This window comes from Lynx rufus, unplaced genomic scaffold (assembly GCF_022079265.1).
Source record: "Lynx rufus isolate CCGP_SWC_20201006 ecotype Redwood Valley unplaced genomic scaffold, mLynRuf1.p SCAF_1, whole genome shotgun sequence".
Classification (NCBI taxonomy): domain Eukaryota; kingdom Metazoa; phylum Chordata; class Mammalia; order Carnivora; family Felidae; genus Lynx; species Lynx rufus.
Genome location: NW_025814823.1, coordinates 238,968,285 through 239,029,232, shown reverse-complemented (window position 1 = coordinate 239,029,232; position 60,948 = coordinate 238,968,285). Strand labels below are relative to the sequence as shown.

At 60.9% G+C, this 60,948-nt stretch overlaps 1 protein-coding gene across 1 annotated transcript; it reads right to left on the bottom strand.

Moving 5' to 3' along the window:
* Positions 1–11,474: 11,474 nt before the first annotated feature.
* SLC6A3 (solute carrier family 6 member 3) lies at positions 11,475–49,929 on the bottom strand. Its single transcript, XM_047077363.1, has 14 exons — positions 49,590–49,929; positions 48,297–48,428; positions 40,726–40,951; positions 33,097–33,235; positions 31,984–32,118; positions 26,638–26,741; positions 25,316–25,440; positions 22,577–22,689; positions 21,276–21,404; positions 20,390–20,489; positions 17,473–17,573; positions 16,160–16,327; positions 14,950–15,021; positions 11,475–11,498 (listed from the first exon to the last, which is right to left on the bottom strand). Exons 1-14 carry the CDS (start codon positions 49,927–49,929, stop codon positions 11,475–11,477), a joined length of 1,908 nt encoding a protein of 635 aa, XP_046933319.1.
* Positions 49,930–60,948: the final 11,019 nt, after the last annotated feature.

The following is a 60,948-nucleotide window of genomic DNA, read 5'->3' as shown; positions in this document are numbered from 1 at the left end:
TGGGACGGGGTTCCCGGGGTGGGCCCCAGGGTGGGATCGGCGCCCCCGTAGGAGAGAGGCCGGAGCGTGCGCTCCGCCCACGTGAGTGAGGGTGGCGCCTGGAGGCCCTGCTCTCAGAACCGTGAGGAATAAATGTGTCTGCAGACTCCCCGGTCTAAGGCACTTCCCTGTGGCAGCCGGAGCTGGGACGGGGGGCTCCGGGCCACTACCGGCATTGTTAGCTTTGCACGCACTGTGGCCAACCTGGCCTGTGGGAACCTTCGGGCCGGCTTGGGTCCTTCCCGCAGCCCTGCCGTCGGGGTGCGCCCTGGCCCTGCGGCTCTCACGTGGCCCAGCCTCCTGGCACTTCCTTGGTCTCAGTTCCGGAGCCAACCCCCCCACCCCCACCCCGTGGCAGGTGGATGTTAGACCCCGGGCTGTCTGGGAACAGAGCTGAGGGCTACCCCGCACCACCCCCCAGGCACCCAGCCCATCCGTCCCTGCAGCCTCTCTCTCTCTCTGTCTGCTGCTTCTGTCTCCCGAGGCGACACCCTCCTACCCCCAGGGCCTCGCGCTCTGCGGGGACTTCGTTCAGAGCTCCACGGCCGGCCGCCACCCTGAGACCCTTTAATGAGCTTTGAAAAGGGCCCCTGGAGGCTCATTTTGTGCTCCGCCCGCAAATGATGCAGCGGGTTCTGATTATCTGCTGCTTGCTCGGTTCGAGAACACGCACAAAGTAATTTCAGGCTTGCTAACTCCTGTCTCTCAGCGAGGAGAGATTTCCTAAGTAGGGCACAGTGTCCAGACGCAGGTCCCTCTGTGTTGCAGCGTACGGCCAAAATACTGGCTAAATACCTGTTAGCGTGGAGTGGGACCCCCAAACCCGTGTCCGCCCGGCCTGGGCCTGCTGGGGGTTGGGGGTCAGGCATCCCTCCGCCTGTGGACGTCTCCACAGGCCTCAGAGCCGCTGCTTAGGGCGAGGAGGGGCTGGGGTGGGAGGTGGGAGGCAGGGCCGAGGGGCACGGAGTTGGGGGCAGGTGCCCAGGAGGTGGGGTGCCGGCCCCCGGGGGCTCTGGCTGCGTGGAGAGAAGCTGGCCTCGGCGGTGGCGGGCCGGCGTGTGTGGGGGAGGCTAACTCCCCTCACCAGACAGGCAGTGGCCTTGCGTCTGCCCCGGGAGGGAGGCGCAGGGAAGGGGACGGGAGCAAGTGAGCGCACCTATGGCACAGCAGCCCCGGGGCCGGCTTCTTGCACACACCCCTGGCCTGCCGAGGCTGCGTCGCCGGGACCCATGGGGCAGCGGCAGCCCCTGGCCGTGGTCAGCAGGACAGCCCAGCTGGTAGTTTCGATCTATTTGCATCTCCAGCTAGAAAGTCGCGCGGAGCCGTCAGAAAGCTACTCACTGGATTAAAAGCCCACCCCTTCTACGTGCTGGAAACACCCTCCCAGGAGCCGGTGGCCTGCAGAGCGTCGTCCTGGGGCCGGGACCCACGCCCCCACCTGTCGGGCCCCTTGCTAGGGTTCAGCTCCCGTAAGGCTTCTGACAGCTGCCCGGGCACGGTGAGGGAGCAGAGGGAGTGGAAGAGGCCTGTCCTCCCCTGCGGTGCGTCCCCCTCGGCGCACAGACCCCAGAGCGCCCCCCCTTCCCCCGCCCCCCCCCCCGGGCGGCCGGAAGAGTTAGTTTGCCGCCTTCTGGAATGGATCTGTAGGTGACTATCACCTTTTCCTTCTCAGCTTTTAAAATGATCATTTTGTGTATAATAGAACTTTTTAGAATCTTCGATTGAAGTTTCTTGTGTGAAAAAGGCTTAACGGATATCCGAATGTTTAATAGCTGGTGGATTGTAACCCGCCTTTGAATGCGTTTGTCGAAAAGCCTCTCCAAATATTAGCCTTTGATCCAGACGGGGAAGGAGCGTGCAGTGAGGCCCCAGGGCGGAGGCGTTCTGGTTTGAACCCGACGAAGCGTCTGCCGGACCCTTCATCCACATGACTGATAACTTGAAGAGAGAGGAATTTAGCTCCTGGAATAAGTAAAATTATTTAGATTCTAGACAAATACATTTAGTGCATAAGTCAATACTGGCTGGGTTTTTAAAGTTCAGTTCTAGAAACAGAAGTCCTTTGCATTCTGTTTGGAAAAGCCAGGCTTCTAAGCAAATAGCGTTTGTGCTATTTTTTCCCATGCCTTCTGTTCACCCTGTGTGCTTGGAGGGACACCTGAGGCAGCCGTCCCCAGGGGGGCAGCCTTCCTGGAAAACGCCACCCCCTCGAGAGCAGGGGCCTGCTCAGGGCAGAAGTTCCCAGTGTCATGAGGGTCCCGTGGTAGTCTAAGCCCCTCGGGGAGAGCAGGGGGAAGCCGGGAGGAACCGGAGGGATGTCTTTGGTCCCTCGTACGTTGCTGGAAGACTGGAGCCTGGGGAGACTCAGAGTCTGAGCTTCTGAGCAAGTTCCCCTGGGTGTCAGACTCACGGCTTTGTAACAGACCAAGTGAAGCCACAAGAAAGGGACTCTGCCCTTTCTGGGCTATGCCGCAGCCAGCGCGGGGTGGATGGCCGTGGGGGCGCTGCCGTCCCCGCGTGACTTCCTGTGGGGTGCCCAGGATGTGCACCACGGCTAGCCAGCCTCCGCTGCGATCTTGGCTCTGGCGGTGGCTGTGGGAGGCGCTGGCTGGGCGCCAGGGCAGGGGTGGTGGGGAGGCCTGCCCCTAGGCCAGCTCCCGTGTCCCCTGCACAGACCGGCCGTTCCCAGGGGCCTCTGTGAGTGACCCCGGGTCCTCTAGTTGGGTGGAGGTGACAGATCCTACCAAGGATCCTGACTGACACAGCGTCCTACACTCGCTTAGGAGTCTGAGGTTCTGGCTTCCCTCCCCGGAGACACAGGTACCGGCCGACACCAGGCTGCATTTCTATGTGACTGAACGGTTCTCTAACATCAGCAGCCTCTGCTCTGCTCTGCACCCATTCCCCTCACCTGTCGACCCCTGGCCAGTGCGTGCAGGTGTCTGTGACCTGTGGCCCCAGGGCCCTTGATTCCTGCTGCAGACAGCGGTGCATATTCCTACACTAAAGGCTGGGAGGCCTTCTGCCCAGGAAAACGGGGGTAACTCAGCACCCCCCCCCCCAGTCCACCGGGGCTCCGTTGCCTTTCTGTCATGTACCTGGACAACGAGGGCAGTCTGCTGTCCTCAAATCCCCCTCTTGGCCACCCCCACCCCTCGGGACCCAGTCCCTTCTCAGACTTGCCTGCCCTGGGCCTTCCCCTTCCCCACCTGCCAGTTTGGGCCGAGGGGCGGAGAGGGGCCTGGGGTGATCAAGTGGTTGCCCGCCCTGCGGAGGGGGTGCAGGGCCCCGAGTCTTCAACCTGACCTGAAAATTCGTGTCTCCCTCTCTCCTTCTCCCCGCCCCTTCCTCCTGCCTCGCCACCCCTTCCCCTGCTCTGTCTCTGTGTCTCTCCATCTCTCTCTGTTTCTGATCCTCTCTCGCTCTCTCTCTCTCACGTGCACACACCTGAAGCACATGTTCCACACAGTGGAACTTGCCCTGTTCTCAGGTGCACTGACTCGTATTTTCTGTTTTGTTAAAATGAAAAATGAAGCCAGACTCACTAAATTGAAATATTCTGCCATTTCCATTCTGTGTAAGGACACCAAAAATGGCAGTTGAAAGAAGGCCATGGCTCTCGAGCTTGGATGAAGGGACTGCTCCCCCGCCCAGCCAACTCCGCACCGGGAAGCTGGGTGGGGGGGAGTCCAGGCAACCCCCCACCCCCACCTGCAGACACAGGTGGGGGAGCCGCTGGCTTTTTTTGTTTTCCCAGCCCTGGGGTGAGCCTTCTCTGTGCAGTCAGGTGGGCTGGGTTTTAGGACCCTGCTCTGCGGGGCAGGCGGGTGCCCCAGGCTTTGCGCTGCGGTTGTGACCCAGGGGTCTTTGGGAAGAAGAGGGCAGCGGGCAGTGTCTTCCATGGGGACAGCGGCGCAGAGGACTTACTAATTAACTGTATCTCAAAAAAGGCAACCTCTTTTTCTGCTGTCAGTGATCAGGAAGCAGGTAAAAGCCACGAACTTTGGCTGGTCAGATGCATCTACAGAGATTAAAGCGGGATTGTGGAATAAATACAAGAAAAGCCAAACACGGAGAATCCATTTACTCCGTAAATCACCTATTTCACGGATACAGAAACTTTATTAAAATGCTTCTCTCAAAGGAAAAATCACATGGCTTTTCTGGGCTTTAACAGCCAGACTTTGTGTCTAAAGGTCACTTGGTGAAGAGCATAAATCCGATGGTAAAGTGCAGCGTGGACACAGGGACTGAGACCTGCGTAGACAGGATATGGGGCAGGGGCAGGCTCTTCCCTCCCAGGGAGCTTGCTTTCTGCAGGAGGTTAGTGTGGAGAGAGAACATGGCTTCAGGGTTTGGAGGTTAATTTCACTTGTATTAAAGAGTGCCATGTCCTCGAAGAATAAATGCTAAATATAGCATTCCTGTCAAGTCCCACAGCAGGGATTTGAGATTGGACCAGAACGACAGACTTTTAGGTGTAATACAGGACCTTTCACTCATTCATACTCCCGTCCAGCACCTATGCTCCCATCCATCCACCGACCTGCTCATCCGTCCAAGTACTCCTCCATCCATCCATCACCTATCCATCCAACCATTCACCGTCCATCCACCCATCCAACCATGCACCTTCCATCCATCCACCACCATCCATCTATCCATCCACCATCCATCCATCCATCTATCCACCTACCTGCTCATCCATCCAAGTACTCTTCCATCCATCCATCATCCATTCATCCAATAATTCACCCATCCAACCACCCATGCATCCACTATCCATCTACCATCCATCTATCCATCCATCCACCATCCATCCATCCATCCATTGTCCATCCATTCACCCATCATCCATCCATCCATCCATCCATCCATCCACCATCCATCCATCCATCTATTGTCCATCCATTCACCCATCATCCATCCATCCATCCATCCACCCATCCATCCATCCATCTACCTGCTCATCCATCCAAGTACTCCTCCATCCATCCATCACCTATCCATCCAACCATTCACCATCCATCCACCCATCCAACCATCTACCTTCCATCCATCCATCCACCATCCATCTATCCATCCACCACCCATCCATCCATCTATCCACCTACCTGCTCATCCCTCCAAGTACTCCTCCATCTGTCATCATTCATCCATCCAACCATTCATCCATCTATCCATCCATCCACCCACCCAACTAACCATCCATCCATCCATCGTCCATCCATTCATCCACCATCCATCCACCCATCCATCCATCATCCATCCATCTACCATCCATCCACCCATCCAACCATCCATCCATCATCCATCCATCTTCCGTCCATTCATCCATCATCCATCCATCCACCCATTCACCCATCCATCCATCATCCAACTATCCATCCATCCATTGTCCGTCCATTCACCCATCATCCATCCATCCATCCATTCACCTACCTGCTCATCCATCCAAGTACTCCTCCATCCATCCATCATCCATCCATCCATCCAACCATTCACCCATCCATCCATCCACCATCCATCCACCCATCCAACCAACCATCCATCCATCCGTCTGTCCATTCATCCTCCATCCATCCATCCATCCATCCATTCACTATCCAACAACCCAACCACCTGCCCATCAATCACCCATCTGCATATTCATCTATCCATTCCTCCATCATCTATCCATTCATCATCCACCCACCCACCCACCCTCCCATCCATTCCTTTACTCCTTCTTCCTTCCTTTCTCCCCTTCTTCCACCTATCCTTCTGTTCATCCATCTACCCATTCACCAAATCCCCGCCTATCCGTTCATCCACCCGTTCATGTAAATGCCCACCCATTAACTCATTTTTGTGTAAATATATATTAAGTGCCACTATGAACCATGCACGGGGCCTATTCAAGACATTGGCAGAAATGATAAGACCGACTCCTCAGTCCTTGCTCCCAGGGGAGCTCCCAGCCCACTGAAGCGAGAGACAGCACTTCCCTTCCATGGGGCGCCTGCTGGGGCCAGCTGGGGAGAGTGGAGGGGTTTAAGAAGCAGTACCAGGGCTGAGCCCAGGAGCAGGGGTTAGAGCAGACTTCTAGAGGTGATGTCCAAGAGAAGCAGGGATGGTGTGAGGGTTCGGTGGTTAGAAAGTGGGGGATGGGAGTGGAAAGGAGATTGTTCTAGACAGAGGGACAGGCAGAGGGGAAGACCGGTGAGGTGGACCCCAGCATGTGGTGACAGGGAACCTGAGTTCCCATGCTGGGCAAACCCACCACCTATTCTAGTTCCCTGGGGCTGCTGTCACAGCAGCCAGGGCTGGGTGGCCTAAAACAACAGAAACATACTCTCTCACTATCCTAGAGTTCAAGTTTGAAGGCAAGCTATTGGCAGGGCTGTCCCTTCCCCAGGGCCCTGAGAGAGAGTTCCTCTATCCCATGTTCCTCTCCTGGCTTCTGGTAGTGACCTCTGGTCTCGGGCCACATCGCTCCATACTGTCCCTTTGTGGTCACATGGCCGCCTCCCTGCGCGTCTGCGTCTCTCTCTCCTCCCCTGCAGGGTCACCAGACACGGTGGGTTACACGGACCTCCTTCCTATGACCTCACGTTAACTAATTACGTCCCGTTAAATGTCTTTCCCACGTAGGACACCACTTCACATGTGCAATGACACCCACTTGTGCTGTCGAGTGCGTGGGGCCACGGAAACGCTCATGGGCTCAAATGTCCTCCAGAACCACCCCAGCGTAACAGTAATTACATCTCCAAACAAGGTCCTGCTCTGACATGCTGGGGGGGCCACGAGTTCACCTCCGATACCACCCCCGAGGTCACTGCCATCTGCCACAGGTCCTCTCCTGCTAAGCTGGACCGCGCTCACCCCCGGGCTGACCGGCATTTCCGCTGGTCCCCTTGTGCATTCGTAAGCACTCGCACGTGCTCCTGACAGATGTGCACACGCTTGGGGGGGCACATAGTTGGGGGTGGAATTGTGGCATTTGGGGGGGCACGTCATCCCCGGTTGGGACTCCTGAGCAGCAGAGCCTGACGCGGGGGTGCGCCCGATTCGGAAGGGGGGCACCCTTAGGAGAAAGCGAGGGGGAGGGGTGGCCAAGAACAGGTCTGGTTTCAGGTGCAGTGGAGCCCGGCCCGACCCTCGGGGGGTCCGGAGCACACTTGTGCCTCAGGTGGGGTGCCCGGCTTGTGTACACTCGGCTCAGCCGGGGCTTGGCAACCGGCCACTCCCAGGCGGGCCTTGAATGCCAGGCATCTCTGGGCGAGGCAGTCCCTGGGGTGCTCCGGACCTAAACTGCTAGGCTGCAGCCCGGGCAGGTGGGGAATGGTCACACCTGGTGGCGGAAGAAATACCGCACGTGGGGTGGGGCCCCGGAGCACCCAAAACTGGGCTTGCGACGGTACGTTCAACTTTGTAGGCCGTGCAAACGCTTTCCCGAGTAGATGTGTTCATTTGCTTTCCTGCCCGAAATGTACGGGGCTCCCTAACCCCTGCTTGCTCACTGGCACGGGGCGGGGGGCGGACTTCTCAAATTTCGCCGGTGGGGCAGGTGACGGGTGGTGTCACGTCGTGGTCTGCCTCGCACATCCTCGCTTCCTTAACAAGCCTGAGTACCTTTCCGTAGGCACATCGGCCACGGGGACACGCGTCCTCTGCTCTGCACCTGCCCGTCTCCCTGCTGGGTTTTTGTGACGTTGTAACTTACAACTTACGCACATACTTGTATACGTTTGGTTTTCATCCAGGGCTCCTGGCTCACAGCTCCCAAAACTCTTGGGGTTTCCTGAGAAGAGTCATGGGAGCATCTTGTGTTACAGCATCTGGTCCCTGGTCCTCGGCTCCTGAATCACTTGCAGCCACCAGGGTGAAGCGTGTGTCTTACCCGCAGCCCTTTTCCAGCCCCGCTGGGCTTACCCGACGAGGGCACCGTGGGAAACCCCGAAGGAGCACTGGTTGCCAGAGGACCCCCCCTGAATTGAGGGTTGGAAGATTCAGCCCCACCCCTGGTTTCTGGGGGAGCCTCGGCCGGGGCTGGATCAGCGACCAGTGGCCCGTGACTCAGTCCACCACAGTGCGCGGTGAAGCCTCCTAAAACCCGGAAGGACGGGGTTCAGGGGGCATCCCGGCTGGCGGGCCGGACCGCTCCGTGCAGCACCGTGCTGGGCCCGAATCCCAGAAATCCTTTGGCTGGGGACGTCGCCCCGTGTATGTCTTCCTCTGGCTGTTGACCCGTCACCTTTGGCACCCTTGGTAACCAACCGGTGCTCTCTGGTTTTCTGAGATCTGTGAGCCACTCGAGCAAATGCACTGAACCTGAAGACGGGGCTGCGGGAACCTCTGACTTGCGGCCATTCGGGCAGAAGCGCAGGCGACAGCCCGCACTTGTGACTCACCCAGAGCGGAAGTGGACGTCTTGCGGGACCGAGCCCTGAGCCTGTGGGATCTGGCGGATGGTGTCAGGGGTAGCCAAACCTCCAGACAGCCCGCCGGGGTCACACAGAACTGCCCGGCGTGGGGAAAACCCCCGCGTGTCAGAACTGGACTCGGAGTCAACACTGACCACTGACCGGCAACGTCCCGTTTTTATTGACTTGTAGGAGTTCTTTATATATTCGAGGGATCAGCCCCTCGTCGCCTCCGTACGTGGCTCAGCTCTGGGAAGCACACGGCTGTCTGTCCGCGGACTGCCTAGACAGGACCCCAGCCCGGACACTTGGGGCCAGGACACCAGCGAAACTCCCGTCATAACCCGAGGGCTGTGGAGACCGGGTCTCTCAGCAGCTCCGGGGAGGCGTGGCTCTGTGAAGGCAGCTCCCGGCCCCGTCCAGAAAGGCACTGCACACGCTTGGCTTTCTGGGGATCTCTGCTGATTGCTGCAGACCGGGCGTGAGAGCGCGTGGGCGTGCACACGCGTGCTCACGTGTGATGTGTGCAGCGTGCGTGCTGTGTGTGTCCACGCACACGTGCCGTGGGGGGGCACGTACGAAGAGGGCAGCCCACGCGTCTGCAGCTTCACGTGTGTGGCGTGTGCAGCACGCACAGTGTGTGTACGTGCGTGTCCCCGCGCGTCCAGGGACGCGGACAACCTGGCCTCCAGGAGTTTTGGACGTCCTTCCCACCCCAAGACCTCTGGCCCCACAGCTCTCCCAGGTATGTGACGCCCAGAGGCCTCCCCGTGGGGGACCGTGGCCACCGGCGCCTGGGGGAGGGTACAGCAGGAACGGAACAGGCCAGGGTCCTGCCTGAGCCGCCGGAGGCCACGGACACGGAGTCAGAGTGGACCTTGCCGGCTCCCGAGGCACCTTGGTGACTGGTGCCTCGGGAGGCAAAACCACGCTAGGGCCCACGTGGCTCATCCCCTTGGGGCGGGGTTTCTGTCCCACTGGGTCCGTTGTGATGGCTCGTCTTCACCCTCGACACGCAGAGGCTGGCAGAGGTGGAGACACCTGGGGCCCGGGAAGGTGGGCTGCAGCCGTGCAGCAGACAGGGCCCCGGGGAAGCAGCGCCGGAAGCTCCGGATGGTCGAGGCCTGGGTCGGCAGCACGCGGCTGGGGCCGTGGAACTGACAGGAAGACTCTCTGTGCGTGTCCCACGGTCCCTGAAGGAAGCTAGGTGTCCTTTGGGGAGGGCGATCTGGGGCAAGCATGGCCACACGGGTGGGGGCAGGAGGGCCCCGATGTGGGTCTGCCTGCGGGATCCACCAGCTGGGGGCAGGGCTGGGGGCCTTGTAGGAGCGACCGGTGTCCTGGGAGGTGGGTCACAGCCTGGCGGGAGGGACCAGCTGAGGGGCAGAGCTGACTGGCATCTAGAGGGACCCCTCTGGCCACAGACTGGACGAGAGATTCTCAGGGACCGAGGGCAGAGAGCCACACAGGACTCTGGTGTCCTGTCCCCAACAGAAGGGCTTGGGTTGGGGGTGTGGTGGTCTGACCGCAGGGCTGGAGTCTGGACAGGTGGGGAGCCTGCAGGGGAGTGGACGAGCGCATGAGGGCCCCGGAGAGTCGGGCCAGGGTGGGGCTGAGCCAGTGGGCACCAGGGACACCCGTAGGTGTGGGCGGGGGGCTCAGGTTAAGGCCTGCTCCCCAGAGGCCCAGCTGTGCTCCCTGTGGGTGAGGGAGGAGCTGGGTTAGAAGAACTGACTCAGGAGTGAGAGCCTCAGGCACGAGGTGGGTGAGGCCATCACTCCAACCAAGAAAAGGTAGCCACAGAGCTACGGTGGTTTTTCCCACACGGATTTATTGTTGGTGATGCGTCACACAAGATGCCGACCACGGACACAGACAGACAGATGCGACACCCGTTATCTACGCAGAGTACTCAGCTCCTCAGAAGGAGGTAGACCCGGTTCCTGTTGGCCACGACCCCCGACAGTCCACGAGCTGGTTTCCCTGCGCCGGGAGCTCCTCGGCCCCGGGCACCAGGGTCCCCTCGCCGGGCCACCACGCGGCAGGGTTCTGACTTCCGGCAGCTGCTTCCCTCCAGGCGACGCGGGCCGCAGTCTGCACCGGCGTGGCTGATATTCCTTAACCGACAACTGGAACGTTGGCAAGCAGATGTTCAGAAACCAACCCTGCGTTCTGAGAACTGGCTTTGATTCACAGGGAAAAAGGATTACAAACAGCCATTCCCTAACATAAACGGTGTTGTTACTGATGCGACGTGTGCCTGGGAGAAATCGAGTCCCGGGGGCCTTCCTCTCCAGGGCCCAGGTCTCCAGGCCGCCTGCCACGGGCACGCTGTGTGGTCAGGGCCCGCCAGGTGGGCACGCGCTCCACACGTGAGGAGCACGCCTTCTCCCACGGCCGGGGGTCCACGTGAGGTGGCCACGGCTGACTGGGGTTCACTCGGACTCCCCGGAGTTTTATTTCTCTTGGCTAGAAGGAAATACAGAGCATCCGCGCTGCACACGCCGGGGCCCTCGGGGGGCCGCGAGCGACTGGGTGCGTGGCGTGGAGACACGTGGTGGCCCCAGTTTGTTGCCTTGTGCGGTTTCCCCGCTGTGCCTTCTGCACAATGAGGCGAAATAGGACAATGGGCTTTCTTAATTCGAGCCCAAACGGAACACCCAGGAAGTTACAAGCACTGGGCTCTTGGCATCCACAATTACCACTTTTCTCCTCAACACATGGGCGACAGCAGGACCCGCGCTGCAGGGCGGCCGGGGAGGGGAGCTGGCGGGGCACACACGGAACGCGGACGGACGGACGGACGGACGTCTTCTACCTGCGGGGACGGCACAGATCTACGGCAAGTTATCACAGCGACACAGCACGGACGGCCAGGCCCGTCCTGGCGGCAAGGAAGGGGCGCAGGGGGTCAGGGCTGAGCCTCTGCGTGGTGCGGTCCCGGGAATGCAGAAGGGGGACCCTCCGAGCAGCCGTCTCTCCCGAAGCCCGACTTCCCGCGGCGGGGCCCCCCGGCCTCTGCGTCCTCTACACCAGGAGCCAGTGGCGCAGCTAGAAGGGAAACGGCCTCTTCAGGAGCAAAGCGGGGAGCCACGTGGGTAAAGGCGGCTCCTGGGCTGCGGGCCCTGCTCAGGCCAAGAGACCCGCCAGGAGAGCGCCCGGCCGCCACACAGCACGCTCAGCCGGGCACGCTGGTCTGGGGCGCCACGGGCCGGACGCCCACCATGAGCTTCTAGGAATACGCCTCGCGTAAACAGCCCTCCACGTAATGTAAATGCACGTGAATAAACCACACGTGAACACTTACACGCTGAGCCTCAGAGAAACAGGTAAACAAACCCGTTGGCGAGGAGCCAGAGAGCAGGGCTGCGGGGGGGGGGGGGGGCCGGGGCGGGGCCCCCGGGGCGTGTGTCACGCCAGTCGCCGGGTGGACAACGCCGGTTGGCCGACCGGCGATGCCCCGGGCGCCCCGGGGCCGCCTCTGTGGGGCCTCTGAGCCCCGTCCCCGTGGACGGCCGCACCCTGCGCTTCCGTTGTGTCTGCTCGACCCCGGAGGAGTCGGGGGCAGGCCCCACTTACCGCTCCGGGAGGCCAAGACCGACAAGAGTGGTATTTAGTCCTCCGGCAAATGTCACCACCTGCTATTATGCAGCTGTTACTTCGGCCTATTTTTGAGCACAAGCCGTTCGATCACTAAATGGCAAGAACCGTATGTTTCAAACGCTTCGAAACGAGAACATGCAGGCTCGTTCCTGACGCGGCCGCACCAGGGGCGGGAAGACGCTGAGTCTACCGCGGGTGGGACAGGGCTCCCCGCCCCCTCCAGGAGGACCCGCAGGGCGCGTCTGCAGTCCTGGCCGGGACACACACTGCCCGCCGGGGTCCCCGGGGGCCTGGGCAGGGCCGTGCAGGGCAGGCAGGTGGAAGGGGCTGGAGCCCTAGAGCTCCACGGGGACGCCCCACTTCAGACCAGTCTGCTTTTCGGGGACACAGAAGTATCTATCGATGTGCGGGGACCACACGGCGCAGAGGTCAAGCGAGAGACCAAAGTGGTGGGGACTGTGTTTGCTTCAGGGGTGGGGGGAGGGGCGCGGGCAGGTGCACGTGTTTCTCAGCGTGGCGTCCGTGTGGCAGTTCACGGGGCTTTGTCACTTAGACAAATCTAACAGGAGGAGCTGTGTGTGCACGAGTAAGAGGGCACTGTATGTCCACGTGCCTGCGTCGCAGAGTTCACGGAACTTCTGAGGGAGCCGAGACCCGGAGGACTGGGCGAGTGTCACACCCCGGAGCCCCGAGGGGAACAGAGGCAACGGGCAAGGGTGGGAGGCGTGGGCCGCAAAGTTCCCAGAACCGGCAACACCCACCGGTCCACAGACCCTGGACACGCACGATGTCTTGTGCAAAGGGAGCCGCCGAGCGCAGCCTCAGAATGCCAGAGGACAGCAGCTGTCCACCGAGAACGGTGCGCGCACGGAAGCGGTCTCCTGAGTAAGGGCAGAATAAAGTTCACAGACACACGAGAGTCGGGACGTGTGTCAGGCGCCCTCCTTAAAGGCAAGTCCGAAGGACTGTTTCTTCAAGCAAGAAAACGATCCTCAAAGGGGCGATATATATGCCAAAAAGTCGGGAGGAAAAATAAACAGCCAACATGCACGTTAACCCAAGAGAGCACTTCCATACAACACAGCAATAATTGTGACAATAAGTGTCTAATCTGTGGGTTAAAAAAAAAAGACAGAAATTGGACGCTAATAGCATAATAAGTCCTTGTAATATTAACGATGGGGGTACTTTATATATTTAAAGTGAGATATGTACGTATGATTTCAAAGGTAACTATTAAAGGAATAAAGTATAATTATGTAAGTAAAGTATATGAGTATGTAAGTTCCAAACAGAAAAAAGGGGAAAAAGGCGGAAAAAAGCAAGTCCTCCAAAAAGCGATCCATAAAAAGGTAATAAAGGAAAAAAGAAACATTAAAAATGCAGCAAAGAGTTAAAAAGATCATGGAATCGAGCCTGAATACATTAATAATCACAACAAATGTAAATGGACGAACCTCTCTGTCAGAGCAAAAAATTCCAGGTGTACCCCAGGTTTGCAAAAGAGGCCTACGTTTTGAGACCATCGCAAAGTTGAAAGTGAAAAGATTACACAAGAGGGCGCCTGGGTGGCTCAGGTCATGATCTCACTGTTCGCGGGTTCGAGCCCCGCGTCGGGCTCTGTGCTGACCGCTCGGAGCCTGGAGCCTGCTTCACATTCTGTGCCTCCTTCTCTCTCTCTGCACCTCCCTGCTTGTGCTCTCTCTCTCTCTCTCAAATATAAACATTAAAAGAACTTTAAAGGATTACACAAGATATTTCTGGGAGACCAGGAGAAACCTGGTGCGGCTACACTCATCTCAGCCCCAGAGAACTTTAGCAGCAAAAGCACCACAAGGGAGAGAAGACGTGTGAAGCCCCGGGGGAGACGTGGCCGTCCGAAACGTGTCTTTACCTCAGAAGCAGCCTTAGGATATAAAGCAAAAATCTGTTGGAGCTACAGGGGGAAAGTGGACAGGTACGCTCCCCAGGTGGGATATTCTAGTGTCTCCCAGTCCTCTGGGCGAGCCAAGCCGAAGGCGAAGGCGTCGCGGGTACAAGACGGACTTCGGCGACCACAGCCTAGCGGGGCGGACGGAAGGGGGAGCGCGTCAGCGGCTAGAGGGCACGTTCCATCTCAGGATGCGCTAGCGTCTGCCAAGGGTCAGGGGCTCAGCCGCACACAGACCCGCACTCGCTTCCGGGAACAGGGTCGCAGACGTCTGAGCGAAACGCGACTGCTTCACACACGGACCGCACGCAGATCAAGGAGACATCCCTACACATCTGGGGACTTGAAGGCACCTCGCGGGGTGGAGGAGTCACAATGAAAATTAAAATACCCTTAGCACTAAGCGATCGGGAAAACACCAGGTTAAACGTGGTGGAGCGCTTTGTTAGGGAAGAAGAGAGCTTGGAGACCGAGGGCCCTGGGTCTCACTTGAGAAACTCGCGAAAATTAAATGGAAGAAATCCAAGGACGGGACAGACCCAGTTCTGCCGCAGGCCCCGTGGGACCCGGCTCCTTCCACCCCGGGCGCCCTCCTGCCTCTCTGCAGGCCCCCCACAACCCGAAGCAGCCTGAGCGACCCCCTCAGGTCGGGCTCCAGACCTCCCGGCCTCTGGCCTCCTGCCCCCCAAGGGCAAGGGCGGGCAAGGCTCTGAGCTGTTTCAGACCGTCTCCCTTCCTGGTCCCCGGTGGGGCAGCCCCCTCCCTCACGCGGGAGGCCCCCTCCCGGGGCCCGCGCCCCATGCGCGACCCCTCTGCTCCCTCTTTCTGCCCCCTTGCCGCCCCGCCCCGCCCGGTACAGGGGTGCTCGGGGCAGGCCCGGCACCGCACGGCCCGCTCCCAGTGTTTGCTCGGGGGAATGAACGTGGCCTCGTGGCTCAGGGAGGCCCGAGACGGCAGGGGGGCACTCACCCTGAACTGGCGCACCTCCCCGCTGTCCACCAGCTCGCGCTCCTGCTCGGGTGTGATGGCGTACGCCAGTTTCTAGAAGGGAAGGGGAGGCGTGGGCACGGGCGTGCGCTCGGTGAAGTGCACGGGCCCCTCGGACACGGCGTGAGGCTGGGGCTGACGGCCTGGCCTCCCCAGACCCTGCAGCAGAGTCCAGCCCGCGTGAAAGGGGAGGTTTCTGTCTCGACACCAAGCCGGCTGTGGGTTCCGGGTGAGCGAATGGCACGCACTCCCCCGGGAGCCTCTGGGCCGGGGACCCTCCACGGTCGCCACGGCCCACCTGCCTCGCCTACTGAGATGTTCTGTGGTTTGTGTTCGGAGTCTGGCCCTTGGGGCTGCAGCCCTGCCTGCTCCAGGCTGAGAGAGGGCCCCCGGCTGGGCCCCGCAGGCAGTGAGGGGTCCCCCTGCGTCATGCCAGCCTGCTTTGCCTGGGGCTCCGGTGACCCTGGGGCTCCCTCTGTCCCTCCCTCCCAAGAGGCCCCGGGGAATCCCAGGGACCTGGGGCCGTGCCTGCCCCAGACCCGGCCCGACTGGCCAGGACTGCTCATTCCAGCCTGTGGGGGAGCCGTGTGGCCCCAGCAGGGTCCCCGGACTGGCCAGGGCGCAGCAACGGGGCTCGGCTGCCCACTCTCCCCAGGAAACTGTGTGGGACGCGGGCACAGAGCGGCCTCGGAGCGACCTTTCGGGCCGTTCCTTCCAAGGAGGCCTGGGTCCTTTGTTGCTTCCAGGAATCCCGGGCCAGGAGATAAAGTGGTGGCTGGTCCCCCGCCCCCTCCTTTACAGGTGGAGGAGCGTGTGTGTGATGGGGGGGGGCCCAGGGCAACCCCCACCACACAGACTGGGCGCGGATTCCAGCCCCAGCCGCTGACCGCTGCCTTCCCACCTTCACCAGGCTCTGTGGAGCACGAGTGTGCACAGACAGGTACACACACGTGCGCACACGGGAGGGCACGTGAGACACGCGCACCCACGGACACGCACACGGACAGCCGCGATCCCTCCTGCCTTCTCCGTTGTGGCCCCGCCCCTTCCACGCCTCCTGGAGGTCAGAAGTCGTGGGGGTGCAGCAGGAGCAGGGCTGGAGGTGGGGGGTGGGGGGTGGGGGGGTGGACGCCCACTGGGCTGGGTGGTCTCCCGGCGGGGGCGGGGCGGGGCGGGGCCCGTGTGGACGCACCTCCCGCAGGGAGCCGGGCAGACTGCAGAGCTTGTAGGCCGCGTAGACGGGCACCATACACATGGAGGACGAGGCGATGGCCCAGCCCAGGGCGTTGGCCCACTTGGGGAAGGCGTAGGCTCCGTAGTGCGGGGGCCTGAAGGTCACGACGCTCACCACGACCACAAACTAAAAGCGAGGGCAGAGCTCAGGCTGCCGCTCTCGGCCGGCAGGCCAGGTGGCCCCGGGAGCGAGGGTTTCACGGGGAGGGTCTCCCGGGCAAGGCGGCGCCCCTCAGAGGGTGGGGGCGCTCACGTGCCGCTCCGCGAGGGCGGGGGTGCGGTGGGGGTTGCGCGCCCCCTCACCCCTGGTGGCCGTGCCTGGCGCACGCCCTCCGTGTCACCGTGTCCAGGAGACCCCCCCCGCCCCCCCGCGCCCCGGCCACCTCAGCTCTCGGAGCGCCGCCGCCATGGTCTGGAGGCAGGCGCCGGCCGGGGCCGTCGGCGGCTTCGGGGTGTCTGGGTGCAGCTCGGGGAGAAACCCTGTCCGTGCTGGCGGCCGGGCTCCCGCTTCCTCCCGTCTCCCTCCCGTCTCCCTGCCTCTCCGTCTCTCTCTGTCTCCGTCTCTCTCTGTCTCCGTCTCTCTCTAGCCACAGGCTGGCCCAGCATGGCGCGTCTGAACCGCCAGCAGCTGCAGACACGCAGCCGGGGACCGTCGGGCCGGGCGGAGGGCCGAGGGGTCGGGATGCTCGTCCCGGTGAGCGGCTCAGACCTAGACCGCCCTCGAACGGCCTCCCGGGGTCACCTGTCCAGGCGCTCTGGGCCACCGGGCCTCGGTCCGCGACTGCTCCGCTCTGCTGTTGAGGAAGCAGCCGGGGACGATCCCTACTGAACCCGTGTGGCCCTGTGCTAATAAAACTGGCGGCCCCGGGCCCGATGACACAAGCCAGGCAGCTCCCAGACGTGCCAGTGGTGCCCGGGGAGAGTCCCGAGGGCGGCGCTCGTGACGGGGCCCCAGTCACTCCCGTCCTCGGCATTAGAGCCCCTGTGCCGCACCCCACCCCCGAGGTGCAGATTCGCCGGCCCTCTCTGGCCTCGCCCCCGCGGCAGAGGTGAGACGCACGGGGACCCGGTGCTGAGGCTTCTCAGTGCGGCAGGGGGCGGGGGGGGGGGGGATGCCGTCAGGAGGCCACAGAGGATTTTCGGGGCCAGGCCGCCCTTCTGGCTAAGGCCAGCGTGCAGGCCCCACCCCGGCCTCCCATCATCGGGGAAGCCCAGGCGTGTGCGGCCCCGGAGGGACCCGGACCGAGCCGTGTGCGCACGCGGGGCCCTTACCAGGAGGAAGCAGGGGCTCACGAACTTCCAGCACAGCCTCCAGTACAGGCTGGGCCGCCGCCCGGTCATCTGCTGGATGTCATCGCTGAACTGCCGCACGCCTGGGCCGGAGAGAGCCAAGCAGGCTGGTCAGGACACCCACCCCGGGCCTGTGCTGGGGTGCTCCCCTCCCCGCCCCTCAACCCTGGGACTGTGCTGGGGTGCTCCCCTCCCCACCCTCCACCCCCTGAGCCTGTGCTGGGTGCTCTCCCCCATGCCCCTCCCCCCCGGGCCTGTGCTGGGGTGCTCCCCTCCCCACCCTCCACCCCCCTCCACCCCCGAGCCTGTGCTGGGTGCTCCCCTCCCCGCCCCTCCCCCCTGGGCCTGTGCTGGGGTGCTCCCCTCCCCACCCCTCCCCCCGGGCCTGTGCTGGGGTGCTCCCCTCCCCACCCTCCATCCCCTGAGCCTGTGCTGGGTGCTCTCCCCCATGCCCCTCCCCCCCGGGCCTGTGCTGGGGTGCTCCCCTCCCCACCGTCCACCCCCTGAGCCTGTGCTGGGTGCTCTCCCCCATGCCCCTCCCCCCCGGGCCTGTGCTGGGGTGCTCCCCTCCCCACCCTCCACCCCCCTCCCCACCCTCCACCCCCCTCCCCCCCGAGCCTGTGCTGGGTGCTCCCCTCCCCGTCCCTCCCCGCTGGGCCTGTGCTGGGGTGCTCTCCTCCCCATCCCTCAACCCTGGGCCTGTGCTGGGGTGCTCCCCTCCCCGCCCCTCAACCCTGGGCCTGTGCTGGGGTGCTCTCCTCCCCGTCCCTCCACCCCCTGAGCCTGTGCTGGAGTGCTCCCCTCCCCACTCCCACCCACTCCTATGCCTCTGCTGGGGTGCTCCCCTCCCCACCCCCTGGGCCTGTGCTGGGGTGCTTCCCACCCCCCTGGGCCTGTGCCGGGGTGCTCCCCTCCCCACCCCACCCCACCCCACCCCCTCGACACCGCCCCCTGGTCTTGCTGGCCAAGGTCCCCATGCACGTTCACTGTTGTGACACGGGTGACGTTGGCTCCTCTACCATCACGATCACCGAGGGACACGTGTGAGGCCCCAACACCGTCCCTGTCTTTTTGTCTCAACTGTTCCTTTTTCCCTTAAAAAACTGTGGTAAAATACACGACGTAGAATTGTTTTAATCATTTTTAAGCGCTGAGTTCAGAAGCATCAACTCACACTGCTGTGTAGCCGTCACCACCATCGTATCCAGAACCTCCCCCCTCCCACACACCAAAGCTCTGACCCCATGAAGTGCTGACTCCCCTCCCCCGCCCGTTCTGACCTGGCTTGTCTCGCTCAGCATGGCGCCCCCCAGCGGGCGTCACGATGTCCTTCCTTTCGAGGCTGGACGGTGTGCCAGCGTATGTCCACAATCACTATCTTTTAAGGAAAGCTGTTGCTGGAAGCCTAACGAACTGGCACTTTCTCTAGACCTCAACAGTGACCTCTCCCTCCCTGAGTCTGGCCTCTGCTCCTACGACCACAGCTGGTCTGCTGAGCCCAGGGTGGGTCTCGTGGGTGTCACGAGAAGACACCTCCATTCAGAATTCCCTCCGCACACGCCAACCCCGTCATCAGAACCCCAGACGCGGGGACGGACCAGGGGAACGGGGACGGGCAGAGCCAAGGCTGGCCCCGCGGCCCCTCCTGGCACCTGGTCGTCGGCTCGGGATGCCGACGCAGCCACACAAGCAACACAGGCCGTGCGCTTAGATCGGGGGACGTGAGCTGCCGTTTGGAGAAACCACGCGGACTCCGTCTCCTGAAGCTTGGGGAGCTGGCGGTCCCCGGCGCCCCTCGCACCTCCACCAGCACTGAGCTCGTGACCGGAGGTGGGTCTGAGGCACTTTCTCTTCCACTGTGAGGCTCAATTGGGGGGTGGGGGAGAGAGCGCCACTTAAAGTGATAAAGCATTGACTCCAGGTGCTGATGAAAGCACAGAGTTCGAGGTTTCCCTTTTCTGTAGAAAAGAGAATAGGAAAAATGTTCTCGGAATAGGAGCTACTTGTCAGGAAGGCTCTCAAAGCCCACGTGTCTCTTCAGGCCGAAGCGTCCGTGGCTCCGAGGCAGAGATGTGCCCCTCGAGGGGCCCTGGGGCTCCTGCACAAGCCGACCTGGTGTGGCACCACAGACCTTTAGCTCAGGGCTCAGTCGCACAGGGTCACGGACAGGTGCGCCTGCTGCACGGAACTTTCTCTGCTAACTCCCTCAGAAGCCCGGCCAGGCGGGTGGGGCCAGCGCCACGGCCCCACCGTCCGGGACAGGGAAAGGTAGGGCCTTCTCCAGCTCGGGTGCCCGTGGCTGTCACGACTACACCTGGGCGCCCTGGGACACAGCTCGGCAGCCTGGGAGGGGTCTGGGGGCAGCCTGCCCCGCAGCGGCTCCCAACCACAAGGGGCTCGTAGTTGGGACTCAGGAGGCGGCGGCTGACTCAGGGAGGTCTGCCACCCAGATAGGCGGGGACGCCGGGTACGAGAGCAGCGGTGGCACTTTGGAAGCCTCCGATCACCTCCCACCTCAGTGAACTGCGTCGCTGGTCAGGCTCCCCAGGAAGAAACAGGCCTGTTTCTCTGTGAGTCGCCTCACCTCCACCAGCCATTAGCGTCCCAAAGTCACCACAAGCCCTTCTCTGCCAGCGGCCAGCTAGGACGTCTGCACGGCACGATCAGGTGGCCACGCCGAAAGCTTCTGACCACGGCAAGCACGTGCGCGCCATCCAGGCGAACCGTCCTCATTGACCCCGCCCGGCAGATGGTTCCCCAGCCTCCCGTCCTCGGTGACGCTACAGGAACCACGACGCTCAGCTTCCGGGAGTCCACACGCACCCCTTTCCGAGGCGGCTTTGTGGGAAAGGAGGCAGCTCAGGGACAAAGCCAGCCCCGGCGGAGGCTCCGTCCTTACCGTAGAACCAGGCCACCCCGATGGCCTCGATGAGCACTCCAAAGAGGATGGACGTGCCGGCCGCGAAGTGGTCCAGCAGCGTGAACACGTAGATGCCACCCTGCAAGAGGGGGAGAGCCCGCTCAGCTTGGGGTGTCCGGCGTGGCACGCCCCGCCCCGTCCACGGAAACCTCGCTCACAAAAACGCTTTTTCCGAAACGTACACCTGGCCTGTGGATTCGGCCTATAGACGTTCTTACTCCCCACACAGGCCGGCTGCAGGCACTGAAAACCAGTCCACACACAAGCTTCTCGGATTGTGCCTTCTGTGTAGAGACCGAAGGACCGCCCCACCCCTCCCCGCCCCTCCCTCTCCCTTCCCCTCCCCTCCCCTCCCCTCCCCTCCCCTCCCCTCCCCTCCTGGGGCTCTGGGTGCAATCAGAGATGAAAAGCAACCACATGCCAAACACAGTAGGGCCTCCGTGGGAAGGGAGCTCCCGTCCTCATGGACAGGCCTGTCCCAAGCCCCCAACCCCACAGATCCAACGGGCAGGTACTCAGCCACAGGCATTTTCCCGGCAGGTGGGGGGGGGGGGCGTCCAGGAGCTGCAGTAACCTGAGGCTGTTTCACATGCCCCAGGGCTACCCCACGTGTGACCGCGGCTACTCACATGTGACCATGGCTACCCCAAGCGTGACCACACTACCCCGCATGTGACCTCAGCTACCCCACGTGTGACCACAACTACCCCGAGTATGACCACACTACCCGCGTCATTACAAGTCACGGCTTGTCCGGGGGGAGGCTCTCGGACACACGGTTCTGTCTGGCCTGGTGGCACCAGCCCCGTCCGGCTCCAAGTGCTAATAATGAGAATGGTCAGGCCAAGCGCCAGCCGGTACTTACGTTGGTGACGCAGAAGAGGGAGAGGAAGAAGGTCGCCAGGACGATGGAGAGGGTGAAGAGCTCCCGGTGCCGGTGCAGCAGCTGGAACTCGTCGGTGAGCCCGGTGATCACCGACTCCATGCCGCCCATCTGCAGCAACAGCAGGGGTGCGGCACTGCGGGCGGGCCTCGGTCTACGCAAAGCCCACCGAACCCACACCCGGGGTGTGCACACAAGCGGGGGCCGCACGGCATCCGGGGTGCGAGTGCCCTCGGCCACCGGAACGTGGACCCGGGGGCGGACGCCGTCCCCCGCGGTGACCCCCGAGTGGCCAACGTGGGCCACACACTCACAGGACACCACCCGTGGCACCGCCATGAAACCTCAGCCCCGCCCGCCTACTCTAAACAGACGTCTCCCCACAGCACGGCCTGTTGGTTCCTGGGGAGACCTGGCGTGGCCACGGGCCCCGTGCTCACTGGGACAACCTCCCGGACTCCGTGTGCCATCGCGAAGGGGCGTCTTCCAAGCGTCCTCCTACTTGGTGGCCCTCTCTGCCCTACTCTGTCGAAACCACTTCCTCCGGGAGGTGCTGTTCATGGGATTCATCCCCACCAGCTGTGGGGCCCGGGGCCGTGGTCACCCAGCGGGCATTGACCAGATGGCTGGGACACGGGGCCCAGGATGAGGGTCCGTGACCCACACACAGGGAGGGATTCGTGGTTCTCTGCACCTTCCAGGAAGCCATGGGGACCCCGAGGTCTCAGCCGTTGGTCCCGAGCAGGCACTGGGGCCAGATGAGCCCAAGGGAGTCCTGTAGGCCCACGTGCTGCCTCCCTAGCGCACACGCACTCACCCACACCCACACGCGCGCACACGCACGGGGCCACAGGCAAGATACTCGGTGGGCCGGGGCCGCGCTGTGGCGCCATTGCTGCCCTGCCCTGCAGGTGCGTCCACCCCTCCCGGGGGGCTCAGGGGTCCCGGAAAGCGGGGAGTAGGAGGGGCCGGCCCCGGCTCTGGGTGGTCCTCACCCCATTCCCTGTGCTGCCCCTGCCACTGGCCCCGCACGGGTGCGCTTAGGGTCTGTGGGGCTCAGGCACAGGGCGGGGCTGGTGGCCCCGAGCGGAAGAAGGGGGAGTTGGCCCAGCCCCCCCCCCCCCCCGCCTCCGGAAGGGTCTCCGGCGGTCGTGGGGTCCCTCCCTCCTGCCAGGCAGGGGCTGGGGGTGAGCACAGAGACTCTGTGGGGGGGCCTCGAGGGCACCCGGCTGTGACGGGCAGGGCCCCTCTGGTGCATGAGGCGGGGGGGGGGGGTCACTCACGGCGCTGTCGATGCCCAGGGTGAGCAGCATGATGAAGAAAACCACGGCCCAGGCCGAGGACAGCGGGAGCGTGGCCAGCGCCTCGGGGTAGATGATGAAGATCAACCCGGGCCCTGGAAGCAGACCCTTCACTCGCTACTGGCTCGCGGCCCGGGGAGGGGGCAGGGTCCTTCCCGTCGCCCTCTTCCCCGTTCTCCCGGAAGAGCCCTCTCTCCTGAGGACTCGGTGGGCGCCCGGCCCAGGACTCCGGCAAATGGAAACCCGAAACGAGCCGGGGGGCCCCGCCACGTTCCTCCAGCCCCTCGGTGGGCCAGGTGCGGGGGCTGCAGAGGAAACGGGGGCAGAACCGACGCGGGACAGGGCGGGAGGGGCTCCGGCGACCTGCCCGGCGGCCCTGACAACCACAGGGACACCTCCGTGTGTCGGCTCTCCCGTGCACGTCGGAGACACACGCGCCCACACACACACTCGTGCCCCAACGCGAATGCACGTTTTCATACACGCGTGCTCACACGTGTGCGCCCACGCACAATGCTCACACACTCATGCCCGTGCCCACACACGTAAAAGCCTGCACACGCTCACGCATGTGCGTACACACACGCACGCTCACGCACGAACGCGCTCACGCGATGGTACCCGTAGCATCACGTCGACAGTTTTCTGGGTCAACGCACCGCCCTGCGTGTGATCTTTGAAAACCACACAATGAGTATAGAAAATACCAGCTCAGCGAATGCTTCGAAGGGGCGGGTTTCTGCTCACATCTGAGCCCTGGGGATCATCCCCTTCTGGGACGTCCCCGGGAGGGGGCCTTGGGTGCAGGACACACACACTCCCGCCCTCTTACCCCGTGGGTGCGGCCTGGGTGGGCGTGGAGGCCGCGGGCTCCGAGCCGGCAGGGAGGCAGGGATGGGAGCCGTGCTGGACTCAACTAGACTGAGTGCGGCGTGGTCTCAAATGATCCCAAAGTAAAAATATTCCCACGAGAAACTGGTAATTCACTATTTTCACGGGCACTAGCACACCTGCCGCACCTGTGCGTGTACGGACGTGACTTACAGCTTCCCGAATCTTCCTTCAGTCTCCAGCAGGGCCGTGGCGGGCCCCAGCTGACGGGATCGGGGCACTGAGGGATCGTGGCGGAAAACGGAAGAGCGGCCACAGCCAGGGTGTCCCAGGGTCCGCACGGGACCCCGTGCTCGGACCTGGGCTTCCCTGCGTTTCCTGTTCCCATGGAAGGGGCACAGTCCCCAGCGTGGGGGTGAGGGGCGGCGCATTAGAGATGCTCTTAGGTCCAAATGCCTTGAGCCTTGGACCCAGAAAGATGGCGGCCAGCCCGACTGAACGTGGTGTCAGTACCTCTGCCTTTCGGTTCTGAACCTCCGTTAACATTTCACCCTGTTTTCTCGAGAATTAGAGCCAAATGACATTTACTTTGCCGGCCACGGAAACGCATAGAAGACATTCACTCTGTGCTCAGGGGTTGATGGGGGTTCTGTAAGCGATTCCTATTTCTCATCAAAAAGGGCAAAAGCAGGAGAAATGCATAAATGCAGCAGTGAGTAAATTTCACCGCTCTGTATTTATTTGCAGCATGTTCCCCGTCTCCTGCCTTTATTGGATTTTTTTCCTGGAGGAAAGCGTGTGGACTGAGGAAGCACACGCCCAGCCCCTGACCTCCCTGCCAGTCCCGGAAGGCCGGACCCTCGCCTCCTACTTTCACGGCGGCAGCTGAGGCCTCAGCGCTGCGAGGACCAGACGGGGCGATGGCTGCGAGCGGCGGGCACGGGCGGGGCGGCCCTCCGCTCCCCTCCTCCCCTCCCTGAGCAGCTGCCCTGCCCCTGACTTGAGTGAAAAGACCCAGGAGGAAATGAGTCAGCGAGACTCAGGGCTTTCCCGAGCCTGAGGAGCAGCCCCCAGGAGGCGAGGCGCCTTCTCAGAGGGAGCGAGGGGTGAGGACAGAGGCGCAGGGGTAGAGTCCTCCTCTCTGACCTGCCAGGCAGTCCTGGGCAGGCGAGGGGTTGTCGTGACCTCAGGAGCCCCTGGAGTCCCGCACCGACCCAATGCCAGGACTTTGCACCCGCGTGCCAGGACTGGGCAGCCCCCACAGATGCCCAGGGGGCCCCGTCTGCACCCCACACCTGAGCCCGGCCTCCCGGCACGCTTCCTGCTCCCCGTGTCACCCACCTGTGGCCACTTCCGCACTCACACACCTGGTGTCTGCGGGTCGGCCGGGGGCGTGGGCTGGGAACATGTGTCTCCATTGCCCTGTGTGTCTGAGACTTGAGGATCTCTCCGGCCATTATGCACGTCCCCTCCAAATCTGTCCCAAGCCACCCAGCTTCCCTCCAGCCCTGCCGTCTGTGTGGCTTGGAGTAGCTCAGGGACCCACCCCTGAGCTGCAGGGCCCCCCACCCAAGTGGAAACGAAGTCCAGGGGGGTGCCGTGTGCCAGGTCCCACCCCAGGGACAGGGCGGTAGACCCTGGTGCTGCAGCTCTGAGGCCTCTGGCGGGAGCTCGCGGGCAGCGGGGAGGGAGCGGGGCGGCGGGAGCGTCGCTTCACCGAGTGCCGTGGGTTCTCCGCTCTGGAACACGTGACACTCCCGTGAGCTGCACTCGAGGCCCCGGCTCTCCCTCCCACTGCGCGAGGTGAACGCTGGGAGGACCGGGTGGGGTGGCCAGGGCCGTGGAGCGGGCAGAGCTGGGGGCGCCCCGGGCCTGCCCAGGGGGACTCACCGTCCTTGGCCACGTCTCCGATGGGCACGCTGTGCTTCTGGGCCATGTACCCCAGGAAGGAGAAGACCACGAAGCCGGAGGAGAAGCTCGTCAGGGAATTGACCGAAGTGGTGATGACCGCGTCTCTGGGGGACGAGACAGCCCCGCCACGTGCTGCGGCAGCGACAATCTCCTGCCGTCGTTCTTAACGTACCGCGTCTGGGGCAGGTGGCTTTGGAGGGGCGCTTTCCCTGAGGGACCCTGCCAGCCTCTCCACGGGCTGTACCGCAGACAGCCTGGTGCTCGCGGTGGCGGGACCCTTGGCTGAGCAGCTCTAGGCTCCGGGTGTGCCCAGGCTGCAGCCCCGGGCGGGCCCTGGGTGACCAACCGCCCGTGTCCCGGCACCGAAGGTGAGACAGTGCCCACCTCCAATGCTGGGACTCCGGGGGTGCAGAACAGACAGCCCAGGGTGTCCCCAGCCATGTCCGGCAGGGCTCCTAGATGCCTCGGGGGGATCTTGGTAAAATGCAGGTTCTGAGGGGAGGGTCTGGTGGGGCCCAGATGCTGGACTTCTGTCGGTTCCCAGTGCGGGGGTGTCCGTACCGCCGGCCCGGGGGCCCCGCTCTGAAGGCTGGGGACTGACAGGTCTGGAGGACAGCAGGGCAGGGGCAGCCCATCGGGCGCCAGAGTGGAGGAGGGGCGGCTGCACGGTGCCCGGACCCGGGTGAGGACCAGGTGGGCTTGGGCAGAGGCTGTCCACCCTCATGTGTGGCCACGTGGCCGTGCACACTGTATTTTCGCTGCAGTTTTTGTCCCCGTGACGCGAAGAAAACAAACACGACCCCATAAGGATCAAACAAAGCAGGTCCCAGATGAACTTGCTTTGGTTTCTGCAACCATTTGGGGTCCAGCATGTGGCTGCAGCTCACCGGGCCTTCCCTGGGTGCCCTGCACCGGGTCTGGGGCCTCCGGTCCCTCGGTGCGGGACCGGTGGGAAGACACATGGGCGCTTCGTCGTGGGGGGGGGGGGTGTCTCGGGGGAGGCCTGAGCCTGGTCACTGGGGGGAGGGGCAGCTGGGGCTGGAGGAGGGGGATCCTCAGGGGGGAGTGGGAGGGGCTTCCTCCTGGGGGCGTGAAGAGCCATTTCGTGTGTTCTCTGTACCTTCTTTACAGGGAAAATCAACATTTTGCCTGTAACTTCTGCCTTTTAGTTCCCACTTAAAAAGCCATTCTGGCTCAGAGGCTCTGCAAACAGCAAACGCCCTCCCTTCGTGTGGGGACACGTTCTCTCCAAAGCTGGGAGCTGGAAGGCTCTGGGGCAGGGCCAGGCGCTCGGGTCTCACCTGTAGCAGTTGTTGGTGAACTTATTGTAGCTGGAGAAGGCGATCAGCACCCCGAAGCCGACGCCCAGCGAGAAGCACACCTGGGTGGCGGCATCTATCCAGACCTGCGCAGGGCAGAGGGGAGAGAGGGCGTGCTGAGGAGGGCAGAGGGGAGAGAGGGGCAGGGGTGCAGGGGGCGCGCTCAGGAGGGCAGTGGGGAGGGAGGGGCAGGGGTGCAGGGGGCACGCCCAGGAGGGCACTGGGGAGGGAGGGGCAGGGGTGCAGGGGGCACGCCCAGGAGGGCAGAGGGGAGAGAGGGGCAGGGGTGCAGGGGGCGCGCTCAGGAGGGCAGTGGGGAGGGAGGGGCAGGGGTGCAGGGGGCGCGCCCAGGAGGGCACTGGGGAGGGAGGGGCAGGGGTGCAGGGGGCACGCCCAGGAGGGCAGAGGGGAGAGAGGGGCAGGGGTGCAGGGGGCACGCCCAGGAGGGCAGAGGGGAGAGAGGGGCAGGGGTACAGGGGGCGCGCTCAGGAGGGCAGACGGGAGAGAGAGGGGCAAGAGGGGCTGGGGAGGACAGAGGGGGCAGGAGGGGCTCAGGAGGAGTGGCTGTCACAGGCAACCATGCGAAAGACCGCCACCGGGAGCCGTGGAACAGGGCTGAACTTAAACACAACATTGTTACCAACAGCAAATCGCAGCGACCACATGATCGGCGGCAAATGCCGTCTCCGGGAATAACCCTGCCGTGTCGCTGGCCCGAGAGCCCAGCACGCAAAGGGGCCGTGTCTTAGGGCCTTGTTTGCAGCTTCCCCCGGAATGTCAGGAGGTCATCCACGCGGCCAGACCCGTCACTCATTTATTAATGCTACGGACGTCGGTGCCTCGATTGGACCTGTGCCCGCTGACACGGCTTTACGTCTCTCCCGTGGCACGCGGTATACACTTAGCGACCCACGTGGACGGGCCCGGGAGGCCTGACTGCAACTCAGACACTGGTGTGTGCTTGCTCGGCCCAGCACAGACGACACCGGGGTGGCACGCACGTGTACAAGGCGTGTGGCCGATGACTGGACCGATATGGTATCTGAAGTCCAAAAGGAGCGTTTGCGTCCAGGTGACACGGGAGCTTCTTGGGGAGGTGGGCACCGCCTCGCTCCCGCACAGCCTTGGCTGGGGGTGGAAAGCAGCTGGCCCCCTCCCTGGGGGAACCACCCCGCAGAGTCGAAGCCACAGCTGCCGTCTGAAGGGGCTGGCTCGTTCAGGGGCCCGTGTCTGCAAGACCCTGTGGCCTGTGGTGGCCCGTGTGGGCGGGACCCTCAGGCAGTGCCTCCAGGGCTGCCGGGGGCCGGCCGTCCACCCACGCTCAGGACCAGCAGGGCTCCTGTCATTTGGGCGGCATGCTCAGGGTCTTGGGATCACTCTGACGATCGGCGTGCTACAGGCAGCTGGCTGGGCCTCAGCACGAGGCCGAGGGTGGCTGAGTGGGCAGTGGGCCAAGGGACCCCTGCTCGGCCATCTCCCGTGCCCCCGTGTGCCGGTCACCGGTCAGCTGGCCTGGCCAGGCGGCTGCAGGCAGGAGCTGAGGTCACCGGGGGCTCCTGCCTCCTGCTTAGCCCCGGCCGGGCCAGCGTGCACCCGGCCTCTGCGCGTGCAGCTCGCCAACCAGGATGTGCCTCCCGGACTTCGGTCCAGGCCTCTGCTCCTTGCCCCCCGTGGGACCCAGCTCCGGACCCAGCCCGAGACCCACCCTGGGACCCACCTGGCAGCCACTCTGGGCTGACCTGGAACCGCCCTTCCTGCCTTCACTTCCTGACCTCTGCTCCCCCGCTGAAAGGGGAGCTCTCCCAGGACGGGTCTCCTCGCCCCCGCCTGGACCTGGCCCACCCCGTGGAGCGGCCCCAAGGTCGGCCGATGGAGGAACGAGGGTCTGGGTGCACCTGAGGATGCTGACCCCCGAGGAGGAGCCCCCTGTCCGCACGGGGGTCCGGAAACAGAACCTCAGGATGCAGGGCCGCCTCTGTGTCAGGACAGGGCAGGGACACGGGAAGGGACGGGGCAGACGCTCTCTCTGCCCTGTCTGCTTGCCAGGAGCCTGTGCGTAAGCCCCGCTCCAGACATTCCCGAGAGTAGTGAGGGTGCCTTCCAGAAGGTCCCCTCGGACCGAGCCCCGGGGGATGGGTCGGGGCCGAGCCTGGGAGGAGGCCAGCCAGGGAGCCAGTGACCTGATCTGGGCCAGCCTGGGCAACCACGTCCCCGGGTGCACCTGTGGGGCACGGCTCCGCTGCCACGCCCCAGGGAAGGACGCCCGGGTCACTGGATGTCTGTGTGTGGCCACCAAGAGTCGAGGGTTGGAAATACCGGCAGCAGCTGGGCCGGAGGAGCCCTGGGAGGACACCCCAGCACCATCAGGAAGCCAGTGAGGCCCCATCTCTGCCGCACCCACTGGAGGCCTGGAGGAGCTGCTGCAAAGGGAAGCCGGGACCCCACAGCAGGACAGGAGTGGCTCTGCCCTCTGGACCCGGGATCGCAGGGACCTGTCTCTTCGGGACCTCAGGCTCACCGGAGTCCAGGGGCCGTGGGCCTGCTCTGTCCTGGTGTACATCCCTTCCTAGCCCTGAGCTGACAGAGTGGTTGGAGAGGACGGGTCATGCTGACTGGTCCAAGACAGTCATCATCTATCCATCACCCATCCTCTGTGTCCGTCAATTGGTCACCGAACTGTCTACCCATCCACTCATCATCCTAGCAACTACCCACCATCTATCACCTGTTTTACCATCATCTATCTATCCAAACATCTATCATCCATCTATTACCTATCTCTCCATCAATCCATCATCTATCTATCCATCCATCAATCCATCTATTCATCCATCCATCATCTGTCTACCTACCTATCATCCATCTATCCAATCCATCCATCCATCCATCCATCCATCCATCCATCTACCAACCTACCTATCTACTTCTCCATCCATCCATCCATCACCCATCTATCCATCTATCTACCTACCTATCCATCCATCATCCATCTATCCAATCCATCCGTCCGTCCATCCATCCATCCATCCATCCATAATTTATCTATCCACCTACCTATCTACCTACCCATCCATCTATCCAATCCAATCCATCCATCTATCATCTATCCATCTATCTACATACCTACCTACTTCTCCATCCATCCATCATCCATCTACCTATCTATCCATCCATCCATCCACCCTTCATCTATCCATCTATCTACTTACCTACGTACTTCTCCATCCATCCATCCATCAATCCATCTATTCATCCATCCATCTATCATCTATCTATATACCTATCTATCCATCCATCAATCCATCATCCATCCATCACCCATCTATCCATCTATCTACCCATCTATCCATCCATCATCCATCTATCCAATCCATCCGCCTATCCATCCAACCATCATCTATCTATCCATCTACCTATCTACTTCATCCATCCATCCATCCATCCATCATCCATCTATCCATCTACCTACCTATCTGTCCATCCATCGTCCATCTAACCAATCCATCCATCATCTATCTATCCATCCATCACTATCTATCCATCTATCTATCTACTCACCTATCTACTTCTCCATCCATCCATCCATCCATCCATCATCTATCCATCTACCTACCTACCTATGTATCCATCCATCCACCCATCATCTATATATGCATCTACCTACCTACTTCTATATCCATCCATCAATTCATCCATCCATCATCTATCTACCTGCCCACCTATCTATCCATCCATCCATCATCCATCCATCCATCCATCCATCATCTATCCATCCATCCATCATCTATCCATCCATCCATCATCTATCTCCCTACCCACAGACCTTTCTACCTATCCGTCGATGCGTCTATCCATCCATTTATCTATTAACTCTACCTTCCATCTATCATCCATCGTCTACCTGATCTTCGGCAACCTCTCACGTCTGCCATTTCCTCTTCTCTGCCTCACACATGAGCGTCTTTCTGCAGCACCAGTCTGGCTTCTTCCTGTGCACTGCCCGGTTTTCCTGCTCGAAGTACTAGCCTCTTTACGTTGTTCTCACGTTATCTTCTTCAAATTCTTCCTCCTCCCGCCACCCACAGCCTCCTCCTCCTGCAAGAACACCGTGTCTGCCCATCGGCCTTCCACCATGAGGATGCTCCCCCGCTTTCCTCGCTCTCACGGCGCACCCGCCTGCTGCTCTCACGGCTTCGCTGCCTGTCCTCGCACGGACCGCTGTGTGCTGCCCACCTCGCCCTCGCCTGTGGGTGCCTCTCACCGCTGCTGCAGCTGCACAACCTTGCCCTGCCACTCCCCTGCTCCCGGGGGGCTTCCTGGGGGCTAGGAGCCGCACCTGCCTTCCCTCCGACCTGTTCCCCCCATTTCTACCTGGGGGCCGCGCCTTCCCTCCTCGCGGCTGAGCGCCACACCTGACTCTCACCGCCTCCTAGTGGCATCGGGCAACAATCCTCCAAAAGGCCCCCGGTCCCCCGCCTCATCCCCCCAAATCCCGGCTGCCCTTCCCCACGAGGCCATTCCCCGGGCAGCCACTGGGGTCCCCACCATCTGCTAAAATCTAGTGCACCCGAATTTTCAATGATCCGCCCTGAATGCCTTTTCCATCAGCACCTGCCTCTGCCCATGGCCACCCCCATTTCTGGGTCTTGTCTCCCTAAAATGCTGCTGTGGCTTCTCTCTCCCTGTCCTGGGAGACCTCTGTCCCACGGCCTGGACAGGCCTCCTCCCTTCACGAGGCCGTCCCCCGATATCTGCACACAGAACGAACGCGTCCTGTGCTGGAGAAACGCATGGCCTGCCGCAGACCTAGTTTCTGATGTGGCGTGACTCAGATGGCTCCCGTGTGCCACGGCACCATACGTGAGTCACCAACAAGGTCTGGCTTCCCCAGGAGGGGGCCTTGGTCCGTGCACCCGTGCTGAGCAGGGAGCCAGAGCTTGGGCTGCGTTCCAGGTGCGTGGCCACACTTGCTGGCACAGACTGGGCAGAGGAAGCCGAGGGCCTCTGTCGGGGAGAGGGGTGGGCCACATGGAAGGTGCCGGGCGGAAGCAGCCTTCTGTTCTGTTCTTGCAGAGACTGAGCAGGGGACCCGCTCCCCCAACTTTCTCATTTGGTCCATTCAGCTCCCTGCCGCGCCCGCACGTCCCTCTGGCCTGACAGTGCACTCGGCGGGCGGGGCCCGGGGCCGGTGGACACAGCAGGGCAAGTAAGAGGCTCCGGCCCCGCTGCCGCCTTCGGGGTCCCTGCCCCAAAACGCGGGGGGAGCCCCGCGGCACGGAGCCTGCTAGCGCGTGCGCACAGCGGGGCCACGAGCGAGGCCGTACTCACAGAAGACTCGCAGAGTCGGTGGAAGTCTACGCTCAGGTACGCTCGGATGCCGTCGACGGCCCCAGGGAGAGTGAGTCCTCGAAGAAGCAGGGCAAAGAGCACGGCGTACGGCATGGTGGCCGTGATCCACACAACCTGGGAGAACACAGTGCCACCAGGCGTCACCGGCCACCCACCGGCAGGGCGGGCACAGCGTCACCGTGGTTGGTGGCCTCCGGATGGGAAACCCATCGTCCCAAACAGTCACAGGATGCCAGCTCAGCAAAGTCTCCCTGCAGTGCACCGTTAACGCCCTCTACCCTGTAACTTTCCCAGGGATTAAAATGGAACAGACCAGGGGCGCCTGGGTGGCGCAGTCGGTTAAGCGTCCGACTTCAGCCAGGTCACGATCTCGCGGTCCGGGAGTTCGAGCCCCGCGTCGGGCTCTGGGCTGATGGCTCAGAGCCTGGAGCCTGTTTCCGATTCTGTGTCTCCCTCTCTCTCTGCCCCTCCCCCGTTCATGCTCTGTCTCTCTCTGTCCCAAAAATAAATAAAAAACGTTGAAAAAAAAATTAAAAAAAAAAAAATAAAATAAAATGGAACAGACCATTTGGCAGAGAAGGGACATTCCTCTTCTGCATTTGGTCTGCAGCAGTGGGCGGGAGGGGCTGAGTCCCTGATGAGTGAGACGCGGTGAATTTGCACTGGGTGTGCAAACGCACGCGTAGTCGGCGTGTAGCCGACGGACTCCGGGCCGGGAGACCGAGGGAGGAAAGGAACCCGTCTTCACCGAGAGGCTCCCGGGGGTTGGTATCCTACTCCATGCATACAGCAAGCGATGCACGTTTTGGTCAAAATTGCTTTGGGTGCCCAGATAACCACCAAAATATTTTCATCGGCAAAAACCAATTTACGTGTGCTTGCGTTCACGCTGGAAACACCCTGCCGTGAGCGCCTTTCTCTTGACGCCATTCCTTACTCACGGCCACCTGTCCACTTGTCAACCTACCACAGCCACCTGCGCCCTCCCCAACGTACCACGGCCCACCTCTCCACTCCCCAACCCAACCGCGGCCCCCAAGTTCACTCCCCGAGCATGGCCGTGTGTCCTCTCCCTAGTGGGCAAGGCCTCACCTTCCCAGAAGTCTTCACTCCCTTCCACAAGCTAAAGTAGAGGAGGATGATGACCAGCACCAGGCAGGAAGTGAGCTGCCACCGAGGGGGGCCCAAGTCGTCGATGCCACGGCTCTCGTGAAGGTGCAGCACGCCTCGCCTGGAGAGGGTGGGACAGGCGGGTGCTTCGGGGTGCTGCCTCCCTACCCAGAACCGGAACCGGAAAGCTGAGCTTGCCCAGAGAACTCCCCGCCCCCAAGAGGCCTGGCGGAAATCCCCCGGCCCGATGGGACCGGAGACCCCACTCAGAAGGGTCAGGCCCAACAGCGTGGCTGGGGGGCAGGGCCCATGTCCTCGAGGGCTGTAGCGTGCCGGGAGCCCGCAGAAGCCCGGCCCCGACCTCTCGCTCTCAGCGCCCCCGCTTTGCGGAGCTGCAGAAACCAGAGGGAAGGTGCTCAGTGATGTGGTGCCCTGCGCGGTGGTCCAGGGCGCCCTTGGCAGAAACGAGGCTGAGCTCGGGACACGCAGACGCCTTCGCCGCTCTCTCAGGGGACGGCGGAACGGCTGGCAGCACCCGCTCTCACGCTCCAGCTGCCTCGAGCAGGGTTCCGCGGGTAACGGACTCAGGACGACTCTGCTCCAGGCTTGCCCAAGAACCCGTCTCGTGGAGGGAACCCATCCTCAGGGCAGGACACGAGGCCACGAAGAAAGGCAGCGGGACTCGTGGCCCACGGAGCACTCCCTGGGGGCCGGTCTCTCCTTAGATCCCTGCGAACATCTGCGGGGGTCCCGGCTGCCTCTGTGCACGGCATCCCCTTAGATCCCGTGCCCGTGTGCGAGGCTCCTGGGCACCTCTTAAAATGTTTTTCTTTTTTAATGTTTATTTATTCTTGAGTGAGACAGAGACAGAATGCGAGTGGGTTAGGAGCAGAGAGAGAGGGAGGCACAGAATCGGAAGCAGGCTCCGGGCTCCGAGCCGTCAGCGCAGAGCCCGACGCGGGACTCCAACTCACAAACCGCGAGATCGTGACCTGAGCCGAAGTCGGACGCTCAACCGACTGAGCCACCCAGACGCCCCCCTGGGCGCCTCTTTACATGCTTTCTCCTTAGATACACAGAACCCTTAGTTCCCGTGACCACCTGTGGGGTCCTGGGCGCCTCCCTGCACCGTAGTCCCTTAGGTCCCCGTGACCGCCCGCAGGGAAGGTGGCGGCACCATCACATTCGCCGTGTACCCGCTGCCTGGCCTCGGCGGCTGGAATTTTGGATTGACCCCGACGGCAGGCTGTGCCGCTGCTCCAGGAAGCGCAGGGGCCCCGTTTTATGAAAGGAGCCATCACTGCCCAGGTTTGCTGAGGTCCTAACAGAAGAATCCTGATGCCCACGGTAGAAATCTGCGCACCCCAGAGCTTCCCACCAGCTATAGGCGTCACGGAGCCATGGTGGAGGAATCCAGGCTTTCAGACTCTGGAATCAGAGTTCCGTGGCGGGGGGAGGGGGTGACGGGCACGAACAGAGCCCAACTCGACACTCCCAGCTCCCTCAGCACCACCGAAGTGTCACATCAACCTGTCTCCTCTATGGAGTGCAGGCCACCCCTCACGTGACAGGAGCCCCCGACCCGACACACACACATGCTGTCTTCTGTGTGAAGTCTAGGAGTGGAGATCCCTGGGGCAACAACGCTCGGGCAGCTGTGCCCTGCCCGTCCTCCCCTGAGTCCGTCCTCCCGGAGGGCTGCCCTCCCCTGAGTCTGTCCTCCCCGGGGCCTCCTCCGGCAGCACGATTTCCAACGACTTTCTTCTCCTCTCTCCTCCCCGCAGCCCTGGCCCTGCCTGACGCCCCGCGTCCTGGCCCCCCAGCCAGACCACTTCACCCAGGCCCTCTCCTCACCAACAGAAGTCTCTTTGGGACGACAGCACCGACGGAGACCGCGTGGCCGAAGGCCCAGTCACACCTTGGCCTCCCTGCAAGGCCTCACACACGTGTACCGGTCTGCAACGTGGCAGACAATTGGAAGCCGGACGAAGGACACCAAACGTGTGTTTTCAGACGAGACCGGAGATGATGCAGGGCTGCCCCCCCCCCCCAGGAGAAGGCAAGGGATGAGGTGAGCCCAGTAACGCCCAGCTTCCTGTCTGGCAGGGTGTCCCCGAGGCCGGAGCAGGTGTGTCCCAAGGACCTCAAGTGACGGCAGTGTCGATAAAGCTCGTGCGGCCGGAGGTCTGGGAAGGACGCGTCCCCGTGTCCACCAATTCACGGTGCAGGACCCAGGGGCTCCCACGGGCCAGGGCGGGGCACCTGTGGGTCACACGGGGAGCTCAGGGGAGGCCCGGAAGCGCCACACGGCAGTGCCCAGAACCACCGAGAGACAGCTTACGGACCGGCGTCAAGACGATAAAGCTCTCCGCGAGCAAATTAACTTCCCGCCAGAACGCAACTAACAGTCCTTAAAGGAAGACGACAAAACCTGATGCAAAAGTCAAACTTACTACGTCCGACGTGGAAGAAGAAAATTAGCAGACACACAGGCGGAACACATGGCCTACAACCACAACACAAAACTTAAGTCGAGACGGGAAAAGGACTGGATGGAAGAGGTAAAATGATAACGTTCTTGGAAGAAAAGGGCAAGTCTTTGTGACCTTGGGTTTGGCAATGGGTTTTCTGATATGACATCAAAATCACAAGCAACAACGACAAAACAGATAAACCGACTTCATCAAAACACAAATTTTGTGCATCAAAGGACACTACTGACAGAGAAAAAGGTAACTCACAGAATGAGAAAATAGGTAAGCGAGTAACAACCAGAATATGGAAAGATTTGTATCTCGATAACAAAATGCCCCCCAAACAATTCAATTTAAAGATGGGCAAAGTGGGGCTACATCAGACTAGGAAGTTTCTGCACAGCATAGGAAACCACCAACAAAATGAAAAGTCAACTTTATCCGAAGAAGATGAAAACACTAACTCGAAAATATACTTGCACCCCCGTGTTCATTGCAACATTATTTACAAAGGCCAAGACAGAAAAACAACCCAAGTGTCCATCGACAAATGAACAACAAAAACATGGTTCATCCATACAGTGGAATAGTGATCAGCCTTAAAAGGAAGGAAACTGATAGCTGCTACAGCAGGGATGGCCCTTGGGGACATCACACTGAGTGAAATAAGCCAGACACGAGGACAAACGCTGAACGATTCTTCCTACATGAGGTCCCTACGGTCATAGAGACAGAGCACAAGATAGTGGGCGCCAGGGGCTGGGGTGGGGGTGGGGAGGGAGTTAGTGTTTCACGGGGACAGAGCTTCAGTTTGGGAGAACGAGAAAGTCCTGGAGATGGATGGTGGTGACAGCTGCACGGTGCTGTGACTGTGTAATATTAAACCGCGCGCTTAGAACGGTAAAAGAGATGTATTTTGTTATGTATAGTTCACCACGATTTATGGAACTCCCCCCAAAACAACGCAACATGTTTCAGAAAAACTAAAGCAGAGAGAATCCGTTGCCAGCAAGTCTATGCTGTAGGACATGTTAAAGGAAACCCTTCAGAAAGGAGGAAATGATGCCCAAATGGAAATCTGGATCTGCACAGGGCGGGGAGAGCACCAGAAACGGCGGACGTGCTCGTAAACATAAAAGGTGTTTTTCCACTTAGACGTACCCGAAATATAACGGACCGTTTAAAGCAAAAATAGTAGCAACGTGTTGTGGAGTTTATAACAGATTGTGGAAACAAAACCTGTGACAATAAAGGGCAGGAGTGAGAACGGGAGCACGTTGTTGTAAGGCTCCTAGTTTCCGCGTGGAGTGGCATGACGCCATCTGAAGGTAGACCGTGACGAGTTACAGATGTGGGTCATAAACCCGGTAAACAGCCACAGAAATGAAAACAAAGCGCTGCTATAGCTTACTAGCCAACAGTGTAACTCAAACGGAAGCCTAAGTGTTCATTAATTCCAAAGGAGGGACGAGTAGAGGAAACAAAACACAAAGAGACGGGACACAGAGGAAAAACATGGAGACGAAAGACTTAAACCCGACCTCGTGGATGATTATTGAACGGAAAGCCCTACGATGAGGCAGAGATGGCGGCACTGCATAAACAGCGAGAACCATCTCAACGCCGCCTGCGAGAAACGCGCGCTCGGTACGACACACGTGGGTTAAAAACACAGGATGGAAAAGGTGCCAGTGCAAACACGGCCCATTGGGGACCGGGGAGGAACGCTGCTGCTGGACAAAGCTGCTCCGGGATGAGCAACGTGGCCAAGGGGGACATTTTATATGGAAATGGGTCCGCTCAAAGACTTGACACACACACACACACACACACACACACACACACACACACACACTTCGCCACAGAGTCCCAGAAGCACAAGTCAAGCAGAAGCCGATGGAATCAAGACAAGGAGGCACATGCACAGCCCACATTCCCACAGCGCGTCTCACAGCCGGTAGCACGGCGGACAGTGAGGACGCAGAAGACCCGGCGGGTGGCACAGGAGCTCACGCGACCCGTGGGTGCAAGTCCCTTCCCAGCGACAGCAGGACTCACGTGCTGTGCCAGTGCACCCACAATACCCACCAGCGTAAACCACACACTAGGCACGAAAGGTCTCAGTAGAGTTTGGAATAATGAGGCTTTATACATATATTATGTCACTAAATCAGAATTAAATCAGAAATCAAGAACAGAAGCGTATCTAGAAAACCTCCAAAATTTTCGACACTAAATGGGAACGCCTCCAAAAGCTCCCATGAGTCAAAGAAGAAATTACCAGGTGGATCAGGGAATACTTGGAACCGAATGAAAGTGAAAACAGCACAAGGAGCTTTGGGGGAGCAGCTAAAGCCGTCTCCTAGAGGCAAACGTATAAGTAGCTTTAAACGTATAGCTCTCTAGTTTACAGCGGAAAGTAGGCGAAGGTGGTGTTGATAAGTGTCTGTGGGACTCGGGGACGTTTAAAGTGGTTGGGGTTACACGAGCCTGTCTGGGGGTCTCCAAGCCCACGGGCGCAGTCCTGGCTCGGCCCTCATGGCCGTCCAGCGAGTCCCCCGCACGGTTTCTCAGCCCTGGGAGCCACGGCCACGAGCCTCTGGCTTCTGCTCCGAGCCTGCAGGGTCTCCTCGGGTACACCCACCAGGGACTGAAACTGGGACCCTCGGCTAGCGCAGGGGCTGCTGAGGACAGCGGTTCTGGGGCTCCGCTTTCTTGGGGAAGATGTGACGAGAGTAACAGCAACATCAGTTTTCATTCTGGGGTCTCAGGAGGAGCCACGTGCTTGGCGGAGTCCTTTCCCCCGTGAATCCATCCACGCCTCCAAACAAAAGACAGGTGGCCCCCAATGGCGTCACTTGGCACCTTTCAGCCTCCGTGAGCTCTCCAAACTTCAAAATTGCACGGGTATCCATCTCGAAATAGCGAGAGATGCCTCAGCACGAAACCTTACTCCCCAATTTGTTGGTGTAATGACGGATTAGACCCAAGCCAGCACCGAGCGGCTGAGCGTCCCTCAGCGTGGTGGGCCTGACCGCGGGGCCCCAGGTGCTCGCGCGCCACTGGGTCCTCATCTCCCCTTTCTGGTGCAGGGGATCCCCTGCGGACCCCTTACCTCTGATCCCAGCCAAGCTGAGCCTGGGCCACAGGGGGAGGGCACACGCAGCCGGGGCGCGGCCCGTCAGCGAGACACCATCACGTTTGGGAAACGGAGCAGTTAGCGAGACAGCGGCAAGCGACAGCAAACTCGACTCCTCCTTTTCTGGGCAATTCTCGCTTCCTCGTCGCACCGTGAGTCCCACCCACACGCTCAGATAAACTTCCCCCGGTCTCCTTTCTCACAAACGCGCCTGGCCGGCATCTCTTGGACAAGTCAAGAGGGACAGACAGACCTCTGAAACCAGCCGGCCACCCTGGAGAGCTGGCGGGGCTCACGGCCCCCCCCCCGCTCCCCTCAACCCCCTGTTCACTCTCCTCCAGTCGCCAACCACCGACGGCGTCCTAAAAACACAAGTCAGTCCCATGGCACACGACGGTCACCTGCCCTGACTGCTCTTCCTGGCCACGGTCTGGGGAGAACATCGTCCCAGCATCGCCCCAGACCCTCCCAACCCGCCTGACCTGTCCCCGCCCCTCGATGCCACTTTCCACGACAGAGGTTCGGTCCCCGCTCGGGGCTCAGAATCCCAGAACAAAGCATTCGGAGTCTCAGTGTCCGAGACGCAGCTCAAATCCAGGACACCCACCTCCCTGCTGGTGGTATCTCGGACGTCCACAGGTCGGGTCTCCCGGCTGCCCGGAGGCACTGTTTCTCTCCCCTGTGCCCGGGACAGGGCCCCTTTCTCCCAGGAAAGGCCTCCTCGAACTGTTCTGGGACAGAAACGGAGATCCCGGGGGGGGGGGGCGGTGGGTGTCTGTCCACCTGCCCAGTCCCTGGGTCTTCTCGGAAGGACGGGTCTGACGCCTAGACACCCAGACCCTGTGTTTCTCAGCTCACGGTTTTCAACTCCACGCGTGTTTTGCAAACGTGTCTATTTGCTGGTGAAACCAGAGTTGTTTTATTTTCGTCGGTCGAAGTTCCTTTCGCTAAGTTGTGAGCAGACTCATTTTCACGTAGAAACGTTAACAGAATACATGTAAGTGGGCAGCTGAGACTCAGTCCCCAAAAGAAACGTCCCACTGGCTGTGAAATTTTGGCGTCAGCGGGAAGCCCCCGGGATGCCCTGCGCGCATCTCCGGAAGAAGCTGCCTGTGGGGACGCTGAGGCAGCCTGAGCTGCGCGGGGACCCGGGAGGGGCTCCCGGAGCCACCAGCACTAGAGCTCCACACGCCACCCGGCCCCTCACGTTTACCAACGCGTCTCTGGCACACCACTCCGCCAAGGCCGGGTCGGCATCGCCCCGGCAGGGCGGCCTTGGGCCACAGCGGGTCCTCGGCAAGTGTCTGCATTCTGAGGAGAAGCGATGTACCCATCGGGCCACTGACGGCCCTTCCAGGCTGGGTCGGGCCACGTGGGATAAGAGCGAGGGGGGCAGGAGCCGTGGCAGAAAGGACCCCGAGAAGAACAGATTCGGCCAGAGTGACGTGTCCGCAGGTGGTGGATGCCAAGTGGCGCGGAGGGCAGGGGCTGGAAGGGGGGGCACCGGGAGCGCCACTGGACGTGGGGACCGAGGGCAGACTCGGATCAGAACTAATGTTGCGTTTGTACCGGGAACAGAACATGTCGGAAAAAGCAGCAGTCAGCGTGTTGAACAAGGCTGGAGACGAGTCCTGCACAGCGTGCAGGGGTGGCCGGGGGAGCGGACGAGGCAGAGCCTGGCCCAATCTGGGGGCGCCGCCCCCCCCAGGGGTGCCACCCTCCCCCCGCCTTCCGTGCGCCGCCTCCGCCAGCGTCCCGCACCCTCACCAAGGCTGCCGAGGACTCACCCCGCGAGAGCGTCGCTGGGCCACCAGAGGTGGGATTCGGCACGGCGCCCCCCCGAGAGCCCACGGGCACGGGACGGGGGCGCAGCACAGGGCAAGGGCCCTCGGCACACCTCGCGGGCAGCGCGGCCGGGGCGCCTGACCCCCGGGGCTCCCGCATCCCGCCCTGCCCAAGGCGGCCACGGAAGGGCCGTGTCCCCGGAGCCCCACTTACTCGAAGTACTCGGTGGCGGGCGTGGTGTGGAGGGTGCGGTTGGGGCCCGAGCCGGGGCCGGCGGAGCGCGCGTCCACGCAGTCGGGGCTGTTCCACGTGTTGTTGCAGTGGACCCACGGCAGCTCCGCGGCGAAGGAGGAGAAGAAGTAGTGCAGCGCCCAGGCGATGATGACGTTGTAGAAGAAGCCCACGTACAGGGAGATGAGGATGACCGTGAAGCCCACGCCTAGGGCAGGGAGCACACCGCGTCAGCACGCGCCTGGGCGGGGGCACACGGCGTCAGGGCAGGGAGCACGCGACGTCAGCACGCGCCTGGGGCGGGGAGCACACGGAGTCAGGGCTGGGAGCACATGGCGTCAGCACGCCCCTGGGCGGGGGCACACGACGTCAACACGCGCCTGGGCAGGGAACACATGACGTCAGCACGCCCCTGGGCGGGGGCACACGACGTCAACACGCGCCTGGGCAGGGAACACGTGACGTCAGCACGCGCCTGGGCGGGGGCACACGGCGTCAGCAGGCGCAGCCCCCTCCCCTCCCCAGGCCGGCTCCTTGGACCTTGGACGCCCGGCAACTTTTCTAAGTACCAGAGACAACCAGTGAGCGCTCAGATGCCGGAATTCCCGCCAGGGTCACGGAAAGAGGACTGTGCCCAACCCCCCCGAAACAGCCATGGCCATCTCTGTGCACCCAGAGACATGCAGGGTCACCAGGGCCACCCTGGCGGAACCAGGCACCCGCAGACAGTGTGACTAAGGGCCATCTGTGGCCGTCCACTGCCACTTGCGGCCGCTCAGCATCAACGTGGTCATGCAGGGCCCCCAGGCCACACAAAGCCATCAGAATCATCTAGTGCCACCCATCACAACGTAGGACCATCCGGGACACCCAGGAATGCAGAGCACCACCAAGACCCAGCGGAGACCACCCCAAACCATACAGGTCACCCAGAAATACCCAGTATCTTCCAGAGCCATCCAGGGCCACCAATGGCCATTAGATAACCAGGGTCCTCCACATCCACACACAGCTACCAAGAGCCACTCAGAGACTTTTATGGCCACCCATGGCTGCTCACACCCCCTCAAGACGACCCAGGGCAAACAGAGCCATCTGGGTTTATTCATAGGTACCCAGAGCCACCTGGAGTCACCCGGGGCCATGCATGACCATCCAGGGTCACCGGGGCCATGCGTGAGCATCTAGAGTCTCCTGAGGCCACTGATGGCCTTTTCAAGTGACCTTTCCAGTGTCACGAAACCTGGCATTTGGGATCTGTCATCGAGGGGCTCCTGGCCCCTCATGAACGAGGGCAGAGTGGCAAGCAGTCTTTGGGGCTGTGCTGTCCTGACTCACGGCAGATGGGTCTGGCCTCCGCCCACTGGCCAAGGTGCCCTTGCTCGATGCCAGGCAAGGCCGCCCCGGTCCTGCTACGGCGGCTCCCTGCGGTAGGCCCCACGCACGGCTATTTTCCTTCCAGCTCTGCGTCTCGGCTTCGCAGGCAGGACTCGTGTGGACGAGAGCTCTGGCTTGCTTTACTAAAGTCTGTTTGGCTGCTACGTCCCCGTCCTGCCTGCTCGTGGCCGGGAGGGGGCAGGAGGGCGGGGGGCATGCCTTCGAGGTGGTGTTTATAGGAAGAGGCTTGGGTTGTCTTTTATGAACGGAACCCTGAGACGAAGTAATTCAATGCTCAGGGCACCGCCCCGAAGTCGCCTTGCTCCCCCGGAAGCAGAAAGAGGCAGTAAAGGTCATTGCCGCACATACATTAAACAGATCCCACATCGGGAGGGCCCTAAAGTCAAATGGGCCCTGTGTGCAGACCCTCTCGGAATACGTGTGCAGCAGCAGTGGTGACCACGACACAATTTTCTGCGCAAGGTCTTCTCCCACGTGGACTTGGTCAACACTAAACCAAGCTATATTGCCATTCTGCTCCCTGGGTTCCCAGGAGGGAGGCCGGGCCATGGTTTGCAGCGAATCTGCCGGGCAGCCGAGCTGTGGGGAAGCCGTGTTCCCAGGACAACGTGCTGCGGGGAAGCCACGGTGCTGGGAAGCCGTGCTGTTTAGAAGAGCGTCACAGAGGGTTCTCCCTGGCAGGGGGCCGACTGCGGATGCCCGGCCTGCAACCACTCTGAGGTTAAAAGCGTGCAGCCTGACCCTTGGGGGAGTCGCGGGAGCCTCTGAACCAACCCGAAGCGATCCAGATCCACCTTGCGAAGGAAGAGTTGCCTCGGCCGCGGCCCTTCCCGCACCCGTGCCCCGCGCACAGCCCCCCGCTGAGCAGGGCTCTCTACCTTCGTGCCAGAGTGACAAGGTCGCCACGGCCGATGTGGCTCCCAGAGCACGAGGGCCTGCCCCGTGGCGGCCGGGCACCAGAGGCCCTCCCACATACGAGGGTCGCCTCCCCTGGGCTGCCCTCCAGGTGCCCACATGCCTGGGCAGAGGGCCCAGTCCCCAGGAAGGTGGCTGCGAAGGTGGGCTATTCGTGGGGGCCACTCCAAGCCTGTCCCAGGTGGACACAGCCTCACAAGCCCACGGGCTGGGCCACCATCACCGCGCTCCGGTTCGTGTCACTTTGGGCCCCCCTCCCGGCGGCTGCGGCGATGCTCCTCCTGGCAGGAGCCTCTAAATAAAGCTGCACCTGACAGAACTCTTCTGTCGCGGATGGCGTAGGACAGCGTCCCCCAGCGGGCGGGCTCGCCCTGTCCCGAGTCCCCAGGAAAACATGGGAAATCCGCCCACTCCCGCCACCCCCCTCCTTCCCCCAGCCCCTCCGCCCCCGCAGCCCCTGCTCCCCACCGCCCGCCCCTGCTCCCCACAGCCCCTGCTCCCCCCCGCCCCTGCTCCCCACCCCCCACCCCTGCTCCCCCCCAGCCCCTGCTCCCCCCCGCCCCTGCTCCCCACCGCCCGCCCCTGCTCCCCCCCAGCCCCTGCTCCCCCCCAGCCCCTGCTTCCCACCCCCGCCCCTGCTCCCCCCCCAGCCCCTGCTCCCGCCTGCCCCTGCTCCCCACCCCCTGCCCCTTCTCCCCCTCAGCCCCTCCTCCCTCCCGCCCCTGCTCCCCCCAAGCCACTGCTCCCCCCCTGCCCCTGCTCCCCTCCCCACTGCCCCTGCTCCCCCCCAGCCCCTTCTTCCCCCCAGCCCCTGCTCCCCCCTGCCCCTGCTCCACCCCCGCCCCTGCTCCCCCCAGCCCCTGCTCCCCACCCCCCGCCCCTGCTCCCCCCCAGCCCCTGCTCCCCCCCAGCCCCTTCTCCCCCTCAGCCCCTGTTCCCCCCCCCCGCCCCTGCTCCCCCCCAGCCCCTGCTCCCACCCCTGCTCCCCGCCCGACACGCCCAGCCCTGGCTCCTGCTCAGTTCCTGCTCCTGGGACCCCGGGACTAACCGTGAATTCCAGCCACGGGTCTTAATGTCTGGTTTCTGAAGCTTCTGTTTTCCTCAGTACTTCTTTATGTTGACTCTATAAACTTTAGCCTTTACAGTTAACTGTGTGTATTTTATCTCATTTTAAGCTACTTCAAATTCTTTTTAGAAAGAGGAGTTTGATGAATCACACCGAAAATATCACAACTGTCTCACACTCGGCAAAACAGGGTGCCGTGTCTCCACAGCACCGGGAGGCAGGTCTGTGTCTGGCAGGTAACTGGGCCACCTAAGCGGGGGCATCCCGGTGGAGCCCACCCCCCACCCCCAACTGCGCGGGCCGCTGCCTCCGGGAGCCTGTCGGGAGCACCGGCCACAGAAGGTGCTCCTGGAGGAGTGGCCTGGCTGTCCTCACGAGGGTCACCGCAGGCCACTGCGAGGAACACACAGGATTCCTCCGGACAGTCTGGGCATCCTGAGTGTCTGCTGGGTCTGTGCGTGTGCGCACGTGTGCGGAGGACAGGGACAGAGACAGAGACAGGGAGACAGAGAGGGAGAGACAGGGACAGACAGAGACAGGGAGAGACAGAGACAGGGAGACACAGATGAGGAAACAGAGAGAGGGAGACATAAAGAGAGACAGGAAGGGAGATGGGGGCAGACGGAAAGAGACGAGAGACCGAGAGACAGGGAGAGACAGGGAGACAGAGAGGGAGAGACAGGGACAGACAGAGACAGGGAGAGACAGAGACAGGGACGCAGAGACAGGGAGACACAGATGGGGAAACAGAGAGAGCCAGGGAGACATAAAGAGAGACAGGAAGGGAGATGGGGGCAGACGGAGAGAGATGAGAGACACAGACAGGGAGAGACAGGGGGAGAGAGAGAGTCCACCCACAGGGGCCACGCAGCCCCAGCACGGCCCTCCGCACGGATGGGTGTCCAGAACCGGACAGAAGGTATCGGGCTGCAGGCAGTGTGGACGTGGGGCTGTGGGCAGAGGGAAATCTGAAGGAAGCGGTGTCTGCCCGCGGGTGCTCCGGGCCGGAAGGAGGTGAGACGCCCCTCACCTGGGCTCCCCTTCTCCCTGAGGGTGCTGGAGCTCCTGCTACCGGGGTCACGTTTTCCTGTTAACCCCTCCGTTGGGTTAAGTCGTCCTAACGGGCGCCTGGGGGGCTCAGTCAGTCAAGTGTCCGACTTCGGTTCAGGTCATGATCTCCCGGTTCCCGAGTTCGAGCCCCGCATCGGGCTCTGTGCTGGCAGCTCGGGCCTGGAGCCTGCTTCGGACTCTGTGCCTCCCCCTCTCTCTGACCCTCCCCTGCTCGCACTCTGTCTCTGTCTCTCTCAAAAATAAATAAACAAAAAATTTTAAAAAACCAGGATTAAGTCGTCCTTTGAGATCTTCGGGAATCAATCACTATTGACACTTTATAAACTGCAATATAAAAACCTATCTATGTTGGCAGCTTCTCTGGAGAACATCCTTCTCCTGGCAGGACATACGGATGCAGGGCGGTGGGTGCTTGGGGGTCCGGGCGGGAGCAGGGGGGCCCCGGCTTGGGGCACGTGAGAAGCAGACACACTGCAGACGCACAGGGCCGCTGCCCGCAAAGCCAACAAGGCAGCCGGCAGCGGGAGGCCGCCCCCGCCCCGCACTGCCCCCCGGGGGTCACCCGAGGACGCACGGACAGCACTGACCACGGCGCTGGCGGCGCGCGGGCCGGGGAGATGGGCCGCTCCGGCCTCGTCCGCGCTGCGCCCGCACGGAGACGCCGCGGTGCCAGCCGCTTCCCCCGCCACATCCCTCCATCGGGGCTTCACGGAGGAAGAGACCAGCGTCCGGCCTCTTGTGTGGCCCCGCAGAGGGGACGCCCAGGCCCGGCACCGGAAGCCACAGCCGCGGACCTCGTTCTGAGGTTGCGGGGGGGGGGGGGGGGGGAGCGGGCAGGCCTCTCCTGAGTTCTGTCTGGGGGACCCACCGGTCACGTAGCGGAGGGACAAGCTCGGCAAGCGGGCCATTAAGAAGGAAACCCGCACGGCGCCGGAGGGGACATCGGGCCGGGCCAGTCCCCGTGCTTCCGCTGCCGGGCGGGCGGTGCCCCCGGAGCCCCGGCCACACGGCCGCGCGCCGTCCTCGCCCCTCGGGCCCCGGCAGCTGCCATCTCTGACCATGACCCACCGGCCCATCCTCGCGCGTCCCGGAGACCAGGGGGGCTTCCGTCCTCCTGCAGACACACCGACTTTTCAAGGATTTCTCGGGAGGTCCTCGGACTGATCTCTCAGCAACCGTTTTCGTGATGAGACCCGGCAGCGCGCCCGCGTCTCCCCACGAATCCTCCCCGAGCCACGGGCTCCGCAGGCGCGGTGTGGCCTGGAGGCCGCGCTCAGGGGGAGACGGCCCGACTCAATCCCACGCTGCCCCCGGCCAGGGACATCATCCTTGGTGCCCGAGTCTCCAGGATGGGGACAACACAGAGGGCCCTTCTTCCCCGGGCTTCTCACGAAGGTGGAGGGAGGCGACCGCGGAGCAGCTGACGGCCAGGCTCAGTACAAGGCGCCCCTGCCTCCTGGCGCCCTGGCATCTCATCAGGCGACTGGCGGGAGGGCTCAGCACAAAACTAGATCCCTAGATACACACAGGTGGCCCGCTAGAGAATAGATAGTGAGAGAGATGGAGATAGATGGGGGATGGGGGACGGGGGATGGGGGGACGGGGGATGGGGGATGGGGGGCAGGGGACGGGGGCACAGGGGACTGGGGGGATGGGGGACGGGGGGCAGGGGATGGGGGGACGGGATGGGGGACGGGGGACAGGGGATGGGGGGCGGGGGATGGGGGATGGGAGGATGGGGGACAGGGGACTGGGGGGGACAGGGGATGGGGGGATGGGGGGCAGGGGACAGGGGCACAGGGGACTGGGGGGATGGGGGACGGGGGGCAGGGGATGGGGGGACGGGATGGGGGACGGGGGACAGGGGACGGGGGGCGGGGCATTGGGGATGGGGGGATGGGGGACAGGGGATGGGCGGATGGGGGACAGGGGATGGGGTGATGGGGGACAGGGAATGGGGGATGGGGGATGGGCAGATGGGGGATGGGGGACGGGGGCATAGGGGACTGGGGGATTGGGGACGAGGGGGCAGGGGATGGGAGGACAGGGGATGGGGGACAGGGGGATGGGGGGCAGGGGATGGGGAATGGGGGACAGGGGATGGGGGGACAGGAGATGGGCAGATGGGGGCATGGGGGATGGGGGCGGTGGACGGGGGCACAGGGGACTGGGGGGGATGGGGATGGGGGGCAGGGGATTGGGGGACAGGGGAGGGGGGACGGGGAACGGGGGATGGGCGGATGGGGGGTCAGGGGGACAGGGGATGGGGGATGGGGATGGGGGATGCGCAGGTGGGGGGATGGGTCACGGAGGGATGGGGGATGGGTGACGGGGGGACAGGGGGATGGGGGACAGGGGATCGAAGAAGGATGACAGGCAGATGACAGGGGTTGATACATGACGGGTGACAGGTGGATAGATACTGGACGGTAGGTGATAGGTGGCTGACACGTAGACAGAGGGACACAGATGACAGATGACATGAGTTGAATTGCGTCTCCTCCAAAATTCACTTGCTGAATTTCTAAGCCCCGGTAGGTCACGGTGTGACCTTATTTGGAGGCAGGGTCTTCCCAGAGGTAATCGAGGGAAGTTGAGGCGTGAGGGTGTGCCCCAGTCCCGTGTGACCGACGTCCTCAGAGTTATAGAGACGCGTGTAGGGAGGTCTGGAGCAGATTGTCCCTCACAGCCTCAGGAGGAATGCCTTCTACCGGCGCACCTCGATTTCGGGTTTCTGGCCTCCGGAAACGTAAGACAACAAATGTCTACTCCTCAGGCCGCCCGGCGCGTGGGGGGTTGTACACGGCCGTGGCCAACCGACGCAGAGAGACGACGGGTGGATGGACGGACCGTGACGGGCAGAGGGCAGACCGACAGACAGACAGGTGCTTTTTCCTATCTAGCGCATAAACACCGACAGCACGGCCCTCGGACGGCAGGCCTCACGGCAGGGACACGCGCTCCCGAATCCCGTCATCGCAGGTGGAAAGGAGGACCAGAGTTAAGATGCTACGTCCAGGGGCAGAGACGGGGAGCAAAGCGGGAGCGAACGCACACGGCTTGGGCCGTGCCACGGCGGGGTGTGGGGGCGTCCCGCCGTTACCTTTCAGCAGGGGGCAGATCTTCCAGACGCCAGCGGCCCCTTCCCTGGTGAACTGCCCCAGGGCCAGCTCCATGTAGAAGAGCGGCACCCCAGCGATGGCCATGAAGAGCAGGTAGGGGACCAGGAAGGCGCCTGTGGGACAGGACAGCGCGTCAGCCCGCGGGCTGCGGACGGGCCCGTGTGCTTGCTCCCCGGGGCGCGGCCGTCCCAGCGCCACCCACAGCAGGTCGCGGGCACGACCGCGCTCACCCATCTCCCGCCGGTTTCCCCCTGAAGCTCCCTGCATGGCCGCCCTCCGAGGGGAAGTCCCTGGCTGGGCTGGGTGAGCCCCCTACCTCCCTGCCCGGCCCCCACTGTCATCAGCGCCCTGACACGTCCCCACCGAAACCCCGGCCGTCCCTTGGGCCGAGTTTGAAATCAACCCAAGAGCAGAGCAGATGAAGCCCCTGGCCACACACCGTCTTTGCTCCTGGGTCCGGCCTCCCCCCTGCCCTGCAGACGCCGGCCTCCGCCCCTCGTGAGCTCTAACTGCCCGCCGGGAGCTGAGGTCCAGTCCTGCCCTTCGTGGGTTCCGTCACCCACCCCCAGCTCTCCGTCCTCACAGCCCGCCTCGGCGGGGGGTTATGTTGACAGGTGCCGCGTGAGGAGCCGGGGTCCCTCCGGGGTGGCGCCTGGCCCTCGTGTGGCAGCCCCCCGTCCTAGGCACAAAACTCGGGGCCTCATGGGCCCTGGCCCACACGAGGGGGCTTTGCCACGGCTCTGGTCCTGGGGTGGGGAGGGGGAGGCAGGGAGGCCCCGCGGCTCCTTGCACCTGCCTGGGCCCAGTGTTCTCCCCTCAGCACGGGGTGGGGGCTGGGAGGGCCTCCCACGGAGGTTCTTCCAAAGCCCTCGTGTGCGGCACTGAGTGACCACGGGGAGCGGCCGCCAACTCAAGGGGCTTCTCCGCCTGAGGGCTTTGGGTGACCCGTGCCTGTTTTCGTTTTCTAGTCCAGAGGCAGCTGTGGGGGAAGGGCTGGCTGGCTTCGGGGCAGGGGGAGGGACGTGCGATCGCCTCGGGACTTTCTCCGCTACTCCAAACTCAAGGGCCTCCGCACCTTTTCGCAGACACTGGTTTAAGTCGGCCAAGGGTACCGCTCTGCGGGCACCTGAGAATGTTCCCCGCAAGGTGACTCCTCGCCTGCTCCGGCCACCGGCCCCGCCTCTGCCTCCGCGTTTGCGGGCTCCCCCCCCCCGCCCCCAGGGACTCTGCGCCCCAGCTGCTCAGCGAGGCAGCGGGGGCTGGGCCGGACTCACCGCCGCCGTTTTTGTAGCACAGGTAGGGGAACCGCCAGACGTTGGCCAGGTCCACGGCAAAGCCGACCACCGACAGGAGGAAGTCGACCTTCTTGCTCCAGGTCTCTCGTTCTTGGGTCTCCACGGGCGTCTGCGTGGGGTTGATGAGGGCGGAGCTTGTGAACTGCACCCCATTCTGCTCCTTGACCAGGACAAGTTCCACGGCCTTGGGGCCCGTAGCGTTGGGCTCCTTAGCTGGGGCCACGCCGGAAGACATCGGCACCTCCGGGCGCTGGCTCTCACTGGTGCGCAGCCTGGGGACTCGGACTCGGTGCGTCCTCCTCCGGCCTTCAGCCAGCATAGGAAGTAAGCACACACAGGAAGGCAGCGGCTCAGGAGCCCGGACCGAGGGGCGCCTCGCCGCGAGGGCAGACTCGGGCAGAACAAGCGCAGGCCAAGCACCTGAGACGCCACGGCCAAGGTTGAGGACACTAGGAGAGGGGAAGTTCCTGTGGGGGGCGGGACAGCCCGTGGAAACCTCGGGACAGACACCTGCCACCTGCCTTGCTCCCCCCCCAGCACCCTCTCTGTTCCTACACCTGCCACCTGCCTTGCTCTCCCCGCCCCCCCCCGCACCCTCTCTATACCTACACCTGCTTTGCTCCCCCCCAGCACCCTCTCTGTTCCTACACCTGCCACCTGCCTTCCTCCCCCCCACCAGGCACCCTCTCTATACCTACACCTGCCTTGCTCCCCCCCCAGCACCCTCTCTGTTCCTACACCTGCCACCTGCCTTGCTCTCCCCGCCCCCCCCGCACCCTCTCTATACCTACACCTGCTTTGCTCCCCCCCAGCACCCTCTCTGTTCCTACACCTGCCACCTGCCTTCCTCCCCCCCACCAGGCACCCTCTCTATACCTACACCTGCCTTGCTCCCCCCCCCAGCACCCTCTCTGTTCCTACACCTGCCACCTGCCTTCCTCCCCCCCACCAGGCACCCTCTCTATACCTACACCTGCCTTGCTCCCCCCCCAGCACCCTCTCTGTTCCTACACCTGCCACCTGCCTTCCTCCCCCCCACCAGGCACCCTCTCTATACCTACACCTGCCTTGCTCCCCCCCCCAGCACCCTCTCTGTTCCTACACCTGCCACCTGCCTTGCTCTCCCCCCCGGCACCCTCTCTGTTCCTACACCTGCCACCTGCCTTCCTCCCCCCCACCCGGCACCCTCTCTATACCTACACCTGCCTTGCTCCCCCCCCGGCACCCTCTCTGTTCCTATCAAAGTTCAACACTGTGTCATCTCTAAGTCTGCTTTTTAAAAAAGGTTTATATATTTATTAATTTTTCTTGAGAGAGAGAGAGACAGAGCGTGAGAGGGGGAGGGAGAGAGAGGGAGACACAGAATCTGAAACACACTCCAGGCTCCGAGCTGTCAGCACAGAGCCCGACGCGAGGCTTGAACCCACGGACCGTGAGATCACGACCTGAGCTGAAGTCAGATGCTCAACCGACTGAGCCACCCAGGCGCCCGTGATTGTACTTTTAATAGTAACGCAAAACATCACCTCTGCCCACATCGTCAGGGACTCATTTTACAATCTTCACGTAGCACTCAAAAGTTAAGTCTTCGTAGCAGGTGCATATGTGTTCTTGACACACAGCAGTAAAGGTGAAGAACGAATTTTTACACCCAGGGTCGCCCACGGTGATTCCGCTCCTCGTGGAATGCCCCCATGATGCCCTCCACCTGTGGCCGGGGACTCAGGCGCCCCCGCTGCAGGCGGGCAGACCACAGCACTGTCGTCACTTAGCTGGGGGCAGACGGGATCCCCTGGCCAGAAACTTTCCCAAGGAACTGCTTCCAAGATACTTTCCTAAAACACCGCGCAGCATAATTAGAAGAGAAGGATTACGCACAGACATAGCAGGTGGCCCCGACGGCTGCGACGGTGCCTTCAAACAGGACCCCTGGCTTTGGGGTCCATCAGGATTGTTTCCATTGCACATACATGCGTGTACACACACACACGCACGCACAGACACACACACACATGCACACACACGCACATACACACATGCACACACAGGTACACACATATATACATGCACATACACGCATACATGCACACATACACGTGCACACACACATACACACACATACACACATACACTCACATACGTATGCACACACAGATACATATATACATGCACACATACACGCACACACATGTGCACACACACGCACGCGTGCACACACATGCACACACGTCCATGCGCATACACATGCACACACACATGCACACGCACACTTGTGCACACACATGCCCCAGTTGAAGCAGAATAACCGACATTGGCTCTAATGGGCGTCATTTTCCTCTGCGTTCAAACTGGAACAAGGACTCACGATACAAGTTACTTCCCCGCCACTTGTGTGCGGCCCCTTCTCCTCCAGTGACAAACCCAGCCTTCCCGAGATGTCGGAAACCCGGGCCTGGCTTTGCAGGGACTGAGGACCAGTGGGACTGGCCTGTGGGTGCAGCAGGGAGGGCTGGAGTGTGCCCACGGCCCACAGCAAGCCCCACCCCCCCACTACAGGCACACCCCGGATTGCCTGTTAGCAGCCCACGCTAGTATTTGGGGCGAGCAGACCCAAATCTTGAAGCCACGGCCTCAGGGGCCAGGTTTGGGTACAGAAAGCAAGGCGTGGCCTCTCAGAAAGCTTTGCTCTGTGCCCAGAACGAGGCACTGCGTTGGCTGATGAACCCGTTCGCTCTTGTACTCCCTACCCTCAGCCTGGGCCCGGAGCCCCGCGTCTCCGCGCCCGCACCCCTTCTTTGCAATCCCACAGTCTTCCTGCCAAGACGAGGCGCTGGCCGAGAAAATCACCCGGATCCGTGATTGCTTCGCTCCCGCCGGCCTCGCCCGGTTCGGGCCTGTGAGCCCTCTTCCCTCCCCACCCCCCCCACCCCCCGGCACTCCAGGGGCCACCGCGGCGCGATCGTCCCCGCGCCGCCTCCTCGCGGCACACCTGTCGGCACCGCCTCAAGGTCTCTGCACGCCCCCGTCAGCCACTTTTGGAGACGCCGCGGTCTGCAGCCCGCGGGGCCCCCGACGGTGCCCGCCCCGGCTCCGCGCCTCCGGGCCGAGGGCTTCGGGGTCCGCGGGGGGGAGCGGCGCGCCCCGCGGATGCGCCCCGGCTTACCTGCCCGCCCCGGCCTCGTCGCCGCGCTGGGGTCCCGCCGCCGGGCGCCCGCGAAAGCTCCAGCGCCGGGTCGGGTCCCGCAGCGCCGGGCGGTCGCGGCCTCGGGGCTCTTATGGTGTCGCAGGCCCGCCCCGCCCCGCCCCGCCCCCTCCCCGCCCCGGGTGGGCGGAGGACCAGACCCGGGCGCGCCCCCGTCCCCGCCCCCGCCCCCGGACCCGGCAGCCGGCGCAGCTCCTCTCCGCCGGGGACCTCGCGCATCCCGGGGCCTCGGACGCGTGGGAGCGGGGACACGTCCGGGCTCCGGGTGTCGCGGGCCCAAGACGGCGGCTGCCCGGAGGAACCGGTCTCGGCGTCCCCGCGTCGGCCCCGGGGGAGCGGCGGGCGGGGAGGGAGCCGGGCGGCGGGCGCGCCGGGCGCAGCGCTGGGACTCGCGGACCCAGCTGGGCGCCCCGCCTCGCCCCGTCCCTCTGCTGCGCGGACCCTGGTCCCCAACCGTCCGGCGGCACCGACTCCTCCCCCAGCAGCCTCCCTTCCCGCGGCCGGCGCCCCGGGCGTCTCCCAGCCGGGGCTCGCGCGGAGCGAGGTTCGGCCGGCGGCGCGGGGTCCCGGGTCCGGCGGGTGCTGTCCCGTCGGCGTCCCCGGCCCCGCGGGGCTGACCCCTGCACCTGCTAGAGCCGCCCGGGGCACTTCCTTGCCCCCTGGGACCCCGTACCAGGGCCTCTGGGCCGCGAGGTACCTGGCGGTCGCCCGGGGCCTTCTGGAGCCCCGCGCATCCACTGGGACCCTAGGCCCGAACGGTGCGCCTCGGGAGCCGGCTTCTCCGGAGGGGCCTGGAGAGCCGCGGCGGCCGGTGCCCACCCCACTCTGGGACCCAACAGGCCCGGAATCTTTGTCGACGTGCCCGCGACGAGATTGTACATGTTCCAGGCCACCACCAAGGCGCAGGGCCCCGAGGTGCGGGGAACGGTGTCCAGGTGAGTGGCCGCCTCCGGGGGACCCAGTCTCTGGCGTGACCTTCCTCCTGGGGAGCCTTTGGTTTCCCCACTGTGCGTTCGCCGCCGCGGGGCGTCCGCGCCAGTCGGGGCTGCGCCGTGCGTCTGGGCCCCCTGCGGTCGCTCAGCGGCGCTCTGTGCGAGGGGACCTGAGCGTCCCTGTCCCTCAGAACCATGCCAGCACTGCTCCAGCCCCAGCCCCGAGGCCGCCCTCACTGCCTTTCAGCCCGCCTCCTGCTAACCCAGGACCCTTCCCCGGAGCCCCGGGAACTGCTCTCCCAGACCCAACCACAACCAGGCAGACTGGGGGCCTCAGGCTGCGTGGCCACAGGAATAAAAACACCACAGGACGGGAGGCTTATGAACCAAAGAAATTTATTTGTCCCCGTTGCGGAGGCTGTCAACTCAGGGTCAAGGCACTCAGTGGCGACCGGGGTCCTGGTCCCTGGCGGTCTCTGCATCTGCACCTGGAGGGAGCTCCCTGCACCCTCATGACCTAGGCACCCCTAGAGGGGTAGGATCTCAACACGTGACTGTGACAGAGACACAACTCAGTCCCCAGAACTCAGGGAGGTGACAGGGAGTTCAGAAGATGGGGCCAGACCACCCTGAATGCGCCACCCGGCCGTGGCCGTCGCTCAAGGGCTGCCTCTCCCCACACAGGCTCAACAACTCGGGTTTCAGGGAGAGAAGTGGCCGAGCGACAGAGCTTTAATCAACAAGGACAAGGACAGAAAGGTTTTCTTTCCAACAAGGGAAGCCAAGGCACACGGTGGGGGGGGGGGGTGGAGTTCAGACGTACGGACACACGTCCACTTCTCTCAGTTCTGGAGTCCGCAAGCCTGAGGTCAGGGTGCCGGTCAGGTCTGCGTCCGGAGAGCCTCTCGGGCTTGCGCTCACGTGGTGGGCGGGCAGGGGTGCTGGGGGAGGAGAGACGAGTGGGGTGTGGAGATGGATGGACAGAGCGCCCTTCCCGGCCTCTCCTCGGAAGGGCACTGATCCCATCGCAGGCCCCTCCCGCCTGACCTCGTCTACCCCCAGTCAGCTCCCCAGACCCCTCCGGCCAGTGCACGACACTGGGGCCCCTGGGAGTTAAGGCTCCGGTTTTGGAGGCGCACAGACTGTCTGTGGGGAACAGCTCCGGACTGAGGTGTTGATGTTATTCACACCGAGCTGCACCGTCCTAGGATTTCATTTCCCTTCTTGGAATTTTTTTGCTGTCCCTTGAATTAATTATTACCTGTTTTCTCATTCGTTCATTTTCCACGCTCCTGTCATTAATTCAACTCCAAACTCTCCCGCAAAAGTATAAATCACCTTTACATCTTTTAAACCTTGGGAGGCAGTTGGGATTTAGAGCCTCCTGCCTCTGCCCGGTAGAACAGCTGGCCCTTCAGTCCTGGCACCCCGCCATCGTCCCGGCATTTCCCATGACCTTGACTCTGGGAACTTCGGACACGCTCTCCTTCGCCACGCCCCCGTGTCCAGGACCCCACGCGCTCTGTCTTCTATTTTATCATCTTGACCTCACCACCGCCTGCTTCTCGGATCTCCTCTGCACCACAGAGGAGGAACCAGGAATGTCCTCGAGTCCCTGCCCCATACGGTTCTAGGTTAGAATTTGCCCGTAAGAGACAGTCATAAGTGACCAGACAGCCGGAAGCAAAGTGGAAGCCATTATCCCCCAGAGGCATGTCGCCAGCTCTGATGGCACCTGTTCGATTCTTAGCCGCCCCCTCACACCTTTTCAGAACCACCTGCTTTAGCTGCTCGTGAGGGCTCAGCTCCACCTTCAGGGCTGGTTTCCTAACTGCAGTAACTCAACTCACATCCTGGTCTATGCAGCCACCGATGCAGTGAGTGCCCCCCACCCCAACAGTTATGCGGAAAGACCGTAAGGCCAGTTTCCCCTCACATGGCAGGGAGAGCAGTACGCCCCCCATCTCAGCACTATGTCAACCCTCCAGCTCACCGTCACGTCCAGTCCACAGACAGTTATCGCCTGTCACCCACTCCACAGCGCACGACATTGGTCCACACCGCCAATGGCGTGCTGAATCAACCAGGGGAGCAAGAAATAGAAAATACCAAGATGCCTCAGTGAGACACAAGCATACTAAGGATCGGGAAAAAATAGAAATATAAATATTCCAAAGCTTGCCATCTTGGTGAAATTTCTATGGGTCCACAGTTTGGGACCGGGCAAGATACACATCCAAATAAAAGCTAGCTACATCTGGCGACCTACTTCTAAGGAAGAATCAGCATATGTGGTGAATGTCTTTGGGTTTTGGGGTTTCCAATTGGGAATGCGTCTCTGACCCATTTCCTGAGTTACCCCCAATGTGTTCAATTTCGAGCAGAGCCCAGAGCAGGAAGGGTTCCGTAAGGGTGTGATTATTCTCAGACTGTAGCATGTATTGAAATCCCCTAAATAAACTGTGTTTATGGTGCATTAAGCACAGATCTCTGGGGCTCACCCTCAGGTTTAGATTCAGTAGGTCTAAGGTGGAACCTGAGAACTTTCATTTCTGAAATGACGAGTTCCCGGGTGGTACTCATGCTGTGGGTTCAGGGACCCCCTCTCAGCAGAACCAATAGGGTGGGAGGGGTTTCTAGAAGATGGAGCCTCTGGTGTGGAGCGTCTGTAAGTGACCACAGTGCAGACACGTAGAGTTTTGGAGAATAGCCAAATACTCTTCTCAAAATACGTATTCTCCTTTTGAATGGGTGTGTTCCTGAGTCATGCAGAAACTTATGGAACTCTAAGTTAGCACATAACCTCAACAGCCCATCATAAACCAACTCACAAACCCATAAAGTTTGGTATTGACAGCAACCTGCCATCATGAAATGGAAGCTATATCTGCGGAATCACGCTCGAGTAGGTGCTGAAGACACACGAGGCTGCACGGACGAGGGACACACGAGGGTGCACGGACGAGGGCCCGCTCTTGTTGCACGAGTGTAGCCCCTACCTCTAGCTTCATGGCTGCCTGAGGAAGCACACGGGGATCCCATATGTTGTAGACTACACACTGACCCCACCAGGAGGTGGAGGGCTGCAGCATCGCAGGGACACTCAGAAGGCACCGGGGCAGGAAACGTTCCCAGTGGGCAGAGAAGCAAGCAGTGCGTCAGGCTGTTACTTAGCCAAGACGGAGGGATGGCCAGAGAGAGGTCTCAATTGACTCACGGGCATTGGCTAATGGTTTGGTTGTATCGTAAGAGACTTCAAAGGAAATTAAGAAGATGACAAAATCTTTATTGGCAGACTGCATAATTATGCAGAAAGTCTTAAGGAATCCTAAAATCAACTACTAGAATTAATAAGTGAATTTAGCAAGGTCGTGGGGTGTAACGTAAGTCAATTGTATTTCTATAGACCAGCAGCAATCAACTGTAAAATACAACTTAAAATAATTTCACTTGCAGTACCACCCAAAACAAATGCCTCGGCCTAAAATATGTGCAGATCTTGTAAAAAACCTACCCTGTGTTAAAAACTAGAATACGTTGCTGAGAAACTACAAAGGCTTAAATCAGTGGACAGGTATACCATGTTCATGGTGGAAAGGCTCACTATTAAGATGTCAGTTCTCAAATTAATGTACAGATTCAACTGGATACTAACCAGAATTCGATCTTGCTGTTTTTGAAGAAATGTACCAACAGATTCTAGAAAATATATGGAGATGGAAATGACAACTGCAGCCAAAACAGTCTTAAAAAAGAAGAATGAAAATGGGGGACAGAGGAACCACCATTCATAATCCCCCCATCCTAACAAAACCGATTTTACTGTTTCTGTCATTATTTTGCCACTTGTGTCCTCTTTTTAAAAACAGCGTTGTTGTTGGGGTGCTGGGTGGCTCCGTCGGTTGAGCGTATGACTTTGGTTCAGGTCATGATCTCGCGGTTTGTGAGTTCGAGCCCTGCGTCGGGCTCTGTGCTGACAGCTCGGAGCCTGGAACCTGCTTCGGATTCTGTGTCTCTCTCTCTCTCTCTGCCCCTCCCCCACTCGTGCTCTCTCTCTCTCTGTCTCTTAAAAAATGAATAAATGTTAAAAAAGAAACAGATTTGTTGAGCTATACACAACAAACCCATTTCAAGTGTAGTTTGATAGGTTATTTGTGTGGCTGTGGAAACACGAGCACAATCAGGATGATATGTTCGTCCTTCTCAAGCTCCCCTTCCTTGGTGATCCATTTTGACCCCACCCCATCCCAGGCAACCCCTGATGCGGTAGCTCTAGATTATGTTCCCTAGAATCTTATATACTTGGAGCTATACAGTAAGCACTGTTTTTTAAGATGTTCTTTTCCACTCAGCATATTTGAGATGACTCTATGTCATGGTGTGAATCAGCAGTTAATTCCTTTTCTTGCTGAAATACTATATACTTCCAGCATTGCCCCTGCACCCTCCACCTGTTGATGGGCGTTAGGATATTATAAATAAGACTACTATGTGCATTTGTGTACAAGACTTTGTATGGACATATTTCATTTCCCTTGGGTGAGCACTTAGTTGTGGAGCGGCTGAGTCGTCTGGTAGATGTGTGTCTGTTTTTAAAAACTGCCAGGTTGTTTTGCAAAGTGGTTATACCATTTTACTTTTCTGTGAACCACGTATAAGAGTTTCAGTTGGTCCGCATCCTTGCAACACCTAGTATGGTCAGTCTTTTTAACTTCAGCTGTCCTAATTGCTGTGTAATAGTGTCTCCTGGTTTAAGTTGTCATGTCTCTAGCGACAGAGATGTTTCAGCAATCTCCCTGTGTGTGGCTGCCATCAAGTTCTCGTCCGTGTCTGTTCAAACATTTTGCACGTTGGATTGTTTCATTATTCTCGAGTTTTAAGAGTTCTTTACATGCTTCAGCTATAAATCCTTTATCAGACAGGTAATTTGCAAATCCTTTCCCCAGTCTTGGATTATGTTTTCATTCTCTTCGTGGAGTTTGTCAAAAAACAAGACACTAATTTTGATGAAGCCTCATTTACTTTTTTTCTTTCTTTTATGGATCTTGCTTTTAAGTGCTGTATTTGGGAAATATTCGCCTAACCCAAGATCACAAAAATTTTCACCAAGTTCTTCTTTGAAATGTTTGAAATTTCAGGTTGCACATTTAGGTAGATGACCCATTTTAATTGACATGGTCGAGATAAGGACAAAAGTTCGCTATTCTACAGGTGGGCAGCCCGTAAGCTTCTGCTCCGTTTGTGGAAAAGACATCTTTTCTCCACTGACCTGCCTTTGCACCTTGGTTGAAAAATTCGTTGCCCTATATGTGGGTGTGGGGTTATTTCTCAGCTGTTTCCTTGACCTATTCCTCCATTTTGTTGTTGGTTCCACTCTTGCTATGGACGAATCGTGTCCCCCCGCCCCCAAAATGCCCTAACCCCAGGGTGACTGTATGGGAGATGGGGTCTTTAGGAGGCAAAGTTAAATGCGGTCATCAGTCCAATTGGACTGTGGCCTTGTAACAAGGGATGACCTCTCTCCCCGCCCACCACGTGAAGACACAGCCAGACATCGGCCCTCTGCGATCAGGAAGAGAGCTCTCACCAGGAACTGACTTGCACAGACCTTGGTCTTGGACTTCCCGGCCTCTGTGCGAAAATAACTTGCTGTGGTTTGAGCCATGCAGTCTATGGTGTTTTTGTTATGGTGGCTGAGCTGACTAGTACAGCACTATCTTGGTCACTGTTGTGTTGTGATGCATTCTTACGTCAGGTAATAAAAGTCACACAACTTTGTTCTCTTTCAAAGCTGTTTTGACTATTCTGGGTCATTTTCATTTTTTGTATGAATTTTAGAGTCAACATTCCCATTTCCATAAAAAAAATCCTGCTGGGATTGCTTTCGGTGGAGGCTGTCACTCGTTCGTGACATTTGTTCTTTTTAAATCTAAGCATTTGATGCCATAAAGTTCGTAAAGTTTGAAATATTTTTGTTTACATTCATTTCAAAATATTTCCTAATTTCCCTTTTGACTCCCTCTTGGAACCATTGTCATTTATAGATGTGCCAAATTAGTCTCCAAATATTTGAGGATTTTCTGTGTATATTTTATTCTTTTCTGGATGTATCTCTTGTATCGGTACCTAATTTACTTCCTTTCTCATTGGAGAACACACTTGGATCCTTTTAAGTTTGTTGGGACTCATATTCTAGAGTACGGACGGTCTTGGTAGGTGCTTCACACGCATTTGAAAAGGTATACTCTGTGTCACTGGGTGATAGGCAAACTCAAACAGGGCAAGCTGGTTTTACGGTTTCTGTCGTCCGTATCCTTGTGCACTTCTTTCTGCACACTCGTCCAATCCGGGTTGGGAGGCGGGTGCCGAGACCCCAGGTGGATCGTGTGGACCCTCCCGTTTCTCCTGCGGCTCTGCGCGTCCCGGTCCCACCGATCGTGAAGCTCTGTGTGGGTCACACACGTAGGACCGTTCCGTCCTCCTGGGGAGCTGAACCCTAATAACCTCTGCTCCGAAATGGACTTTGATGCTAGGACCATCACTCCTCCTTCTTTCAGTAGCGTCGGCATCTGTCCTTTGCCCTTTAACCCATTATCTCAAGGGTGTTTCTTTCAGGCATCATGTAGTTAGGTCTTGCTTTTCAGCCCAATCCTTAGTTTCTCCCGTCACTGGGGTGGAGCGGGTGTTGAGATCATCTACGTTTGATGGGAATGTTGATATGGTTGGGTTCAAACCTACCATCTGCCATTTGTTTTCTATTTTTCCAAAGCGTTCTCTGTTCCCTTTTTCCTCCTTTTCTGCCTTCTTTCGGGTCGAGTCGTTTTTTTAAAATTCAACTTCCCCTCTTGTTGGGATCCTTAGCTACGTCTCTTTGTTGTGTTACTTCAGCGCCTGTCCCAGTCTTCCGTTGAGTGATGTGACCCCCTCCTCACACCGTGGGAGGACTTTGCAGGCACTTGCTTTCCCCTCCTGGTCGTTGTGATGTTGTGGTCAAACGTGTGGCCTCTGCACGCTGGGGACCCAAGCACGTGGAGTCGGGTTTCCTTCAGGCCGTCGATTGTCTTTTAAAAAGATTTAAATAATGAAAAAAGAAGTGTAATTCCCATCTCTGGACCTCATTCTCTGTCGGTCCAGATTTCAAAACCGTATCATTGTCCTTCTGCTTTAAGGACTAACTTTAGTATTTCTTTTAGGTAGGGTCTGT

Bases quoted from the DNA above. Each gene is read 5' to 3' on its own strand.
- SLC6A3 (XM_047077363.1), bottom strand. From the start codon at position 49,929: ATGCTGGCTGAAGGCCGGAGGAGGACGCACCGAGTCCGAGTCCCCAGG. The intron at 48,429-49,589 runs GTGAGTCCGGCC...CCTGTCCCACAG, and splicing joins GTGCTACAAAAACGGCGGCG to GCGCCTTCCTGGTCCCCTAC. The intron at 15,022-16,159 runs GTGCGTCCACAC...CTTCCCTTCTAG, and splicing joins TGCCCGGCTCCCTGCGGGAG to AAACTGGCGTACGCCATCAC.